This window comes from Archocentrus centrarchus, chromosome 24 (assembly GCF_007364275.1).
Source record: "Archocentrus centrarchus isolate MPI-CPG fArcCen1 chromosome 24, fArcCen1, whole genome shotgun sequence".
NCBI lineage: Eukaryota > Metazoa > Chordata > Actinopteri > Cichliformes > Cichlidae > Archocentrus > Archocentrus centrarchus.
The window spans coordinates 17,884,950-17,948,213 of record NC_044369.1 but is presented as its reverse complement, the minus strand read 5'-3'; the positions used below and the strand labels follow the sequence as shown (position 1 = coordinate 17,948,213).

At 40.5% G+C, this 63,264-nt stretch overlaps 3 protein-coding genes across 4 annotated transcripts; 2 read left to right on the top strand and 1 right to left on the bottom strand.

Annotated features, from left to right (window-relative positions):
• Positions 1-9,729: 9,729 nt before the first annotated feature.
• Positions 9,730-19,222, top strand: slc2a12 (solute carrier family 2 member 12). The gene is made up of 6 exons (XM_030721760.1): positions 9,730-9,860; positions 11,098-11,215; positions 14,831-16,126; positions 16,654-16,776; positions 17,778-17,910; positions 18,017-19,222. The coding sequence occupies exons 2-6, from the start codon at positions 11,119-11,121 to the stop codon at positions 18,114-18,116; spliced, it is 1,749 nt and encodes a 582-aa protein (XP_030577620.1). The 5' UTR covers positions 9,730-9,860; positions 11,098-11,118; the 3' UTR covers positions 18,117-19,222.
• An 89-nt stretch (positions 19,223-19,311) lies between these two features.
• On the bottom strand, positions 19,312-24,191 carry tbpl1 (TBP-like 1). Of its 2 annotated transcripts, XM_030721775.1 has the most exons (8): positions 24,081-24,191; positions 23,361-23,456; positions 22,917-23,159; positions 22,737-22,819; positions 22,361-22,424; positions 21,554-21,657; positions 20,973-21,067; positions 19,313-20,595 (listed from the first exon to the last, which is right to left on the bottom strand). In XM_030721775.1, exons 3-8 carry the CDS (start codon positions 23,049-23,051, stop codon positions 20,513-20,515), a joined length of 564 nt encoding a protein of 187 aa, XP_030577635.1. In that variant the 5' UTR covers positions 23,052-23,159; positions 23,361-23,456; positions 24,081-24,191; the 3' UTR covers positions 19,313-20,512. The 2 variants fall into 2 exon arrangements, with proteins under 2 accessions (XP_030577636.1, XP_030577635.1); XM_030721776.1 differs by lacking the exon at positions 23,361-23,456 and having other exon boundaries at positions 19,312-20,595; positions 24,081-24,161.
• Positions 24,192-45,774: 21,583 nt separating this feature from the next.
• Positions 45,775-47,620, top strand: tcf21 (transcription factor 21). The gene is made up of 2 exons (XM_030721777.1): positions 45,775-46,293; positions 47,117-47,620. Exons 1-2 carry the CDS (start codon positions 45,859-45,861, stop codon positions 47,204-47,206), a joined length of 525 nt encoding a protein of 174 aa, XP_030577637.1. The 5' UTR covers positions 45,775-45,858; the 3' UTR covers positions 47,207-47,620.
• Positions 47,621-63,264: the final 15,644 nt, after the last annotated feature.

The following is a 63,264-nucleotide window of genomic DNA, read 5'->3' as shown; positions in this document are numbered from 1 at the left end:
TTCAAGGTTGTGTCAGCAGTTAATAACGCCCAGGAGATTGTTGTGAAGGTGAACCCTGACCTCTGTCTTCCTTTGAGGGGAAACAAGGAGAAAGAATTAGCCAGCAGAGGAGGACTAGAAAGGTGTTCTGGTTGGGACCCATATAAACTTTGCACAAATAGTTTGGCGTGTCAGTCTGAAAGGTTACATGAAAACTCAACCAGTCTGGTTCAAGATTTATTAGGAAAACATGTTTAAGTAATTTCATAATGTTGCCCTTTCTGGATAAAGCAGAATTAGAAATTTATGATAAATCGTTTTGCAGACGCTGCTTTCCTAATAAATTGCACCTACACAAATTATCACACACCTACATTTCTCCACACCCCTGTAACCTCCATTAACATGTGAAATACTTGGAATGCAATCACTGTATGCTATAGCTGGCATTTGCAACTCATTTTTATTTCTTTGAGTTGTGCTTCAAGTTGTATTAAGCTGGAGTACTGTGATAATGCGGCCTCTGCTAAAATAGCCATTGTCATTCACTGCCATCTGCTGGCTACGTTCTGAACTACAGATGCCAACATTGTGGTTGGAAAGATGATACTTGATCGCCACCTGGTCAAAGGAAAGGTGAGAGGATGACTTAAAAAATAAACAGATCCAAAGCAGAGAGAGGATGAAACAATTCTTTTGTGGTTAGAAAACCTTTGCTATAAGTACTGTGCAAAAGACTTGAGCCAGCCCTCATATCTTTATATTTTACTAGGAAAATGGAAACAGGTGCAGCAATTTATTGAAATGTGTGCAAACATACATGGAAATGCAGCATATATGGCAAGAACAGAGTTTGTACAATTGTAACGAGCTTTAAATAGTCTTCAGGAACGGTTCTCCAGGCTTCTTGAAGGACATTCAAGACATCCAAAGACATTCTTCTTTGGATGTGTCTGCTTTTTGTTCTGTTCTCTGTCAAGAAGATCCCACACTGCTTCAATGATGTTGAGGTCTGGGCTCTAGGGAGGCCAATCCATGACTGATAGTGTTCCACTGTGTGTTTTTCTATCCAGGTATGCTTTTACTGCAGTGGTGGTGTTTCAGGTCCTTGCTGGATTTCTCCTCTTTATTACATGACTTAAATAAAAACCATGCAGAGCTATGCCCCCCCCCTTTTTTTTTTTAATAATAGCGGTTTAAGGCTCACCTTGTTGGTGCAAAAAATGTAATTTTGTGCCTGCCAAACTGTGTCATGTTTTCTGCAACCACTCCATGATTCTGGAGTCTGGATTTTGCATGGTGAAGTTCAGTCTAATAATAAATAGATTACAGGAAAAATGTTTGCCTGTTTCTGTTTGTGGTGTGTGTGAACTAAAAACCACTTTTTTCTCTAGATAAATGAAACTTTGTGTTTCAGTAGGTAGGCTGTCATGATGATCAGAGTCGACCTTCCTTATGAAGGTGAGGTAAAGACTGTGATGAACCCCCTGTGGAGGGAACTCTGGCAGTTCTCGTGACATCACGGGAGCGCCACGGTTACAGTCACAATTAAAAGTTATTTTCTGCTACAAATACAAACAGACAAAACTCACTGCTGAACTGGGACGTTTTCACAGAGCAGTTCCTTTGGGAAAAAAAAAGGTGGGTTTAGTGAGGGTTACATTTGATTTTGATGTTTTAATAATGACAGCAGATATGAAACAAGGACATATTCATGGTGAGATTTTTGAAGCTGGCAAAACTCTAAATGCAGACATACTAGGCATGGTAAAATGTATTGTTTAACTTACATAACTTATTTTTTTGTGGCATCTTTAAAGTTCAGATGGAGGAACAAGGGGATGGAGTCCATGCTTGGCCTGAGAGTAAGAACTGAGTCTATTATTTCACAAAAGACAAATGTAGTGTTCAAGTTTCTTTTGATTAGTGGTGACTTTGCTAACTGAACTGTCTTGTGGAGCCAGCAATCCTGCTAGGAGGTGGTAACTGGGGAGATGTGCAGAACATCGCCTTTGAAGAAGATATGGAACTACACAGGCTTCTTGAAGACCTTGAGAGAGCTTGGAACAACAACAATCACAACGTTCCTCACATCAATTTTGACAATTTCTTCAATGCTGATGGTGAAAATGATGATAGTGATGACAATTACAATTTTAACAATGATGATAATCAAAATGCTGACAGCAGTGAAGATGAAGAAGACAGTTATGAGAGTGATGAAGATGAAAATGTCCTTGCTGATGCTGAGATTGACTTAGAAGTCAACCAGGTTGTAGGAGAAGTACAGGAGGATTTGCTTCTTGGAGGATCCAGGAGGTGGTTTATAGAGGAAGACAGTGAAGATGAGAGAAGTCATTTAAACTGGTGGGATGAATTTGCTACCAGGTCTTCTGACGAAGAAGACTCCCTGCTTGAAAGCAACAGAGGAAATGATGAGAACGAGACAAGGGAGGGGAATTCAAATAGTGAAATCCCCCCATCGCTGACAGTGACAGACTGATGTGGGCACTGTATCACCCTATTTAAAAAATTTAAAAAAGGATCAAACTTTTTTTATGTTTTTTTTTTCTGTATAACCAAATTACGGTGACAGAATAGGGGTACGAAGCTGATGCAATATTCTGATTTTTACACACTATCAATGATAAAGACAGTTCCATCCTACAAAAAACTAACCAACAAAAAAATTCACCTTTAAAGATGTAACATAATGGGAAAGAAAAATGCAAAACCATCAGTCCCTCAGCCACTGCATTTACTGTAATCCAGATGCTGATGTTTGTTGATGCATTTCATTCATTCGTTCATCAGATTTGACTGTGTCAGAGTTTTCAGTGTATTGCAGTGAAGACCAAATGCAGAGATGCAGAGTTCAACAATAAAAAGTGAGGCATTTTATTTCTGGCAGATCAAAATCCATTTAATCAAAGTCAAAAACAGACTCCACAGGCTACTAACAGGTTAACAGGTATGAGTGAAATCAGGAACACAAGAAGTTACTAGGAATATTGAGGGAACACAAGGTAAATCAACTGGTACTTTAATAGTGCTTTTCTACTGTATTACAGTACTCCAAGGATTTTTTTTTCTCTACAAGCCTCATTCATCCATTCACACACACACACATTCATACAAGTGCTTTTTAATCTAACATTCACACACTCACTCCCTAATGGATGCATTGGGAACAACTCGGGGTTTAGTATCTAGTCCAAGGATGCTTTGACCAGAGGACTAGAGGAGCAAACTTTCCAAATGGTAGACAACCTGCTTTACCTCCTGAGTCGCAGTACGACATGCAAAAGGACAAAGGAACACCGAGGCAATATATTAACAAGAAGTAACAAGGAACATAGAAATAGTAGTGAAACTAAACACAGCTGAAAACCATCAAGACAGTGAGATGGGAAGCTAAAGTAGACGCAAGACACAAACAGCTACCAACATAAATCAGGAAGTAAGACACAGCTAAACAGGGACGCAAGCATGAACTTGGTGACACAAGACAGGCATTAGACAGAGGAACACTGAAAGACACACACAGAGAGACAAGACAGAAGAAACGGAGAGGGAACACAAAATAAACTACAGTAACTCAAAACCACATATACAAGCAACATATAACAAATACAACATGTATACAAATAAATTTCATTGTATGTGTCACGTGGAACGACAATAAAGGAATTTGGTTCAAACATAATGGAATTACTATAAGAACTATGAGATTCAAAATAACAAAATAATGACAATCAAAACAGGAATCCAAACTAAGAACAGTCAACCTAAGAAGAAACTCAATGCAGACTATATTCACTAAGCATACAAAAATAAAAACAAAGACAAAACCTCTCTGCCAGTATAGAGTTTAACACAGAAAGACAACACAAAACTAAACCAAACGCAAAGTCCATGAATACTAAACTATAAGATAATAACTAAAGGCTCAAGGTTGTAAGTAGAAAAAATAAGCACATAAGAAATCCAGACAGAAAGCACCAAGAGATGACCCATACTAAACAACCTCAAAGAACAGTGTAAACAGTGGTAAATGGACTGGTTCTTATATAGCACTGTTCTACTCCATGTGAGCACTCAAAGCACTTTATACAACACATCTCATTCACCTATCCACACAAGCACTTTCTACAGTGCTTTCTATCTAACACGCACACACACACACACACACACACACACACACACACACACACACACACACACACACACACACACACACACACACACACACACACACACTCTCGAATGAACGCATGGGAGCAGCTGGAGGTTCAGTATCTTGCCCAAGGATACTTTGGCATGCAGCAGCCAGGAATCAAATTACCAACCTTCCCATTGGTAGATGATCTGCTCTGCCTCCTGAGACACACCCACCACACAGCGCTATTGGCTACCAGCAGATACCATTAATGACTGGTAGGTACTAGCAAGAAATAATACAGAAAGCACCCTGTTTAATTAAAAACTGTGTCAGGTTTGCACTTATATGTTTACACTTTCATATATGTTTAGTATTATTTGTCTCACAACCTTTTATTTTAACCTCATTCATTTATGTATAGCAGCATTTTTCCATCAGTCATCCTGTGATTGTTCCAGGTTCAGCGCTGTTAGTCTATCCTCAGTAACCAAAGACTCAGGCAGACGTTAACGATTATTTTTTAGTTTTCCTTCCCTAACCTTTCTTAAAGGCCCTATACAGTGCTCTTTTATTATTTCAGGATCTTCTTGAATAGTTTTAATAATAATATGAGTAATAACACAACATGCAGAGTATTCCTGTGCTCTATCTCCAGCTCATGAGAATATTTTTTAAACCAGGTTGATTTTCTTGTATGTGGGTTGGATAGATTTATTTAACATGAAAACATTTTAGATCCAGGGTTCTCATAGTGCGGTCCTCGGGTGTCCCTTGGTAACATTTTGTGCAGCCCCTTGCGCAACAAGGAAAGAATGTCCTACTATGAATTTGATTCAGCTTCACTGGATATCATATTATGATGCAGTAGCACAGGATGAGACTGAGGGAACATTTCTCTCTTGCAGCCAACAGCAAAACATTTTGTTCTTAGCTGACAGCGCAGACGTTTCAGAGGAGTTAGCAGAAGCAGCTCTACAGAGAGGAGTGATTTACTATGAGGCAGCAAGATGCAGCTTGATTTAGCTAAGGCAGCTGCTCACTCTCTGAGAGCATGTCAAAGTAGCTGCAAGAGGGGCAGTATGGTAGTGTGTTACTCTGTGACACAGATAAGTAAAGCTACACAGCACAACAGAGGAGAAAGTAAAACCCAAAGTGATGCACTTTCCAGCGTCGCTGAATCCTGATTACCAGCAGAACCCATTCTGTTTGAGATTATTATATACATATTTGTTAAACACTTATAAACTCCAACAGGTGTGTTAAAAGTGGCACTGTTAACTTTTCAGTGTCTCAGGATTTAGGCAGGGAGTATTACAATTCAAATTTCCTTTACAGTTCATTGCGCTGTTGCTTACAACCACTGGAAGTTGATACTGTACACAGCATCACTTCCTGTCTAAATCAGTTAATATGCAAATAGACACACCTTTAAGAATAGAGGTTTGATTAATTAAAAGTTAATGTTCTTGATCATGTAAGTTCATTTTAGTATTATGGTATTAGGGTTTCAGGAAATGTTAGTTTTGATGAGTTAAATGAAGGCATGAACCAGTTTCTCCAGCTTAAGCTGTGAATTTGAATGTTTTAATTCATGTTTTAATAAAACAACATACAAAACCTGCATTCCAGAGAAAACCATGTCGAATTTAGATTTTCTTGCTCGATCTGTTTTTGATGCAACTAAAAGTATCTCAATCTTGTATTTATGAAAAATAAAAGTTAAAAAAAAAAAGTTACATCATTAAGAGAGATGCATCTAGTCATCTGTGATTAATACAGGTGAGTAGTTTGGTAAAATAAGTGAGCTCATCAGTCTTGAGCTTTTATTTATTTAGTTTTGCTAGGAAAATGAGAAATACATGCAATTTATTGAAATGTGCAAACATACATGGAAACACAGTATATAAGACAAAACAGAATTGAGCTTGAAAGTCCGTATTTGGTATGACCACCTTTATTCTTCAGCACAGCCTGAACTCACTTCAGCAACAGGTCTCCAGGCTTCTTAAAGGACATTCAAAGCTCTTCTTTGGATGTCGGCTGCCTTCTGTTCCGATCTCCGTTGATCCCACACTGTGTCAATAATGTTGAGGTTCAATAATGCTACTGAAGTGTGTTTGAGATCATTATCATGCTGAAAAAGGAAGCTGCTGCCAATTAAAATAGTTTACAAATGGTATTGCACGATGGATCCAAATCTGTTATTCCTCTCTCCTGACCTCCTCCGTATGTATTGATGATGATCAGAGCCATAAATTTCAAATTTGGATTCATCACTCGCCAGTGATGTTCAGTCCAATTCTAATGTAATGTGGCATACCTCAGCCTTTTCTCCCCGTTTCCCTTCCTTAACAATGGCTTCTTGACAGCCATCAGCTGAAGGATCAGGTGCATCTCTCTTTGCTGGATTTTTCCCTATTTCTTAAGGACATGACTTTCAGATACTGTTCATGTGCTCTAGATTTTTTTTAAGGCTTTGCTGCCACTTCTTTTGTACTCCACTTGTCCAGTTTCCTCAAATTTTTTTTTAAGGCGACACTGCACACCATGCAGAGATATGCAAATAGCTCATTGGGAATCACCTTGTTGGTGCAAAAATACAATTTTATGCCTGTCAAACTGTGTTATCTTTGTGTTATTTTTGGCACAGTGCTGGCCGGAATAAGCCGGCCAGCACTGTGAGGGTCATGTTCTTTGACTTCTCAAGTGCATTCAACACCATTCAGCCTGCTCTTCTGGGTGATAAGTTGACAGTGATGCAGGTAGATGTCCCCCTTGTGTCCTGGATTGTTGACTACCTGACTGGCAGACCACAGTATGTACGCCTGCAGCACTGTGTCTGACAGAGTAGTTAGCAACACTGGAGCCCCACAAGGGACTGTCCTCTCTCCCTTCCTCTTTACCCTCTACACCACAGACTTCAGCTACTGCTCAGAGACCTGCCATCTTCAGAAGTTTTCTGATGACTCTGCAGTAGTTGGATGTATCAGCAGGGGTGATGAGGATGAGTACAGGAGGACAGTGAAGGACTTTGTCACATGGTGCAAGCGGAACCATCTAGAGCTCAACGTGACAAAGACAAAGGAACTGGTGGTGGACTTGAGGAAAGACAAGGCACCGGTGGCCCCTATGTCCATCGGGGGGGTCAGTGTGGACACCGTAGAGGACTACAAATATCTGGGAGTACACATTGACAACAAACTGGACTGGGCTAAGAACACCGATGCCCTATACAGGAAGGGCCAAAGTCGCCTCTATTTTCTGAGACGCCTGAGGTCCTTCAACATCTGCCGGACTATGCTCAGGATCTTCTATGAGTCTGTGGTGGCGAGTGCCATCCTCTATGCTGTTGCATGCTGGGGCAGCAGACTGAGGGCGGCAGACGCCAACAGACTCAATAAACTGATCCACAAAGCCAGTGATGTGGTGGGAGTGGAGCTGGATTCACTTATGGCAGTGTCGGAGAGGAGGATGCTGTCTAAGCTGCAGGCCATTATGAACAATGGCTCCCACCCACTCTACAACACAGTGATGGGACACAGGAGCACATTCAGTGCAAGACTCATCCCACCAAAATGCACCACAGAGCGCCACAGGAGGTCATTTCTACCTGTGGCCATCAGACTCTATAACTGCTCCCTTAATAGGTGACATTGTGGTTCATCAGTGTCATTCATTTATCAGTATTCAATTGTATATAAAATTGTTTAAATTTCCACATACATTGTACATACACTATATACATTGTACATACACTTATACATTGTACAAAAAGGACTGTGCATTAATATATATATATAATGACACCTATTTAAAAAATTTTTTTTTGCACTCACAAGTTTCATATGTGTATAGATTTAGATGTGTTTATAGTCAAATTATCTCTTTAGTCTTTATATTTTTATGCCTTAGTGTATGTTATTGTGTTTTTGGTTTACTCGTCTAAATGAAACGGTTGCAGCTGTAACAACAGAAATTTCCCTCTGGGATCAATAAAGTATTCTGATTCTGATTCTGATTTTTCATAGATTCAACCAAAGAAATGAGAACAAATTATTTTTTGTGACAGACTGCTAGTAATAAAGTGCCTAAAGATAAAATTTAAAATAGTTTCTTTTCTAAGTTGTCAGTGGACATGGACTGGACTCAATATGTGTGAAAAAGCAGCTAATGTTCAAAAAAACTTTGATCTCCAGAAATACAAGAAAGACTTGCTCCTTGGAAGCAGCATGTAAAGAAATGAGGTGTGGCTCCACAGTCCTTCATGTTTCATGATGGGTTTGCATTTAAGGTGGTGAGAAAGAGCAGGAGAAAGAATAAGGTGTGTTTCCATGAATGTTCTTGAGCAAATGAGCCGTAAAACAATGCATCTGTTTGTACTTACAAAAGACTATTGATGTGTTTTGTAGCTGATGCATGCTGATGGAAGCGACCTTGCATTACTGATGCATGCTTGTATGCACTCCCCCATTTACTCAAGCATCTAAAACACAATTGTACTTTCTTGTACTTTGACTTCTACCATAATACTCATGTAATCACATTATGTATGGCTGGCTTTAGTGCCGTGTTAACATTATGCACCATAATTTAGTTGGTTATTTAAGACAAGGGTCAGTCTTCTGTTTACTTTGCACTTTTGCTGCAACGCCTGCAGAGGGCTACATTTTGCAAACAGCACTTTTTGTATAGTTTACATAAGTTCTGTATGTTTGTTGGAGGATCAGAGATCTGATTTGATTGACACCATGCACTGTTTGACCTTTAGACTATCAATAGGTGTGCGTCCTGATTATGTTGTTAATATGTACTTGCTGGGAGATATGTGATTAAACCTTGTTACATAGATAAATGATAATGAACGAAATAATGGGGTTGTTTGGCCAGATGGCTTACATGAACAGGTGACTGGCTAAGAAACGGAGACAGCAGGAGTAACGATTTAGAAGAAATCTCACACTTTCAAGTAGAGGATTTGGCGAGTTCAGTATGCACACACCTTCGGTAAACTTCTCAGAGGATCAGATGACGGTGGTTTAAACAAGGTCAAACACTGGATCCTATAGGTCGGAACAGCTAAATACATATCAGGAAAAGTGGGCCAAGCACAAACAGTGCGCCGCAGGCATGTTAGGCCACATTCTGTCATCAGTGAAGTAACAGCGGCAGGTGTGACCGACGCATTCGAAGAAATGGGACATGGGAAACTCAGTAAACAGCAGGTGGCCGTTTCTGTTTGTTGTCACACACAGTATGTGTGACTGAGCATTATTGATACAGGTGTATTTTTTAAAATAGACCGTTTTATAGTAGAAATCATAGCAGAAAGCACTGCGTCATGATTACCTGTGATTACAGTTGGACGCCATGCCAAAGAAAGAGTAGAAACTCTACAGAGTATCACAGCGGGGTGGTATTCACCCACACAAGCAGGTCTACATTAGTAATTAGAAAGACACATGGAGAGATACGCTGGTCCAATAGGAGTTTGCGAAAGGCGTTCCGAGGCCAATGCGAAGTTTCTATTGGTAGTGCGGGGAAAAGTGGGCGGGGTTAAGCAAATACTTGACCAAAACAAGCCAAGAGTGTGCGCTAACACGAGTGAGAGAGGAGTTCTGGGCTCAGGAAAAGTGTGAGCGGTGAAACTGCGGACAAGTGAACGAATGGACCGACAAGCGCGAGTGTAGGCCAGCAGCAGAAACACAGCCTGGGGCTTCAGGTAGGAAGAATGCCACTGTAGACAGCTGCCATTACAGCCTAAATGTGTGTTAATGCAAACTTTTTAACTTTTTAAGTAGCGAAAACGCCCGATTAATCCGTAAACAAACCCGTATCTGAGCGGTGTGAGCTTTTTGCTCAGCTACAGTCTGTGATTCCTGGTCTTCAGTGGTTTCTAGCCTCTACAAAACGACACTGCTGCAGTTTAGCTCAAGATTTGCAAGGGACAGAAAAACACGTGATCAAGGACGTTGTCCCATTCTACAGTATGAGCCATATACATTATCACAATGATCAAATGCTGTTATAACATCCTAGTAGCATCTGATCACAGGTAAAGGAGAGAGCACGGCTATTGTAGCCATTTCCATGGCCTTTAAAAAATACATGCAGGGTTTGCAGCTTTACAAAATAAACCACACACTCATCACCCCGGTATCACAGTCTGTGGTGAGCATCACACAGCTGGTATATATGACAGGGCTTTGATTTAGAAACCTGCGTCCAGCCAGAGCCACAAAAAGGCATCAGCTGATTCTTAACCTTTAATCCAGGGTCCTGTTTGATGATTAGTTATGTTTCGCTCTCTGTCTGGATCAATTCACATTACTAGATATTATTATGATGATTCCTGTATAGTTGATCAAGTACGCAGCAATAGGGCTGTTTATGGGACTAATTAAGCCTGATTTTCTGATTCAGCTGTCTGTTACCAAGATGTTTTTGTATTTAGAGCCACACGCTGCTCATGGATGATATTAAAATTTTCTTGCATTTGTTGTTAAGACAGAGAATCAAACCTTTCACGGCACTTTTTATGGTATCATTGAAAATGTGTCCATACTGAGAGCTGCCTTTAAAATGCCTGGGGAAGTACTGGGTAGCTGTCATTAAACTGTTGAAGTTTTATATAGGTTAAGCAAAAATAAGAGTAAATACAACTGCAATTCTCAAGATAAGTTGCAGGAATCGAAAACTCTTAAGTAACACACATGGCGATTAAGACACAACTTAGGACTGGTGTGGCTGCGCTTCAAAAAGAAATGGGCATGCTTCGACGGAGCTTAAGCATTATCTAATCTTTAGAAGATCTATGTACAGCCCTGATAGAAGAAGAGCATCAAGTATGTGACTTTGTGCAATATGATCAATATTTGGTGGATTTTTGCTTATTTTTTGCACAATGAATGAATTTTGTTTTGTTTTGTTTAAATATGTTGGTTTGTGTCTGTCTTTAGGCCTATTGTTAGTGGTGGTTAATGATGGATTCCAACAGTGAAACCAAGAGGATGACCTCTTTCCTCCCAAGCAACCCCTCAGCTGAAAACCAAAAACTGACCTCACCCAGAGAACCAGGTATAAACAGCCACTCTCAACAGCTTTTATATGAAAACTAACATTCCTTAAATGGTATGTGAAGGACAGGTTTACCCAGAAGGTTGTATGTCTTGTTTAGAGCTGACACGGAACTTCATTTAAAAGTGTATTGTTAGTTAAGACACATGTAAACAAACTCCTCCCAACAGGAATGCCCCCGCCGAGCCTCCAGAAACGCCCAAGTCCAAAAAATGAAGACGTAAATGATTGCAGGAATATGGCAAAGATGTGGAACTTAGATATAATGATTTGGCTCAGCATCCGGAAAACTCAGCAGACCTGCTTCTTAGAATAGATAAATGAACTCCAAGATGATTAAGCTGAAGCAAAAAAAAAAAAAAAAAAGTAGCTTGCTGTACATGTAACTTCTTCATGTCAGCTGTTTGTCAAACACTGATTTATCATTAAGCCAAAAGCTGTTTATGACTGTTTTTATGCTTCTGTCCTGGTCATGCTGACCTTGGTTGCACAACACCAAAAATGTGACATGGACTCTTGACAAGTACCCCTCCATGATTTTAAAAGAACATAACCCAATCACCTTCATATGTGACTACACTGCATGTTAGAAATGGTAAATTTTAAAAAGAAGCTACCAAATGGAGATATATGGATTTTCCATACTTTGCACTCAACGGGAGTTTGGACAAATGCGGGTTTAGCTTAGCATCAAGATAACTCAGAAAACCGGCTTCTTGAAAAGGTAAATTAATTCCAGGAAATGCTGAGCTGAAGCAATGCAGCTGCTTCTCAAAGTCTGATTTATGATTAAGCCAATAGGTGCTGATGGTTGATTTATTTCTTGTGTGTTCATCAAAATGTACTTATGTACAACAAATGTGACACAAACTTTTCACAAAATGCCCACCCACTGTTACAAAATAAATCACCTTGCTGTTTGGCTTAATTACACATTGGAAATAATATATTTTATGAGTAAATACTTTTGACTAACTGGCTACATTTTCTGAGTAAAATAGCTTTACAGTACATCTTAAAATCTGCAGTCTCTCTGCAGCAGTAAGAGTTTGAGGAAAAATATGTTTACAAGTACTGTTTTCAATCTTTTGGTTTGAATCAGGTTACCATTTGCAAAACATTGCAAAGCAGTACTGCAGATACTGAAGCGTGGTACTGCCAGACTTGCACTTGACCTGGATGCAGAAACACTTTGCTTTCACTGTGCTGGCTCTGCCGTACATGGACTTCATTGGTAGTCAGATAAAGACAGCTAACAGGTCACAGTAGGCCAAAAAACATTCTGCAGTGGCGGACCCTCCAGCCACAGTAAATGTGCGTCTAAGGCACGCCAGCTCATGGTTAAAAATAAACAATTCACTGTTTCAAATGGTGTGTGAAAATGTCACAGCTCACAAATAAAAAATGGGGTTGTTTTCCAGATTAGAACAGCAGAATAAGAAGGAAAAACACGTCTGTTTTGAGGTACAAATGGAAGCACTGTGAATGCTGAGTTAAGGTATCACAGGGCAATTGGAATGAAATAGAATAAATACAGCCCTTTTTTTTGTGAAAAACCTATGTACATGCATAGAAATCACATTTTTAATGACTTATAAATGAAAATACAACTGGGAGAATCACTCAATGACAGGCTGACAAATTACATGTATTTCAATTAGTAGATACCCATTTAATGGACATGATTGGGCCGGGGCTGAGTGGTGGGGTTACGGGGGGTTTGTAACGTTAAATAGTTTGCAGCTGTGTTAGATTTCCTTGAAATTCAAATGTAATAAAAGCTTTCACGTGTGTGGTCATCACACGCACTTTTAAGTCTATAGCCTCAGAAAGTATAATTAATAACAGGTGCAGGGATATTATCACCTAATATATCATAATTAATGATGCATTATATAACACAGTGCTAAGGTCATCAGTCTTGTATTTGTTCTTCCCCTTCTGTCTGTAACAATAATCTATCAAAGGGAAGCACTCCTCGCACATGTGCACACAACCCGCAGGCTTACGAGATTGCATCACCGTTCTTGTGATCCTTGACCTCTAATTGTGCACAGTCAGCACTATTAAACTGACTTCATGGATGAGTGAACCTTCCGGGGACTCTTCCCAAAGCCTCACTTGACTGAATGTTTGTTCCTGATGCGTTTTTTTGTTGCGTAAGATGAACGGACACAGCCCCATCGCTCCTCTGTTTATCAAGTTAGTTATCATGCAAATGAGCTTGACAAGTCATAAGCAAAAACACATCCTTTGTTTTAATCGGGATTCCTGTTTGCCCCCAGCTGGGAAGGTCATAGCACTGTTTCTGCTCCATACAGGTTGTTTGTCTTCCTGTTTAAACACATGACACAACGCAGGAGTGTTAAAAAGACAGCAGACTTGTTTGGCTATTTAGATATTTATTAGTTTAGCAAGTAAACCTCATTCAGATCAAACATTTAATATGCCTGCCTTGTTCAGGATGTAAATAGTTCCTGGTAGTTTTTGTAACTGGACATCACCACCAAATAAAAAGGACGGCAGTACAGCAGCGCACTGCACCGCAATAAATGCTCGTGAGGCTTTTATAATAAGCCACAGCGCAGTGTGTTTGCATAAGAAAAAAACATTAGATCATATCAGATCACCTTAGGTGAGATTTTAATCTCTTGAATTACTAAATAGAAGTCAAATACTATCTTAAACCCTAATCTTTCAGTGTGCTGCAAACGCATACAGGTGCTCCAGAAGCTGTGTTAGGAATAGGGTAACACGTTGTAAACGCACTTTAACCGAGGCAGAGTCCGTTTTGTGGTCAAACAAATAAGGTTTAACCTGTGCCTGTTTCTAGCATTGGCATGGCGGTGCAGTGATTAGCACCCGCGTGTTGCCTCACAGCAGGAAGTTTCTGGCTTTGCATGTTCAGACTTCAGAGATGTGTGTTAGTTTAACTGATGAGTCTAAACTGACCGTATGTGTGAGTGTAAATGACTGTTCTCTGTGTTAGACCCATGATGGACCCCGCTTAGCGTGACCAGATCTCAACAAACGAAATGTGGGACAAAGTGCATGTTTGTGTGTTTGAGACAATGTGGGACACGTTGCTAATGCCAAAAAAGTTCAAAAGATTTCACTGCGGATACGTCTATAGATCAGCACATAATAAAGTATTTATTGTTGCATTTCCTCTTATTTGCGGTGGTTTCCATCATATTCCGCAGACATATCTTATGACTTCATTGTGACTCACCATTTTCCTTATTGAGCATAGCATAAGCACTGTTGAATAGTTCGAGCCAGTCCAAATATAGAACTTTGTCATAGCATGTGTGATAGGGCGATGAGAAATAAAAATGCTGTGCAGTTGCATATGAAGGGCAACATCTGGTTACTCCAACCCAGGTGTAACCGTGTCTAATGTTCCCCATAACCCTTTCTGTATATTTTTTTGATAATGGTCCAAAAAAAAAGGCTTAGTTGCTGGGTAAACCTACCATGATGGTCTTGCTTTTTTGTGATAAAAGTGAGGCTTAGAGATTGGACACTGGCATCAGGAGTTTAATTAGGTATATCTGTTATCTTAAGATATATATTCTCTTACTGTTTTCTCAGTATGTCTGTCCCTTTCTGCAGGCTGCAGCTGGCTGGTGGTGGTTGCAGCTATAGCGGCCTCTCTGAGCGGCCTGATGTTGGGCTATGAAATGGGCCTGACCTCTGGGGTCCTGCTGCAGCTGCGGGGCCTCCTCTCTCTCTCCTGCAGGGAACAGGAACTGCTGGTCAGCTCCCACCTTCTCGGTGCACTCCTCGTCTGCCTGGCCGGAGGACTGGTTTTAGATCGTTATGGCCGACGCTGCTCTTTGCTCCTGAGTGCTACTCTAGTAGTTGGAGGAACCGTTGTGCTCATTGCTGTGGCCTCTTTTGTTGCACTGACACTTGGTCGTTTAATAGTGGGCATGGGAACATCTCTGTCAGGAACAGCAGCCTGCCTGTACATTGCAGAGATCTCACCAAGGGAGAGGAGAGGTCTGCTGGTGACGCTGTACGAGTTGATGTTGGTTGTGGGTGTAATGCTGGGATTCGGTTGTAGTTATGCCTTTGCTACCGTACCTCATGGCTGGGCCTATACATTTGGACTAGTAATTCCTCCAGCACTGTTGCAAATAGGCGCGCTTATATTCCTCCCACCCAGTCCACGCTTCCTCGTTGCTCAGGGCAAAGTGGAGCGGGCAAAGAAAGTGCTGGCCAGAATGAGAGGTGGGGGTAAGGAGCGTGTGGAAGTGGAGCTCAGGGACATCCAGGCTGGACTGAAAGAAGAATCAGAGCATAGCTTCTTGGAGCTTTTCAGTGCCAAGGCTAACCTGCGTTCACGGCTCCTAACAGGTGTGGCCTTAGTCTTCCTCCAGCAGGCTACTGGACAGCCCAACATCCTTTCCTATGCTTCACCACTTCTCCGCAGTGTTGGCTTCAACAGTGATGCTGCAGCAACCCTGGCCTCCACTGGGTTCGGAGTGGTTAAAGTAGTTGGCACCATCCCAGCTGTGTTGCTGGTCGACCGTTTGGGACCCAAGAGCTTTTTGTGTGTGGGTGCTGTCGCTATGGGATTGTCGCTGGCTGCCCTCGGTACATTGACTCTACAAAGTCACACTCACCTCACAAGTCTGTGCAATAGTCAGAGCCCTCTAAACAACACTCACATGCCATGGGATTTAAACAAAACCTTCACAGACTTTGAGGACAGTGACATTTTGTCTACCCACCTCCAAAACCAGTGGAACAGTGAAGCAATACAGAGGACCAACACAGAGGATGATGCAGTGTGGGAATCAGTAGGAGGAAGGACTCATGTTGAAGTGTCTTCCTCACTGAAGTGGGCGTCATTGATCAGCCTGCTGGTTTATGTGACAGCCTTCTCAATTAGCCTTGGGCCAAGTAAGTACCCATTCATTATGGTTCACATACACATGCAGTATCTCTGTATTTACCTAGAGACTGGCCATAAAAGATGGACATCGCTTCCTGGTCTGAAAAGTGAAACTAATATAGATGTGCCTTAAACCTGCATTCTTTCTAATGGCCAGCAGGGGGCAAGTCCTGTGGTTCCAAAAAAGCTTCCTATTATATAGAAATATATTCAAAGTTAATCCTTTATCTCCCATGTTGGCGGCATCAGTAAACACTTTCCTGGGCTCAAATCAAGTTTCCAGTCTTATTGAAAACTAAATTAAGTTCATAATGCATCTATTATGGTCTATTATAGAGTCAGAAATACGGATAAACCAGGGTATGTTGGCCATTTGTGCAGTGTCCCTTGGTTTCAAACTCAGATCCTTAGCATGCTCATGACATCTGAAATACGAAATTTGTATAAAAATGTAATTCACTGCTTCAGTTGTTTTAATGCCTTATCAGTGTGTATTTTTCATATAGTCTTGTGTGTGTCTTTAATTTCCTCTTAGTGGTGTACGTCGTTCTCAGCGAGATCTTTCCGATGGGAGTCAAAGGTAGGGCTGTGTCAGTGGTGTCGGCTGTAAACTGGGCCACAAACCTGCTCATCTCCATGACCTTCCTCACCATCACAGGTGTGTATGTTATTAGTTATAATTTACTAATTGTAGGTTCTAGCTAATTGTGTTGGCACCATACTTACAGAAGGCATGTTTAAACTAATGGAAGAATTTACTAGTAGAGTTTCTGTTTGACACGTATTAATTACAGTTAACAATCATTTTTACAGTGACACACCTTTATACATGAGAGTGTCTGTAATATCTGTGACGTCTAGGACTATGATGGTTTATGATTGGTTTTCTTCATAAAAAAATTAGAAGCATCTCATCAGTTCTTCCAACAGCAGGTCAAGCCCAAGGCCACACCCAACATTATTGCCTGCATAGTAGCTGGGGGCAATAAATTTAAACCTATACTTAAAATAGTACAGTGATAAAAAAAGAGGTGAAATTCCATCCATCCATTTAATTAACTGCTTATCCAGCTCAGGGTCACGGGGAGGGTGGGGCCTATCCCAGCTGTCTGACAGCAAGAGGCAGTGTGTACACCCTGGAGAAAGCACCAGTCCATCGCAGGACAGACAACACCACACCTAAACCTAATTCTATCTTTAGACAGTTAAACTCAGAGGAAACTCACACAGGGAGGTAGAACATACACACTTCACTACATACGGAAAGGATTCAACTGATTGGAAGTTTCGAAGCAGAAACCTTCGTGCTATGAGAGTAATCAGGGCAACTGGAGACTCATTTCTCTGGTTTCCTAATGTTCCAGATATTTTTGATGGAAGGAAGCCATTTTAGCTCCAGGACTCTTTTACTATAGTCATACTGTTTATAGGAATGTGGTTTGGCTCAATCTTGCTGAAATAAGCAAGAACTTCCTTGAAGTAGATGTGACCGGACAGCATTGTGTGCTCTCCTACACCTGTATATATTGTTCAGCAATAATTGTGCATTTAAAGATGAGCAAGTTATGCAGTTTTCCAACTTTTTTGGAAACAGGATTACATATGCAGTAAGTATGCTATTGTATTGTATTGATTGATTTTCGTTTTCTTTTTCTAAAGAACACATTGGTGTGCCCAATGTTATGTTCCTGTACTCTGCCATGAGCTTTGTTCTACTGATATTTGTCATCCTCTGTGTCCCTGAGACCAGAGGCCGCACACTGGAGGAGATCTCAAAAGAGCTGGCAAAGAAGTGAGTGATAACATTTGACCTCATGCTAACAACATATGCAGTAAACTGGTTTGCAAAGTTTTTTGTTTTTTTTTAACCTTCTGTTTTTCCTTTTGTTGTTCAACAGGAAGACTTTTAAGGTGAGATTTTCCAGGCCAGTTCAGCCTCAAGAGAGCCTCATCAGGGGCAGCAGATCCACAGAGTGCAGCAGACACCTGACTACTTAAACACCCCCAATGCTACATCTGATTTGAGAGGCAGGAGCAAGGATCAAGACAGTATATAATCATAATACAGTTATTATCCATATATGTCACTGCACTGCTGCAGTTGGATGATGGAAATCCCACAGACATGTTTTTTTTTTTTAAACGATAGCTGAGGATCCACTGTTAATTGTTAAAAACCCAAAAAGCTGATTTATTTATATATATATTACACACACATATAGCAGCAACGTCTGGGTTCCAATCCACCTTGGCCCAGGCCTTTCTGCGTTCTGTCTGGGGTTTTCATGTTCTCCCTGAGTCTGTCTGGGGTTTTCTTCGGGGACTCCAGTTTCCTCCCATAGTCCACAGATGTGCAATTACTGAGGTTAGGATAATTGGTGATTCTAAATTACCCATAGGTGAAAGTATGAATGGTTGTGTGTCTCTCTGTGTTAGCCCTGTGACAGGCTGGCGACCTGTACAGGGTGTACACTAAAATCAGACACTAATGACCAAAATGGTAGTTCTTTGGTAGATGGCAAGCACATTTGAAAAAAACAACACCATTTCAATGCTGTTGTCAGTAAGTGCCGTACAGAAAGGTAAAACCAGTCACACCAGTTATGTCAGTGGACAAGTTGTAACCCACATCACAGAAATATGGACAAACGCTCCGTCTCATTTGCATTTAATGGAACGTGCGATGAGCTGTGTAAGGCTGGCTGCTGAATATTCAAAAACAACCAAGGAACAAAACCAACTCATCAGGTCCAGTAGCCGTATTTTAGTAGGCACTGTGGTTGGTGTTTGTCATAGTAACATAAAGACTACAATCTTTTTTATATTTGTATCAGTAAAGCTGAAATTATTTTCAGAATTAAAAGTATTTTGTGGATGGAAACAATGAAAATATTCACATTTTATAATCTTTACTTTTCACTATCATCTTTTAAATCCTGCAAATACATGTTGCAGGATTTAAAGTCTGATGTGAAAATCAATATATAGAACATTGTAGGAAAGAATTGCCACCCTCCATGTGTGTTTGGGATCTGGTCACACACACAAAACATGTCATGCAAAAGATCAAACACACTACACAGTAGTCCAGTGGTAGTATGTTCACTTTTATTTTTTATACAAAATACAAAAATTCAAGTGCCACAAATTTTCAGTTGACACTAGTTCAAAAAGTACATATTACACACATAAAACAGCATGTCTAAGCTTTTATTCAGCATTTTTCCTGTCAGATGCATTTATTATATACATACCGATGTGTTGCCTTTATACCTCTCTGAACACTCTTACGTTGCTGCAAAAATTCACATGAATGTATTACAAAACCTTTTGACAAGTGTTAGTTCTGCCATACGACTTTGTACGACTCCACAGAGTGGCTGCTTTTGTAATTATGAGTTACTTTTTCATGTTAAGTTTTTACTACTTTGTTTGTGTGTATACTGGCAATTCTGGACAGTGTTTCAAGAACTTGTTAATCCTCTGCTAATAAAAAAAAAAGCTCCTTTTTAATGTTGACTAAACAGTGGTTGTGTTTAGTGAACACCATAACTACTTGTCACTTAAAAAAGAAAATATTCTTGAAGATTTTACAACATTGCAAAACATTTAGATACATCAAGCATATTTTGCAAACTGCTCCAAGTTCACCATTAAAAAAAAAAAAAAAACTATTATAAGAAACAACAAGAAATGAAATTTGCCTTATTGTAAAAGGACAACCGAAGGAAATCTGGGGTGAGTTTAAGATGTAAGTGGATGCGTGTCTGCATATTGACCTGCTCTTACATTGTGTACACTCATAATAAGCCACTTCTCAGCCTGCTGTTTTTCAGCAACATGAGGAATACAGAGTAACTTGCAAGACTTTTATAAAAGAGCCTTGGACGGAGTTTTTTTTTCCAGCCAAAGTGGAAAATGGGACAACTTTTTATTTACAGATTTAAAGTTGAGGTGTCTTGGTCTTTAACATACTGATGTTTTGCAGTAGTTACCATTTTAAAATAGTTACACTGTTCAAAACTGATCTTTATGTGTCCATGCAGAAACACCCAAAGCAAGTAATAAGCTACAGCAAATAACTTCCTCCTTCACTGTTAGGTGTGGAGGAGATGTTTCTGCTGAAGGATATTAAACTTGGAAGACATTTGCAGGTTTAGGCTGTTAAAAAAACAAAAATCAAATGATCACAACAACGTTAAATTTGGTAAAAAATAACAAATATCTTAGGACATTAGAAGTGTGATATCCAAGCTCAGCCTGTGAATTAGTTCAGACATTTGTGGCTGTTGCCACGTAGTGATAAAACCAAGAAAGCGATTCCAAGGATAAGGTGCTGCTTCATCAGTCTCGAGTACTCCATCATTAGATTCATCGCCTTCTTGCAATGTTTTTCACTTGCAGAGGGGTTTCCGACACTCAAACAGAAGTGGGTAGACTTGCTCCACTGCTGTGGCCACATTCTGGACATTTGGTCCTAAACCAGCCAGTGATGGTGTGACAGCACAAAAACAAATTAGAAGTACAATAAACGAACACAAGAAGCAAAAAAACTATAAACTGACACAGAAAAAAAAAAACTATAGTTGGGAAGAAAAAAAAACCTTGTGTTTCAAGTTCAGTCTAATGCACAGCTTGTCATACAAAAAGAGGCACAAACAATTTCACTTAAGTAAAATTCTTTGAGGAATTGGGTTATTTGCAAACCGCTTACCTGGTTGCAGCAAGCTACAAAATGCATTCATGACAACATGACCTCAATTCTTTAAGCTAGAGTGCCTTCAAGTTGTATATAAAAAAGGTTAAGATAGTTCAGTGTGTCTGGGTGTGTTAAGTTGTGTGAGAGTCAGATACCTGTAACTGTGAGGCTGCCAGTCGAGAAAACTTGTATAGTAGCTTTTAGATTTTTGATCCTGTATGTAGCAGCTGGATGGAGCTCGGGTTCATAACTGAAACAGACACACGGTTAAGTTATATCTACAGCTTTGTGAGTGACAAACATGATATACATGCCATGGTATAATTTTGTCAGACAGCATGTATAACAGTAATCCAAGCTAACAATAAGAGCTTGCTTGTTCTACAGTAGTATCAGATACATGCAAGGAATGTGGCGAATATTGCTCTAACCACTAGAGGTCATCCCGCACTAGCAAACAAAAAAACAAAAAACCCCCAAAACAAACTGACTTATTTTGTGCTTTCAGCTTTGCACATTATCTCTGCTAATAATGTACAATAATGGACTTAAAATCAGTTGTCACAGTTTTCTTCCAATATGGGGTCACACTATGAAGCTAACAAACCAAAGACGGCAGCATAAAGTGTTAAGACTATGGAGTGACACGTGAGTAAGTATGCTACAGATTAATCACAATAGTTATAATGATGTACGCGCTGATTTTAAATAGTTGTGAACAGCAGCACTTAATTACCTGGCAATGGGACGGTTATTCTTTGTGAAGTCTATGAGGTGGATTGCAAACGGCATGGAGCACACCGCCAGCACATTCACAACTCTGAAGGCTGAAAACCTCACCTGAACAGACAGCACAAACAGGCAGACACATAATACATGTGTTCATATGTTTACACTTTTTTGGCTCAATAATTAAAGGAGAACTCCACGTTATGCTTTATGGCCTTAATGTAGGCAAGGACTGCACGTTTATAGGTTATCTTCATTTAATGGCAATCATTATAATATTTATTTGAAAATTTAAAGGGAAAATTTCAACTGTATTACTTTTTGTTATACATATATACCTGGTTAGGCAAATGAGAAGTCAAAACAAATAGTCATGTACGTGGCCTAATAAGGACAAATTGTTTTTGTTAAAAGAAATGCTTAAAGGCCTAAATATCTAACATAAATTAACTTTTGTTCTATCATGTCCTCAGGTATATGCACAAACCACTATGACAATAAAACTGGGATATAAAACACACTGCTGAGACAGCTTTAACGGGGACCACTTTTACCACTGTATCATTTAAACAGCTTGAAACAGTACTGCATTCAGTAGTACTACTAAGTAAATGCCCTGTCACAGTTTCAGGTTGACTGTGTATTTTATATTATATACACTGAAGGTAATAGTATCATTATTTAAGTTACTGCATATTGACATTTGTTTACATATATTTCTCACATTTCAGTTTCATATAAAAGTGATGCCCATCTAAAAAAAAAAAAAAAGAAAAAAAAAAAAGCTGTTACCAGCTGCTTTGTTTATTCTCACCTTGAAACCTAGTTTCTGCAGACAGCGTGCTAACCTGCGAGCACCGAGCTTCGCCTCATCCTCACTAAAAAAAAAAGGTAATAAAAAATTTTAAAAGAGAGAAAAGCAGGAATTAAATGGCAGCATAACTCACTGAAATGAATGGTATTATATGCAAACTACAGAAACTAGTCACTCACAATCAACTTCTAAATTGGGCTAACATGTGGTGGCTGATGTGATCAATCTATCAGGGCAGTTGAAGACATTGCTCATGCCAAGGCCAAAAGAAGCTAATTTGACATTATGTTGGGTGCAGGAACTGCTTACAGTCAGATGATGAGTAGTATTCATGTATACGTGTGTGCATGTGTGACCATTATGAGTGTCCGTCTACCTTGTTGCTCCAGTGCAGATGATTTTCCCTGAGGACCAGATTGAAGCGGTTATCATAGGCTTACGAAGCTTCATCAGGACTTTCTGAGGACAAAAAGAGCAGTCAGAATTTCACAACCCGGTTCTTAATATTAACATGACTGCAAGCTTTCTCTAGTTTCACCAAGAACAACATCCTCACCCCTACTTCTGGCTTGTAGATGACATTTGATCCCTCTAAGGCAATGGTACGGAGGTTAAGGTGACACCTGGTCCGAAAGGTTGCCACCACATTGGTGACAATAATATCAAGTGCCTCATCACTACTCGAATCCATGGGGAAGCGTGTGGTGCAGCAAGTGGACCACAGGAGTTTTTCTTCTCACTCATTCATCAGATCCCACCCTCACCATAAATCCATGGATGGAAAAGGAGACAAGACCAGCTAAAACAAAAATATTTGTTTTTAAAACATTTTAAAACATTTCTGATTTGGTATTTTTTTTACACATTTGAACAAAAACAGGTAGTGCAATGTCCCTATAGCAATATTTTTCAGATTTTTTTTTTATGCTTGTTGCATTCACGAGTCCAATTAGTGTCTTAGTTTAAGCACTGTTAAAATGCTAGGAAGGCGGGTTATCACCTCAGCTGCACATCACCAGCTCATTTATCGCCTCAGCCGCAAGCTGGTCTCCTCCACTTGAAATACTGTGACTCAAAGCACGAATCCCACAGACATCTGCAAATAAATTATTTGGTGAACTACTAATTTATAGGTGAGCTTCCAGCTAATTTGGCAATAAATTAACCGTAACGTACGGCGCACTGATCCAGCCTAACACGTTAGCTACTTTCTGCTGCTGCTAACAAGCAAGAATAACAAGGAAACATGACCCCGAGGTCACTCATTCGTTACTTATAGACATATTTAATGCATAAACCGTCGCTTTGTGCAATCAATCGCGTTATAGCTCATGCAACAGATAAGCTTTATTGCGGAAATGTTGCTAGCTATGGCTAATCGCCAACTAATTCAGCATAATAATTCCATGCAATGCATCAGTGTTGAAGCTAATAATTGTACTGATACGGAAGTCTAAGAAAAACAAAGAGGTAACGACATTTCGCGACTGCCCAGCTAGCTAATGTTGTGAAGAGGGCTGCCCGTTAGCTAGCAACAAAGAAGAGTACACAGGCAGCAATGAATGAAAAGTTGTGTGCTGTGCTAGCTAGCAGGCTAGCTTTCTAAAGACAATCAGTGGCTGTTGTTTGTATCTTAACTATCCAGCTACCGCTTTAGCTTTTTCTATCATGTTATTGCAAGACATAATAATACGGACGACAGTAAAAATTGTGTACAAACCCCTTCCTCCGCACACTAATCACCAGGAGCAACACAACACCTTCCGCTTCTGTCTTACAAAATAAAGCGTTTGACCTGTGACTGTTAGCATAACATCAACTTCCGGATGCAAATTTCATAATAAAATCAAAATTTAAGCGAACCTCTAATGCTTAAGCTCTTGCTTAATGTCTATATAGCTGCTAACATATATTTTTTTTAATGACAAAACAGGAACAACTACGCAAACAGGTTACAGATAAAATATAAAAATAATACAGGTGTAAGCTGTGAACATTACAAACAGAAAAAAGTGAAAACTTCTAACTCAAGAAAAAACAAAGCTAAAGTTCAAATACTGTATAGTTTTGGAGGACTGGACAAGTAGCATCAATAAACTTTTTGTTGGATTGGTGACGTTAACTCCTGGATGTCTAGAAACTTCATACAACTGAACAGAGATGAGGCAAAAAATTTATAGTTGATCCAAAAAGTCAGAGACAGAAGCTTGTTTCATATTTATCTGTCAAGTCAGGACCTTTGGCATTATTTTGGACAGTGATTTCAGTTTTGATTATCATATTTAAAAGGTCACCAGAACCAGAACATTCTACCACATGAAATATATAAAAAGTTAGAAAATTCTTATCTCAAATGGACTATAGATTATTCAAATTATTAGTAGGGTGGATAACTCATCCAGACAGTCCTTATAAACACATGGAAAATATTTTCCTAGTATTGAAGTCACTTCATTGGCTCCCAGTTCAACACAGAATTTCCTTTAACAGAGTTTAATTTAATTGCTCATATGAATAAATGCAATTATTACTACAAAGAAGTAAAGAATATTACAAATATTTACTATTTCATGACTGCCCATGCACCCTGCAATAGGCTGGCTGTCCAGTGTGGACCCAGATGTACTGTCTACCCAGGGAGGCTAAAGATGTATTTTGGTCTAAAGCAGCTGTTTTGCACCACCTTGTGGAAGGTCAGCTTCCATATGAGAGGAAATGAGGAAAGTTTAGTCTTGTGCAGCATTTCATTGTGGCTGAGCTCAAAGCTTAATATTATTGTTAAACTTTAATCAAAAGTCTCAGAAAGGGTTATTTGCTTTTTGAAGGAAGCCACATTCTGCGTTCACAAATTTGTCTTCATAATCATGCTCCCCTGCCAACATTACACTTAACAGGCTTATGTTAACACCAATTCCAGACAACTGTGTGTAACCTTTGTCATTTTTTAATAATGTATTGATATGTAAACCATGTGGATTAGCAGCATCTCCAAGGATCATGAGCAAAAGCGGTCAGTAAACACTCCACGGGGAATTCTGAACAGGCTTACAAAAGAGGAGTAAAGTTTGGAGGCTCCTGGGAATGTTTGTGTTATCAATGAGAGAATTTGCAGCCGCTCCTGTGACTCATGAATGAATTTAGTCAATGAACACGGTCCTGAGGTGCCTGCATGCTGTCATTTCCTGAAGGGACTGTGACCTTTAGTTAGACTGATAATGAATATGTGAATATTTGTGGTGGTTTGATATGAGCTCTTTTGATTTTTCTTTTTTTTTTAACTTTGCACAACACTGCGTAAATGTTAAACTGATAAGAACAACATATCATCTTTATGAGATAAAGTTGCCTAAATAAATAGCAGCTTTCAAAGTGTGCGGGTCTGTGTCCATTTCTTTGTGCATGCTAACATCCTTGACTTATTACTTGCTTATGAACATGTGTGCATTGTGTGCCGTAGCCCAGCTCCCCACCTCGGAGCACTGCAAACACATCTCCTTCCTGGCCTGCTCCCAAACAAAACAGCAAAATAACTTCTTTATGATTCAGCCTTGTTGTTATTGTTCTTCCTCCCTAGTTACCAAGTTGTGTCTTTCCTCCTCTCATTTAATCATCCCGGACTTCTCTCAGTGAAATATAGCTTTGTAATTCACATCCATCCTGCATAAGAGGCTTGTTCAGATGTCCTGAGATGTTTACTATAAAGGCTCAGATTTAGAGCAGGTTGGGAAAGTCAGACCACGATCACTGTCGTCGTGCATTCGTTTGTGTGTGTTGTGAGACAGCTGATGCAGGGCGCAGGAGTATGTTTACAGTTTGTTGGGCTGCATATCACTGGGGGAGCCTCTTCCCAGGGGAACAATGCTCTTACTCTCATTAGGTCATAAGATACAGCATGTAAACCCACAGATGCAAGCACTTACGGTTTAAGAGATGCAAATATGTCTAAGAATAAATAGATGGTCCATCACTGAAACTACTTTGTGTGTGCATGTCAAGGAGAGAGTGACTAAGGGAAAGTGAAAGATAAATCAATTTTGTTATGTTTCTGGGAATATTTGTGCATGTGTATCTGCATGTGTGTGTGTGTGTGTGTGTGTGTGTGTGTGTGTGTGTGTGTGTGTGTGTGTGTGTGTGTGTGTGTGTGTGTATAAAAAAAACAACTTGACAACCCTGACTAACTATGTAAAGCATGTTTGTAATGAAAAGTAATACCTTGGCATTTAAACCACACATTTATCAAACATAAGATGGAAATAATCGATATGGTCAAATATTTCTTATTGGGTGGAAAATATATTTTGGCTAACGGGGGTGAATGTTGGCTGCGTATCCATAAATTCCCCAGCCCAGAGAGGTCTTTGTCATCAGACTGCCAGGATGATCTGGAGATTCTGGTATTCTTTTGACTAGGTCCCACAATTTGCTGCAAAAATCTTGTGGAAATATCCCATCAAAAGCCTCTTTCTGTCTTCTAAAGTCAAACAAATTTCTTTGAAAAACTCGAGTCACCCACGTTAGTTCCTTTGCACGGGGAGACCTCACTTTTCCCTACAAGCTGGGAGTGTTTGTTAGGACCCCAGAGTTCTGTTTATGTTGGGTGTGCATCACAGGCCCATTTCAAAAGTTCTTAGAGAGCTTTTAAGAGTGTTTGTAGCGATGTTGCAAAACCGAGATCAGTATATGGTTTGATGGGTTTGTGTGGAATGTTTACAGTAAGAAAAAGGCCCAAGTGATAAAAGTAAGTGGGTGGAGATGCAATAACAGCAAAACTTAAGTAATATCTGCGTAGGTGAATTTCCACTTTGATGCATGTATGCTGGATTTCCATGCCCATGTACTGTATGTGTATACTTATGAGTAAGTGTTCCTCTATGAGACAGAGATGGATAGTGTGTGAGTTTGCTGTGAAGAGGGAATCCAGTACTCTGGTAGGGCTGCTCTGGGGTCTCCCAGTGTAAACAGAGACGTGGGAACAACCAAGCCTGTTTATATCAGCTCCAATCTTACTGGGACCAGTCAGCCAGGCATCAGGGGCACAGCCAGCACGCTGGACTCGAGTGCATACACACTCACACAAATTTATAGACAGCCTTATGTGAAATATTTGTACACAGGCTTGCTTGGAGAGACCTATACACAATCCCTTGCAGTTCTAAATTCAGCAGGTGTTGTTGGTATGGATTGTGTTTGACAAGTTTTGCATGATGCAAAGAAAAAACTTCCTAACTTAGTCATATAGGGAGGAGCTGATTTTTAGTGCAAAACAGTTGCAGCACGTGACAGCGGACCCCATCATCCCTGTCTGTTCATGCATCTAAATACCAAGGAGACCTGTAGAGTAGAACAATCAGACAGAGCGTAATCTCACAGTCCATCAGACAAAAATGGGGTTTATATAAAGAAGCTAAACCTTCTCTCCCTTTTCATCACAACTACAGAGGTGAGCTTGAGCTCAGACAATCAGTCCAACACTCATCATGTCAGATTTACAGTTCTAACGTTAACACACCTGCAAATATCTTACAGAGTCAGCCATGTTTGGGCTAGTTTTGAAAAGGATGACACTGGCATGAGCATTATCTGATGTAACCCCAGTCCTCAGAGAAAGCACCTGTTATTTTCAGATAAAAAGAACAACAATGCTGCAGCCGGTTCAGGATGAAAACCAAGTTTCTTAAGTAGATAGGCATATTAAAGAAGTCAGGGATAGCAATTTGACACTGTGTCTTCTTCTTGTTTTCACATTATTAGTATGCAAATGGTTTTTGCATGAATGGATTGATTACATTTATTCATTCTTAACTGCTTATCCAACTTAGGCTTGCAGGAGGCCGGCGCTTATATCCAAGCTGATTTCCAGCAGGGTGAAAGAGAGAATATACTTTGGACAGGTCACCAGTCCATCACAGTCTGCCTTTAATGGTACAACATGAGAAATCAAGTGCAACCGCAAAGTCAAACTCAGCTGCAAATCCTTGCAGATCAGCTGGTCTCAGTTCTAGCACACATGAGCTGATGGCTCAGCTGGCACCCCTCTAAGTAAACGATTAGCTCATAGATGACACTATTCAAGCTGCTTGAGCCTGCGTACAGTTACTGTGTATCTGCAAACCACTTTGCAACCCATGTTCGCCCCTGTCTTCATTTCATTTTGTGGTTTTTCCTACGTGGACATGGAAGGGTGGGGGAAGCATGCTCTTTGAGCCTTTTGTTATCCAGAGGAAGTCCCAAAACAGAGTGATACCACCAAATGTAAATAACTGCAGATAGAAACACCAACTTTCTATTCATTACAGTGAGATTATGCCTGTTTTTATCTGATAATTATTTGGATTATATACTGGTTGAGTAATTCATCATGTGTAAAGTCTTCTTTACAACAAAATGACATCATAGACACTAATATGTATTCTATTTTCAGCTGCTATCTTATTTGCAAGAGGTCGCCACAGCAGGTAGCGCCACATGTTTGATTTGGCAGATTTTTTGCTGGATGCCCTTCCTGACACGCCCCTAAAGGGATCCTTCCAGGAGTGGCTTTCACTTGTTAGGAAAATGTGAAAGCCACTCCTGAAAATGGAGCCACTCCTGTTTCATACATTTAGATTTATGCATAGAGCTATGATACATGTAGAAGTGAGAGAACAAACATAGTTCCAAACATGGCAAACATAAATTTTGCTTTAAATTTTTTGGATTGAGACCTTAAAAAGGGATTAGATCAGCTGTAAAAAAAAAGTCTTTTAAGCATAAAAAAAAAAAAAAAAAAAACAGATTGTAAAACTTCTTTTAGGGGCTCACCACAAAACAACAACAACAAGCAATCTGCTGGAGGACTAGGCCCCATTGACTATTTTGTCAGCACCTCAGACAGACAGCCAGTGTTTAGATAGCGAACGGGTTGCTGTAAGCCTTGAAGAGTGGCTTCTTCCTCTTTTTGTGCAAAACAGAGCACTCTGAAAACAAACTGTTGTAAGAACATGAAGGAGTGTGTCTCAAAAGCGCCTAACAATCACAGCTGGAAACCACGTGGGCTGCTGGAAACCACGTCACTGCATGGGAAGAGGTGGTGGTGGGGCCCAGTTCTCTTACATACCTGATTGCCTTTTGAGATATTATGTGTGTGGCGCCATCACAAGTGAAATGCACCATCATCACCGTTAGTCTTTATATACTGTGCATGTAAATCTGTGAAAGAGTAGAGATCGAATGCACTTTTTATAGTAAAGATCTTTTCTTCATGTGTGTTTGTAGATGTGCGTGTGTGTGTGTGTGTGAGTGAGAGAGAGAGAAAGAGAGACAGTGGATCCTCCTAAACTTTGTGCTGGGGTGGAATGGGGCGGTGGGAAGTGTTGACACAGAAGGATGTTTTGGGGTGGCATTTTGGGGAGCGAGCAGGGGTGAAGGTGTAGAATGATGTCAGGGGAAGGAGGGATGTGTGATAAGAGAGTGTTGTGTTTTAGTGGCAAAGATTCTGGGAGGATTGTTTGCCCTGCGTGTGGTATTGTTGTGTTTTATGCAGAGCTGCACTTTCTACTTGTTCTGCTTTTGCACAAACATGCATATGTGGGAGAAAAAATAAAGCAGCAAAAAAAATATCCCACTCGTATATGAGCAACACACAAAAGGCATGCCCACGCACATGCGCGCGCGCAGACACACACACACTGATATCTAAATTAATGGCCTCCTTGGGGAGTCATCCAAAGGCCACGGGCGTTTGGGAGAAAAGATTCTTGGAAAAAAGGCTTCATCATCAGAACATTTGCTCATTAGTATCCCCATCTAAGCTGTTCAGAGAGAGACAGAGGTACACTGAGGAATACACGGACAGGGTCATATACTTATCATGTTGAACAGGCATTTACTTTACTGTCTCTCCAAACGACATTAAGCAGCGAATGACTAATCATCACGACACATGTGTAACATACAATATGTGAATGGATATGAGCAGCAGGCGTAGGTAATGAGTTTAAAGGGTATATGTAGTTCAAAGAGAGTCCAAAAACAGAATGAAAGAATAGAAAGAATTCTATCTGTGAGTTAGACTCCCTTTGTCTCCTTAAGCCTCACTCTGTGCAGGAAGTCATTAAAGGGTAAGCCAATAAAGCAGTGTCAGATATATTGTGTTCCCAGTCCTCCACAGAGATATAAAATATTGGCGTCCCATTCACATCAGACATGAGGATCAGCATTTTACAGGCCCACAATGTCCTCCTTTGGAGTTCAGAAGGTTTACTGAAGTTATCAACTGTCTTGTTGTCGAGTTTCAGCCTAATTGTTTCCGCTTTTATTGAACGTGACTCATAAGAAAAGGGCGTCCTGGGTAACAAAAGGTTTGCAGTGTGGGAAGGTTCATCTTCCCACACAAATATTCAGATTTGGGAATAATCAGATCTGAAAAACAGTACTTTTGGGCCATAATGACTGAAAGACTTGAAGTAGCACCAATTAATATGCAGACACTAGTCTTTAGGGAGGGAAAAAAAACCCACACAATTTGGTGGATGCATATGACAGCCTGTCCTAGCTTTGAAGTCATTGTGGATACTGCACACAGTTGCCAGCAGTAATTATATGAAATGCACCTGTAATGAAGTCAGTTGAAGGTACATGGAGGAGGAGAAATATGAGAATTTGACAAAAATGGGGGAAAAAAGCAGAAACCAGCTTTGAAGCAACACTATAGAAACAAGAAAAGATGGAGACGACACACAGGTAGCAAAAATAACAGCATGTGGGATTTTGCTGTGTTGCCATGTGCAAAATAGTGGGTGCAATCTAAATCCAACTTTCATGATAATTGTTATTTTTGTCATTTTTACTATTAACAAACCCTCTAATCACTATTTTGTTCAAGCACCTAAATGTAACCAGGCTGCTTGTATCTATAAAAAATAACTGGAGCATTCCTACCTTCTACTTACATATTCTGGATACAAACCAGTATTTAGTGTTGTTTTACTGTATGTGTGATAAATGCAACCCAGTATTCATTGCCAAAAATGTCAAGAGCTTCGGCTCGCCATGCACCATTAATTCATCTGTTGGATTTTAGGTACTGGAAAGGTAGCGTTAGTGGTCTTATTAGAGATTTCTTTCTTTTTTTTTTTTTTTTTTTGTTTTTTGCTGGAAAAGTCTGTGCATGAGGGTCGGTGAAAGAGGAGCAACAACAAAATAAGGGAGTGTTTCAGGAGTTAAGGACCAACACAATAAATTAGAGGCTAAAATAAATAGAATTCTTAAAGCAGATTTTATATGTTGGAACGATATCTGAATAAAATCCTTCTCTAACAGCTTAAAACGTGACAATTATTCAGCCATGTGTTTGCAGCAGTCTAAAAATCATGCAGTGAGGTTTTAATTGCACATTTCTTTCCCAGCCATGCATGCTCATTTACTTTCATCACACGGGGAAGACAAACAGTGAGTTTAATAAACTTTAATCAACATTTTACACTCAGGGTTTTGTCTGCATGTGTGGGTGCTCGTGCGGAAGTTCAAATCTGCCAGGGAAGAGTTTGTGATGATGTACGGCTTTTCTTTGTTCTCTGTTTGTCTCCCTTTCCCCCTCATGCTCAGTTTTTAACATATTTGGACAAGTATTTTATATCTTACGCAAACAAAAAGCCCAGTTTGGAGGGAAAATAAGCAGCTCCCGCTGCTTTTTCAGCTGATAAGAAGGTCCATGCTGCTCCAAGATAAATATACAGCTGAATAAAATTAGAATAAGAAAAGAATGTATTATCAGTGTTTCCTTTTCATGTTTTACAGTAGATAGATAGATAGATAGATAGATAGATAGATAGATAGATAGATAGATAGATAGATAGATAGATAGATAGATAGGAAAAGAAGAGGACAATAAGCAATAAAACATGATGGAGGGCTAGAGAAGGAGGGAAAAGGGGGTAAGGAGGAGAGGCTTATCCAAACAGACCTGTGCCAGGTTATTTTTACGACTGTCCCATCAGCCATTATCTGCCTGCTTTGTTATGGTTAGGAATAAATACAGACATGGGCAATACCAAGGAGCAGTGTATTTGTGTGTGGGTGTGCGCTGGATTTTGTGTGAATGATTCTGAGTCTGTGCAGCATTGTGTAGTTTCACAAGCTTACGTCGCTCTAGCTTTCTCTGGCTCTTCTCCACGGCAGCAGCCAGGGAAGAGGGAAGATAACCACAACAGTTTATTCCATTTCATCAGACGCCCTTCTGGCCATTTTGGCCCTAATGGACGCAGAACAGAACTCGAGTTTTTATCTTCTTGCTCAATAAAAAACTTCAGAGCATGAGACTCTCTGTCTCTGAGCTAAATAAATATCTGTGTATCGACTGAGCTGGTGAGAAAAGTTTGAGAGAGGCTGTGTTTGTGAGAAGTGACGGAGAGGGAATGTTCTGTGGGGAAATTATTGCGAGCGACTGTGGGAGAGAGAGAAAAGGAGAGGACTTGAACATAGATACATGATATCATGATATTTGGCATCAGAGTCTCATCTGTAAGCTCTCCAAACACCTGTGTTTAAGGCGTGGAATCAAGATAAACGAGGGGTTTAAACTTAGACATACAGAAAATGAATGTGTGTGTGTGTGGTGTGTGTGTGTGTGTGTGTGTGTGTGTGTGTGGGTGTGTGGGTGGGTGGGGGGTTTACGCACTGTGTTTAAAAGATCTAGTGTTGTGTGTATTTAAAAAGCCACTTATTATTCAGTGCTTATTTAACATGCATTTCACTTTTGTGTGAATGTGAATTCTGCATGCACAGAGACACAGAGTTTACACACACCTGCCGCCTTAGGGAAAGCCAGCGACCGTGTGATTTCAGCGGGTGTGCACGATTTCTCACCCCATCTGGCCATGTGTGTGTGAGTGTGAGAGGAGCAGAGGTGACGGTGAGTTTGGAGCAGCAGAGAAATGAGCTGCAGGGTTTATTATCTTTAATTAGCATCCAGGAGGAAAGAAATAGATAAGGACCACCATTTAGCTGATGGATCTGCTCTCTGTTTATTCCCAAACTTAAGAAAAAATATTGCTGTTAAAAAAATAACAGGGAAAAATGGACTGAGGTATCATCAGTAAGGGAAAAGCCCAGATGCTTCAAATTATGTCTTTGTTTAGGATAGTATGGATGCAATATATTCAGTTGAATCACAAGTAGCTAAACCAGGAGGAAAAAACAAGTTAATGAAGACTTTAGTTGAAAAGCAAATGTTTAAATGGGCAACTTGTATTGACTTCTCGGGCTCTTTGTCACTGAATGGACAGTAAGTTACTATAAACACAAACTTTAGCAAGTGAAGGAGATGGAAACTGTATTAATAGCAACAGTGACAACGTGCCCATAAAGTACATACAGTCATGGTGGCCTATTTTTTTTTACATATTAAAACGTAATTTTAAAAGATGATCTTGACCTTCGTAGGTCTCAAAATCAGGTCAGTACGACCTCAGGTTAATAACAACATGTGCCATAAATACAATAGCTTGTTGAGCCACACTTATCAGCAATAATCTGAAGTAATCATCAATAACCTTTAGCAGCAATCATTTCAAACTGGTAACCCTTCCAAACAAGTCATACTTGTTCAGTGTACCATCATGACTTTTACCATTGAGATGTAGCTCTTGTGTTAGTTGCAGTTTCTCTGAGCATTGCTTGGTCTGACCTTGGGATGAATTTGCTGGGATGTCCACTCCGGGGAAGAGTAACAGCTGTCTTGAATGTTTTGCACTTGTGAATAATCTTTCTCATTGTAGAATTCTGGACTTCAAATTGTTTGGAAATGACCTTATAGTCACAGTTTGGGGTTCCTCTGTTGCCTTCCTAGTGTTTTTTCCCAGCAGGTGGCCATGGGTGGATCCTCCTCCGGGCTCCGCTCAGTGGAGCCTTCTCAGTTCCCCCTCGAATGACACACCTGCTTCTCATCTGGCAATTAGTGACCAGCTTTTGAAGACCAGCTCGAGCCTCAGCTCTCCACCAGATTGTCGTGATCAGTGTGCTTCGTTTTATCTGCTGTGCCGCTTACCTTCTCTGGTTTCCAAGTTTGTCTCCATTTTCTGAGAAGAGAACTGAGGAAACCTACCTGCCATACACACTTGCCTGTCCACTCGCCACTGCTCCAGTCCACTCTCTCCTCTCCCAACAGAGCAGCCACCTGAAACAAGCCCTGAAAAAAAAAAAACTGTGATTTTCCCCAGGCTCAAGTCTTTGCTGCTTACTGTGAGACCGCTGTGCAAACAAACGTCTTGAAGTCTTGGTTGTTGGGTCGTGCTTTAGCGTCCACTTTGGCTTATGACACTTTTAAAAATCCCATAATAGATGGGCAGCTTCTTTAAGATCTTTGCTGATGTCTTGGCATTCTGTTAACACACACCTGAACACTCCAGACCTGCAAACTGCCAAAACGTCTGTTTATAGTGGTGCTCACACTTACTGATGATCAACTGCATTTGATTAGCAGCACCTAGCTCAGGGGTGGGCAATTCCAGGCCTCGAGGGCCAGTGTCCTACAGGTTTTAGATGTGTCCCTGATCCAACACATCTGAATCAAATGGCTGAATTACCTCCTCAGTATGCAGTCAAGTTCTCCAGAGTCCTGCTAATGACTTCTATATGTGATTCAGGTGTGTTGGCTCAGGAACACATCTAAAAAATGCAGGACACCGGCCCTCGAGGCCTGGAGTTGCCCACCCCTGACCTAGCTGCTGCCTATCCTCTTTATTCCTACTCAGACACAGCATCATATGTCACGTTTTATTGTTCATCTGAGGCTGCATTTGCATTATTTTAAGATCTGCTGAGCAGATGATTTTTTATCATGTCTTGATAGGAAAACCTTTAGGTTATATTATAAGATGACTTCAGTAGGTAATATTCTTTCTTGTCCAATGACTAATGTGAAGCCTCTGACCCACACAGACTCACCCACACACTTCTCACCTCTTAAGATCCAGACTACTGCTATCAAATAAATAAGCTAAAAGTAAATATGCATTAAACAGCTGGATTACAGCTGACACACCACAGTGACGGGGACCATTTGTGTATACTTGCGCGTGTGTTTGAGAAAGAGTGCTTCATAAGCAATAACACTTCTCTGGAATATTAGCAGCAGGAGAGAAAATTAAGAACTGTTTAACATTGCAGTATTTTCACAGAAGGGGGGAAGCATGAAATCATCGCAATACTTAATAAATCACCCACAAAGAAAGGTTACAATCCTGAACATAACATCTTATCAACAGGGAAAAAAAGGGAAAATGGGGAGTATAACAGAAATCGCAGATCTCGCCACTTCCAGGCAACAAGTCAAAAAGTTAGGAAAGAAAAATGAAACAGCAACTTAAGATAAGACTTAAGAATGAACAGCAAAGTCACTACTTTAATATGATAATACACATGATAGGGTAAGAGGTCTAGAAGGGCAGTATGTCATCCTTTGTATACAGATGGACTGTGATTGGTCAAGGGCTCATATACTGCAGTACCCATGATGTGGCATTATTCCTGGCAAAGAAGCTTCATCTCTGCAGTTTATCAAATTATAGCACTACAGATAATAAATTATATCATGACATAGAATTCAAACCTGAAATGATTAAGATTATGTTTTTGTTTTTTGTTTTTTTAAAAAAAACAGCATCTCCTGATCGCTCAAACATGAGAAAATTTCGAAATCAGTGATCGGCTAGAAGTGATCGGCTTCTAGGGAGTCGTAGTTAACATTTTCCCCGACACATTTCATCTGCAGGAGCTTGGACTTTTTGACTTTTTATAAAGGAACCAGATATTTTGCAACACAGTTGTTAATCCCTTGGATTGATTTAAATGCGAGAGCTGCTCCAACTCTGAGTCACCTAACATTTTCCATGGGAAAAAAAAAAAATCCTCACAGTTTACAAATCTATAGCACAAGGGATCTGAAATGACTAACTCAGATACTGTACATTCTTCATCTCTAACATTCCTGCCATTCAGGAGGTGTCATATGTATGTAAAACATTTTTTTTCAGTTACATTCCCACAATCCTTTCATTTCCTGTCATTTTTCAACACCGACTGTTCTGTCAGTTTCCCGTAGAGTGGCTATAAATCTTTTTTTTTTTGGTCGCATTTATATTCATGAATGTGGCTTTTTTACTTCACTTGACAATCTTTATTTTTTTTAATCTTTATTTTTATGTAAATGAGCGCTTAGATTGGATAGAAAAGACAAGAGACACACTATCCTAAATGCTCTATGTTTGCAATGTTGCTTCACTTAACTGAAATTAATGGTAAAGTAAAATTGAGCTCCCTGTTTGATTCTAATCAGTGACTTTTTAAATGCACTTCCACTGTTGGAGGTTTCTGTAAAGTTACTGAAACCTCCAATGATGATACTACAGATAGCAGAATTACATGGAGTTATCCACCCACAGGCCACTTTATTACTTACACTTTGGTAGTACTGGGTTTGACCCTCCTTTTTCTTTCAGAACCGCTTTAATTCTTGATGGCACAGATTCAACAAGGTGCTGGAAGCATTCAGAGATTTTGGTCCATGATGACATGACAGCATCACACAGCTGCTGCAGATTTGTCAGCTGCACATCAGGATGTGAATCCTCTGTTCTACCATGTCCAAAGGTGCTCTACTGGTGACTGTGGATGGTACTTGAGTATAATGAACCCACTGTCATGTTCAAGAAACCAGTTTGAGATGATCTGAGCTTTGTTACTTAGGGGCCCAGGAGCTTCCTCTCATAGTAGAAGCATTTATCAACTGATGTGGGGATGGGCTCTTCATGCCTAAATGCAATGAGTTGCTGCCATGTGATTGGTTGATTAGATATTTGCATTAACGAGCTGTTTGTTCTCATTTTCATATCCCACCCCCACCCCCTTTTCTCAGGTCTCATGCCTCTCATTAGTACTTAGGCATCTGCCTGGCCTGGGAGCTGCCACTAGTCCTCACTAAACCTTTCCTCAAACTGCACCCTCAGGCCTAAATCTATGCTTATTCCACCTGCCAATTTTTTCTAAAGAAACACCATCAAATCTAATTGAGGGTGTGGTTCCTGCTAGTGAAACAAAGTAGGCAGTAAGTGTATAGGATTATCATAAATAAAGTTATGAAATGCTAACAGGACAATACTTGTTAACAGCCCAGTGTGTTACTAAATTATGTTTTAGATATTTTCATGCTGAGCTTTCACACGACGGGCTGCAGCAGTTCAGAGATCAATCAGAGAAATATGCAAGAATTCACACTTAGGTATGATCATCCAATAATTTTAAGCCACAGAGGTCAACACACATCTGTTTGTGATTAAAGGTAGGGGGCTGTTGTGTCTGTCCTCTGCTTCTAAGCGGGCCTGTCTGTGAGCTGCACCGGAGCTTGGGTCACACTCACAAGTACACAAACAAACACGTGCGCGCACTAATGAGCTTACACACACGCTTGTTTGCTTCCTGCCCGGGGCGTTGGGGTTCAGAGGTTCTTAGAGGTCTCTCGAGATTTGATCTGAGCTCTGCATGAGAGTGTGTGTGTCAGGGACGTGCTTATCACATCTCACATTTCACCTCTTGGTCTTCTCCAGTTAGCCTCCGGTAGCATTATGTCGCTGTCTCATGGGATAATTAATAGACACACTCGCACAAACACTGATTAGGTTGAAATGAGGTGTGAAAAGCTGCAGCTGAGTTTTGCTAATTTTCACACACATGCAGAGACACACGCCATCAGGACTGGGATATTACAAATAACTGGATAAAACTCAGACAGGCAGATTTTGTAATTTTTTTGCTTTTCTTCCCATTTTCCCCGTTTCCAATCCAATTTTTCTGTCCTGAATGCAACTGATGGCTTTTCATGTTTATATTACAAGAGTGCAGGAGATTTGTTGATCTTAATTCAATGCCTTGCTTCATGTGGGTGTACATTATGTTAGTGTGAGAGGGTGCATGTTAGAGATCCTTTATATTAGTGCAATGTCTGTATAAATTCCCTTGTTGTCCATCTGATTCACTTCTATAGGGACGTATCAGCAGCCGCGAGGAGGAGCCTCAAGCCTGGACCTGGTGGGGGTGACAGTTCCTTGTGGGTTTCTGGAGGGAGATTAGAATGGAAGGAAAGCAGTCAGGGGAGGATAGGGATATGTGTAATGTCTTCACCCAGGAAGCCAGAGGTTTTCCTGCAACTGGAGCAGTCAACAATCATCGACTATCGCAGCTCTGGGGCGGTTTATCCGGCGATATCGGCAGGTTATGGGGTGTATCTCCTCAGTCTGGAGTTTGTTCATGTAGACAAGAGAAGGCTGATACCCCCCCCCCCCCCCCCACCCCCCCCCCCACCCCCCCCCCCCCCCCCCCCCCCCCCCCCCCCCCCCCCCCCCCCCCCCCCCCCCCCCCCCCCCCCCCCTCTACTGAGTGCAAAGAAATACATAAATGCAAAAAAAAACCCAAAACACACACACACGCAATTCACAGAGATGTTTGGGCATGTTTTGCCTGATTGAGTGGTGTCTTCAGGGACTGCTCCTATCTCTCTTCCTGGGGTCTGATCGTACACAGTCTCCCATCACATCATGAGCTACAGCAATCACCACTGAAAGAGTGTGTGTGTGTGTGTGTGCGCGTGTGTGTGTGTGTGTGTGGTGTGTGTGTGTGTGTGTGTGTGTGTGTTGTGTGAATCAGTGGTCTGTACAAGTATGATCTAACCAGGCTGCCCAGACAGAAGAGATATGATGGTGAGGTAATTTGCAAGAGCAGAAGAACAAAAAAGAAGTTCATTTCAAATAAAGACCAATAAGATGAAGATACCTCTGCATCTGCAGCATCTGCCAGGGAGTCATGTTGATAATAAATAAAATAAACACACGTAAAAAGAAACGTGCAACAACCCAGGAAATTGTTCACATCACATTGTTTAACAATGTTGCAAAAAACTTCTACAGACACACACCTGTCACTGCCCCCTGAGTAATGAGGAGGATGGAGATCAAAGCACAAAACGTGATCCAGCCAATAAGAGTGCACCACTGTTTATCATCCCTCTCCATCATCGCCTTTTGTGTTAACAACAGCCTGACTAATCAGGTGTGAATAATACCAGTGACGGTCCAGCATTGCACTTAATTAGGTGTGTGTAATGATATTTCTGACAGTACACCTCCTTTTTATTCAGAGATCAGTGGGAGATTCGATTTGTACAGATTTATACAAAGTTTGAGTTTGTTTTGAATAAGCTGCACTTTGGAGCATTCGAACCCCAATCAGGACAAAATTCTTCCTCTAAATCTCAAATATTGTTTCTCTGTTTTAAACTCTGCAGTATTGGACACATTTAAATGGGTAAACAATATTTGACCAATTTTTTTTTTTTAATAAAAGAGTTTCAGGCTTCAAAATACTGGTTTTATTTGATTAGTTGTGAATGTCATTGCTTCACGCTAATCTAGCATCATACATTATTACATTCTTTATAATGAAAGAAAAACAAACTATATTTCTCTTAAATCCCCCCTTATGAAGAACACGGGGAAGATGAAATCATGAGGGCATAAATGATTATTCATAAAACATAGAATAAGAAGAGACTTAAAATGTAAATGGAGCATCATAAAAACAGAAGGGGCTGCTAATCATACAACAAAACAGCATATAAACCTATCTAAAAACAAGCAAACAAATAAAACACTGTTAACAGAAATACCCAAGAATACCCAAAGTGCTCATTAAAATCTAAGTATGTGTTTGCACATTTCTCTGACCTGCTGGTCTAAAAACAGTGAAGCTGAGGCTTAGACTGTTTGTTTTCACACTTTGGCATCCCTGAGTCTTTTATCTGATAGTAAAGGCTGGGATTCAGAGATTTATTTAAAGTTTATTTTATTAACTCCCATCTCATACAAGCTCTGTATGAGCTCAAATTCTTCATTCTGATTACCTTCACAGCTCTCCTGCACATGCTGACAAACCTGCTTTTCTGTTACCCTGTTTGGTTTCCATGCTGTCGTCTGATGTAGTGGACACCAGCATCCACAGTCCATGGGCTAACCAATTGTTTGTGAGCTATCAGGATGAGTCTTTGCTTTGTATGGCTTCAATCATCTTAAAATTTGACTTTATTATTCATAAATATTAATTTGGCTTATGAGGGTAGCGTATTGCAGCATCCTTTATACATAAAGGATTTACATGCAGTCATGTGTAAAAGAAGGTTTTCATAGTCCAAACAAAGACAAATGGCTTATGTGAGCATTGGGGTGCTGGGGAGCTCTGCCGTGTTGGAAGATCAAACACACACTCTTCCATGCAAACTGCACACACACTCAGTTTTCTGTGAGACAGAAAACTGAACAAGATTCTTCTCCATGTTTATAAACTGTAACCTCAATCACAGTGACAGAGACCAGACCTCTGAAGCCTAGCATGGTCCCATTCTGCAATATACTGCCTAGTGCATGGTGAAACTACACATACACACAGACACTGGGCCACAAGTCAGAGCACAGGTTGCAGCAGAGGTTATAAAATGTTTTAAGCCGTAGTAGAAAACCTCCAAACACACTTGAACTGCAGCTGCATCACGTCTCACTTACTTCCGGCATGCCACTCTCGGGACCTGGGCCAGTTGAACTTAAAGATAAGAAATTTTTTTAACTGTGTGCATATGTTTTCACTGTAGAGTCATCACTATGTAATAACCATTTCATTGACAGACTGTGGAAAGGTCCCTATGCAAATTTGTGATTTCTTCCAGCTCCGCAGCTCCGTAATCACAACCGTTTGTGCTTCTGTCAAAAATGTTGCTTTGTTATTGACCTCTGTCTGTCTCTCTGACTCTGATATGACTTGTTCTTTTATCCTTCTACTCTACACTCAACAGGCTGAATCTTAAAACACACCAAAGCTCCATTTTTTACTCACTTTTTCTTTTTTAAACTCACCCATTTCAGCTGGAAATGGAGAAAACTTGGAAAATCGGTGAACCTTCCCAGGAGTGGCCGGCCTACCAAAATGACTCCACTGATGATTCATCCAGGAGGTCACAAAAGAACTCAGAACAACATCTAAGAACTGCAGGCCTCACTTTTCTCAGCCAAAGTCAGTGTTCATGATTCAACAATGAGAAAGAGACTGAGCAAAAATGGCATCCGTGGTCAAAGACTTTTGGGGAAGGAAATATTCTGACGAGACAAAAGCTAATCTTTTTGGAAGGTTTACAGAGAAGAGTGGACAAAATTCATCCTCAGTGATGTGAAAGTCTCACTGCCAGTTATCACTAATGTTTAATTGCAGTTCTTGCTGCCAAGGGTGCCACGGCCAGTTATTAGGTTAGGGAGGAATTACTTTTTTGCACAGGGCCTGGAAGGTTTGGATAAAACATTTAAGTGTGAACAATACGCAAAAAAAAGGAAAGAAAAAGAGAGACCAGGACGGGGACAAATAGTTTTTCACAGCACTGTAACACTGATAAAGGAGATAATCATTTATTTTTAACTTCACTAATTCCATCATTCTCCAAGATACCACTCTGTTTCTTCATATCCATATTCATATCCATTGTCACACGCATTGTGAAACTCAGTCCATTTACACACACAAGTGTTCATGTGTGCTCACATACCAGAGACCATTACAGTCCAGCTCCCTCACACCATAAGGACGAGACTTCCCGGTCATTAACCTACAGTGTGACAGAAAATCAGTCTTATTCTGGAAAATCACTGTTTGCCTTCCCCCGGATGTTCCTGTCACTGAATATCAAAGGTTTGCAGTCTTGTCTTTTTGAAATATAATATGATATTTCCACTCCCATAAGCATGTTCATAATTCTCTCTTATTGCTCAGTTTGTCCACAACATCCCTTTGCCCTGCTTTCTCCTCTCCCCGCTGTATCTTTGCACTCTCTGCAACCTCTCATTTAATTGTTTTTCTTTGATTTTCTTTTTTTAGTGACACTTGAACTGAGGTGCATATGCATGAGTGTGCGTGTACGTGCATGAATGTGTGTGTGTCGGGGGAGTATAGCCGTGATAAGGGACAGGGAACTGGAGTGCTTAGACTTAGATGGATGATGTTTTTCTCGCCCTAAGCCTCACTCCACAGTTACAGTTTCTCTCCTTGCAGCTACCAACCAGCTAGTTTCTCTTTGTAGTCATCATTTTTTTTTTGTTTTTCATTCAATTCTTTGAATCACAAAAAAATTCACATGGACTGTTTTTACAGTAAACACAACAATGTTTTTGCTTTATTCCACGATTCCTTTGGATCAGTTGCTTCACATGTTGTCCCTCAGTTTCTTCTCCTTTTTAAGCAAACAAAAGGACTGAAACCTGAGCAACAAACTCAAATGAGAAACGTTTTATGAAATTGAAGCACAACTCAGTCGTCTTTGCACTGTAAAAACTAAGATGAGAATATTCTCTTTTGCTTTTGCTCACTGATAACTTTGTGTCACTGCGCAGATGCTGTAGCTCTAAGCAACAGCGACATCAGATAACATCAGTTTTCACATTGCACACTAAATCTCCTCTTTTTCATGTTTGATGTCCTGAAATAAGAATAATGTTGAGTAAATGCTGCAGCTTGCAGCGCCATGGTGCATGAACGGGTTTTTGCATGCGTGCTCTGAATCAAGCTCGTCATTTCTGGAAGCAAATTCAGTGGAAAAAAGTGCAGACATTACAGTATAAGGGCGAGACGGATTATCTAGTTTCCCCGGCACAGTTTAGTTACACCTCTCCACTGATGAATAAAAGGGAGAAAAAAACAGTCTGACATTCATTTTTGATTCAAAATTGAATATTAAATGTTGTTTAGCTGGGCGGGGCAGGACGATGGTGCAGTGGTTGCCTCAAAGGAAGAAGGTTGTGAGACTCTGAGACATCCTCCCACAGATCAAATACCTGCTGCTTGTTTAATGGGCTGACAACCATTACAGGGCTTAGTTCAGCTCCTCAGGTAAGAGGACCTCAAAGCAGAATGACACTTAGGGCCTCACATTACACATTACAGTGACAAACCTTGCAACCTCAGCATATTGTACAGTTTGCAATGCAAAAACAAAGAAAGGAATATTATGGATTTTGTCTACCTACATATTTCACTGTTTCACACATGGGAAGCACATGAAAAACCAAATTAAAATGAAGTAATCAATTCATTTTCTATATTCTAGTAATTAAACTTTTGGTTACTAGTCAAGACAGTAATTGTTTTGATCCTTGCAGATACAATGTGGTTTTTCTCTCCTATTTCTTGTCTGGTATGGGTTTCAAATGGTATACCGTGCTGTTGTCTTATATGTAACCGAGGTGTTTCTGTGCATGTGTCACAGAGAGACAGAGATGATAATGACACATGGGATCAGATGTCCCCCTCGGTGGCCCTGTGAACAACATCTGGAACCGGTCCCTTCCTGGTGACATTACACAACCAGCCTAACCTTTGGCCCCAAACCGGCTAATTAGCAGCATGTCCCTCCATAAGTGCCAAGGTTCCCTCTTTTTCTCTCTCCCTCCATCTTTCTCACTGCCCCCTCTCCACCTGTTGCCTCATGTCACTGTGAGTATGAATAAGGTTCTGAGTGGGCGAAACAGTCACTGAAAAAGTTTCCTAAACACTTCCAGGACATTTTTTTTTTTCACAAGAAGGGAATGCCCACTCATCACAAAGGATTTCTCTGTTGTATAGGCCCACATGTGAATTTAAGTTAGTGTACAAGTGATATTTATGACAGTGTTATATCAGGGCCTGTGTTTTATCGACAGACAGGACAGGGAAAAAAGGTTTTCATGAGCTATTTTTGTTCAACTCCCTCTCCCTCTCTCTCTGCTTCTCTCTGGTGGATCCATGTATCTCAGAGGTGATCATCAATCTAACAGACTCTATTATTACTTTTCAACTAAGTGCTTTGATTTCCAGCCCACCCAGAAGATTAAACCCCCTTCTTCCTCTCTCCCCTCTCCTTTCATTCCCCACTTATCTTTTTTCTCTCCGCTCTCCTTTTTTATTCATTTCCTTGCATCTGTCCTGTATTTCTTTCCAAAGTGCTTTGTTCTTTCTGATTTTGAAATATACTGTACTGTATGGTTCCTCTATTCTTTTTAAGACTTTTATACTTGAAGAAATGTGGCACACTAAAGTGGAAGGTTTTCACTGTGTGTTTCTAATTGATAAATTAGATAATGCCAGTTTGGATGCACTGTGACACCGGAAGCAACAGGGCTAAAGGTCAGCTCTCAGGAGACACACTTCTTATCCTTGCACACTTCAGCTGTGCAGCCTAAGGCTCTGCTCGCACATACAAGATCATCCCAGGAGGGAAAACCTGCAGCTTCATGCAAACTTGTCATATTTCAGTGTAACAATGAACAGTTTATACAAGAAAAAAAAAAAAGTAAGTGAACAGGAAGCACAGGATTATCAGCAGTGTACCCCAAAGGTTTCCCACTGGAGCTCCAGAGACTTCTGTTGTTTGGACTTGGCCCTGAGTGGGGTGGTGCATGTAGCATCAGTGTGGAATGATGTGGAAGGCCAAACAGGGGATTGTGGGTGCCAGGTATCTATTACATCAGAGAGGACCAAGGCGCCAGTTTGCCATTTGAGACGTGACACCCCCCCCCCCCCCCCCCCCCCCCCCCCCCCCCCCCCCCCCCCCCCCCCCCCACCACCACCACCACCACCACCACCACCTCCGTCCTTGCACTTTATTCTGTTAACTGGCAAGATGTGCTGAAAGTTATGCGGACACTATGAGCACAACTGGCTAAACTGTGATTCTTTCATAGTCTGACTGCAGGTAAAAAAAAAAAAAATATATATATATATACACAAATCAAATTTATGAATTTATCCTGACTTAAATCTAAAAAGAAAGCTGTACTTTTACAGTTTGTATAATTGCAAATGTTGGTTAATTTCCAGTTTATAAGAATGCACATCTTTATTCCTGTAATGCATAAAACAGATTTTTTTTTTGTATCAGTGATTTTATTGTGAACCCCACTTCAGGTTGCATGGCTTTGAACAGCGCAGCTGTCGCTACATAACTCGGAGTTCTCACTCAAGACAAAGGTTAACTTAAAATGTATAGTTCTGACAGGTGAGCCATTAATGTAGCTGGGAACGTAATTTTCACTCTGACAAAAGGTTCAAAGGATGCTTCTTGCATAAGTAAGAAAGAAAGAAGGAAAAAAAGAAATCAAGTTCATGTATAAATCCATATTTTTCAGTGTTTTTATGAGGAATAACTATTTTATTAATATTTTAATTAAAAGACTCATTCAGGGTCCCCTGGGATCCTCGAAACCTTGGGGAACCAAGAAAGATCAGCACCACTGTCTCCTCCCAGCATGTGGTAACGCCCTCTGACCACGGAGATAAAGAAGTCTGCACAGTTAGTTTTTCCTGAACTTCCAGCGTACGTTTACGCGCCCTGTTCGTTCTTGTTCAGCCTGAGACTTCTGCTCCCATGTTTTGAGCCCGTTCCAGTGGAAGACAGTTCAAATATGTCCACCGGGTCTCTCAGCGATGTCGACGACGAGCTCCTGGACGGCATCCTGAAGTTTGGCTCTTCCGGTAAAGACTCCAACGAAAGCACGGAGGAGAGCTCAAACTGCGAGGGCCCCTGCGCAAATGAGGAACGGAGAGATGCGCCTGGCAAAAAACGGAAGACAACCTCCAGGAAAACGGCGCCCAAGGGTGTGGCACAGCAGGAGGGCAAGCAGGTGCAGAGGAACGCGGCCAACGCCCGGGAAAGAGCCAGGATGCGCGTCCTGTCCAAAGCCTTCTCCCGGCTGAAGACCTCCTTACCCTGGGTACCACCGGATACCAAGCTCTCCAAACTGGACACACTACGTCTGGCGTCTAGCTACATAGCGCACCTCCGACAGATACTGGCCAACGACAAATACGAAAATGGATATATCCACCCTGTTAACCTGGTGAGTTAAACGTTCTGCTCCCCCCAGTTTCCAGTTCGGAGTTTTTTGCTAATAATTTAGTCAAATACAGATTTAAAAAAAACCCCAAGATTATTTGAAGATTGCTTTTAATTTGGTTTTATTAAACTTACAACTGAATTTGTCGTTATTTTAACGTGGCCTGCAAAGGCCACTCCAGGCCTTAATTACTAGAGCAGCAAAAATGACAGGTGAGGGTGACAGCTCAGCCGGGCAGGTGCACAAAGGAGGTAGAAACAACCTGCTTCATGCACGCGTAATAAATGACAGTTTAGAATCAATGAAGGCTACAGACCAACAAGTGGGATTTGAAATAATTTACTGAGTAAGTTCATCGTTAGGTCGTCAGTGATTTGTTGGGGAGAAAGCTGAAATTAATGTTGCAATGACCCAAATATTTTAAAACTGCGCAAAACGTAACGTAACGTGATGCCAAAATAATAATAATAATTAAAAAAGCGAGAGAAAGGGGAAACGGTTATTCAAAAGACAGTTTAATAAACGCCAGAAATAAATTTAATTGAATATGAATATTGGTGTATTTAATCGGTCACTATGAAGCCAGATAACATGAAAGAATGATCCATTTTATAGCCTAACGTTGCTGCTTCTATGACTATAACATGTTTTAATTCAACGCAACAACATCTATAATAGTGTTTGCTCCAAAAGAACTGGAGGTTATTGTGTCATAATTATTAGTTCACCTGCAGGTGATTCCACGCATATTTGTTTTGAATTCATGTCTGATTTCGGTTGAATTAGTTGTGTGAATATATCTAACTGGTTGCGTTTTCCTCCGCAGACGTGGCCTTTCATGGTTGCAGGTAAACCGGAGAACAATTTGAAGGAGATGCTGAACTCAACCAGGTTGTGCGGAACTACGGCGTCTTGATGGAGCTCAGCAGCCAGCTTTTGGCCTTTTTTTAAAGGAACAATGGGGGGAAAAACTATAATGACTGAAATGCAAGTCTCATCTCCGCAGACTTTGAGTGGGAATAATGGGAGGAGTTTGTCCTCTCTCCTTCGTTCCCGTAAAAAAAAAAAAAAATCATTTATTTAAATGCATTGTCATCTTTTATCTTTGCTGGTTCAAAGATAAACTTTGTACTTTAAACTGCTTTTAAAAAAAATAATCTGCAGATGCATTTTTTTTTTTTACCGGTGCCGGCCTGTTTTTACGACTGTCTTATGATGGGTGGATGATTAGATGGATGGCTGGATAAGCACATGAAAATTTAAGTATCCACTGTCTCAAATTGTTGTACAGATTACATGTAGTATATGAAATATATTTGTACCACTTTTACACTCTGTGTAATTCATGTTTTATTTATTTTTTTCTTGTGTGGGCCAATACTCTGACCTGGCAACCCTCCTTATCTCTCCGTTCCTGCAGAGCTTGAGGCCCAACAAAGTGTCGGCACAGATAGCCCGAGTCTCCCTCTGTTTTTTCAGAAAGATAACGGTGGACGAAGCAGCCATTACATAAACAAACGGTTTGCCTTCACAGATTCTGTGGGCGCTATAAAGGAGTTAGTCTTCTTGTGGCGTAAACAAGCCAAATGAAGCTGATTTCGTTGCTAGCTTCGCAGGAGAAGGTAAATAAACAGGGTGCCAGTGTGAGCCGCATCATTTTTGTTACGGAATTTTACTTTTTATTATTTTAATCTAATTGTTAGGGCTGTTTAATAACAACATATGTTTCTAAAGCTACATCACTAAAACATGAGCAGCCTCTCATATGTGGTTGGCTTAATTACATTTAGTCTTATTAACTCTGTGCGGGCACTGATTGGATTAACTAATTAGTATTCAGCCAATCAGAGCGCACTGGAGGTTGATTTTTTTTCTTTTTAAGATATAGAAAGCCCGCGCGCAGAGAGCTTTAGTCCCGCCCAGACCAGTTGTTTTAATTTGCTCGGGTTATGACCGCTGTGTTACATCACGACGACAGTTATTTATGCGCTCCGACACAAGGCCTCTCTCCCTCTGTCTCTCTCACTTTTCTCACTGCGGTTTATTGTAGATTTAAAAAAAAAAAGGAGGTCACTGATTTTTACCAATTCCGTAAAAACAACAGCCTAAACACCTAGGCTGGGACCTCACTGACCTCTGGAGGTCAAACTCTTCTTAAAACACGTTTTTTTTTTTTTTAAATATCACATTAAAAATATAATGAACTTGTTTTCATATTTCTAGAAATATGGGCTGTTTAAAGAAGATCCCAGGCCTATGTTATTATCCTAGCTACATTTTATTTTCCGCTGGCCTTTTTCTAATTTTGCCAGATAGCCTGTTTTCAATAAGATCATCTTTTGGTAAATTTGGTAAATAATTTTAGGCCCATCCTACATACAAATTCTTTGATCTGTTGATGAGACAGTATATTGGCTACATTACTGTAGCTTGACTACTAATACTAGAAGATCCTATAATCGAAATGAGAATGCTGAAAGTCTAGCTGCTTCTTTTTTGTTTATTTATGCCCCCAAAGTGTTACGAGAACCAGCCAGCAAAAAGTAAACTCCCATATTCTCACCAGAGCTTTCACTGAAATGCCATCTAACTCTAACCTGAGCCCTTCTGCTCTTAAATGAACATTTGTCTTTTGGGATATGGTGACTTTGATTAAGAAAAAAGGATCTGAGTACCCTCATCGATGAGTAAAAGAGCAAGGCACAAACATGACGTCTGTGAAGTCAGTCACTGTTCAGTATTTTGTTTAGTTTATATATTTTATGTGTGAACTTGGAAAAAAGTAATTTTATAACATTGCTAACTGATGCTCCACTTATTAAAAAAAAGAAGCGTTGTACCAACAGATGGAGCATTTTCAGTTTTCTTGATTTTTATGCTATTGTTGTTTAATGATTAAGACTACTTCCTACTTTCTGGGGAGGGGGGGGGGGGACTTTAATCACACACACTTGTTACTTGAAAAAAGAAAAAAAATAAGGACAGCAAGAATATCCTTTAACAGGAACAATAAGATTAAGTGCCTTACTAATAAAAGAGTCCCACCGACATCACTTAAAGGACCCTCACCTAATACATCAGCAGCAGCATGGCGGGGGCCTCGCCGCCACCCCAAAGGGACCACCATGGAGAAAATAAACTTGGCTGCCTCTCTCCTGGCTCCAGCTGCAGGGAGAGAGCAGGAGAGGAAGAGAGATACAGGAGGGAGGGAGGGGTCTGCATGAGAGCAGGGCTGGGATTCCCATACTTGCTAATTGTTTTGTTGGATGGCTGCCCAAAACTGTGGTGTGGAAAAGATCCACACACTAAAGGGAGGAAACATTTAAAAAAAATCATGTTTGTTCCAGCTGATCCCATCATGTTTCACATCTGCATGACCCTCGTTTTTCTTTGAAAACACAAACTTGATCTCGGTGTGGCTGCATGTCAAGAGGTATTATTGCCACTGCAGTTTAATGGTGAAGGCTATGATCAGGATCTTGCACTTCCTAGAATCGCTCTCTGTCTCGTCATATAATTGACATACTGGCCAAGTGAAACATCCACAACCGACGATGATCTTTTCATTTATTTAAAAGTGATTTAGTGTAACGATAACTAAACTCACTGCAACAAACAACAGCATTTAACTCTAAAGATCACACTTGTCCATCCATAATGCAGTCTCTGCACATCGTGCATGCAGTATGCAGAGGCTGCCACCTTCTGGACAAAATTTAAATGAGGACAAAACTCAAGCCAGTGTGTGAAAGTGTCTTTTCAATTTATTCCAAAACATTTTACTTTTCTGCAATAACAGCTATTTGTTGGATAATACACAATTATAATATTCACAATGCACAAGAGATGATAAATACTTGGATTATTAAGAGGACTGCCAGGCATAGCATGTGGCAAACATCTGATCTCAAATTAACAAACTGAACAAAAATATTTCGGGAAAATGGTGAGTCAAATAAGTATTTATTTTACTTTTCTTTTGTTTATTTTAATGAACTTTTTTTTAAAAATCTGCATTGATTCATAATATATATCAAAAAGCAAGAACAGTTTAATGTAATATTTATCATAGATTGCATTTCCTTCTGGAAGAACCAAATTAAGTCATCCCAGTCATCCCTTTATTTATGTAAAAAATCGTATCTAACAAGCAATATGATGCATATTATGCTTGGCTTGCAGATAAGATAAGAAATCCCTTTATTAATCCCTTTATTAGTTTCAAAATAGATTAAATGTTCTTGATTTTCCATAATGGAATACTTGCACCATAATGTTGCACATAAGCTCAGGTTAGTTTGGATAGTTTTTCCCCTTATTCTTCTTCTTTCTTCTTCTTCTTCTTCTTGTTCCCTTTAGGGGTCGCCACAGCAGATAGTCTTCCTCCATCTCACTCTGTCCCCAGCATCCTCTTCTTCAACGCCAGCCCTCTGCATGTCCTCCTTCACTACATCCATGAATCTTCTCTGTGGTCTTCCTCTTTGACTCCTGCCTGGCAGCTTCATCTTCAACATCCTTTGTCGAGCATATCTACTGCCACTCCTCTCCACATGTCCAAACCATCACAGCCGTGCCTCTCTAACTTTGTGTCCAAACTGGTCAACCTGAGCTGTCCCTCTGATGCACTTTTTTCTAATTTTGTCCATTCTGGTCACTTCCATGAATCTTATCGTCTTCAGCTCAGCCCCCTGTCTTTTTGTCAGTGCCAACATCTCCAAACATACATTGTAGTAGGCTCACTACCATCTTGTAAAACTTCCCTTTCACTTTTGCTGCTCTCCTTCTGTCACAAATCACTCCCGGCACTCGTCTCCACCCACTCCACCCTGCCTGCACTCTCTTCTTCACCTCTCTGTACACTGTCCATTGCTTTGGATGGCTGACCCCAGATTTTAAACTCATACCTTCACTACCTCTGCTCCTTGCATGTTCACTTCTCCTTCTCATTCACACACAGGTATCCTGTCTTGTTTCTACTGACTTTCATTCCAATTTGTCGAGAGCATGCCTCCACCTCTCCAGGGAGTAAGTGGAAGATCAGGTCAGGCCCTCCGAAAGTATCAGAAAATGGATGGATGGAATTAGTGTAGAATACCCGCTGTGGTGTGGGAGCTGTGGTGGCAAGGGAGCAGCTGACAGTAGCTTTTAGTGAGATATTACATAGTTCTTCATGTTGGTGCCATGGATATCTTGACAGAGGAATTAAGTGAATGAATGCATGCCATCACCATCAACCTGATTCACTGTGAATGATTTAAGCTCACTGTATTACTGTAGTTCAATTCTCCTTTTATACCAGCAGATGGCAGCAGAGGAGTCTGCTTCATGAAAACTTGGGACTCTTGAGAAAGTGCTGAGGGAACAGGGAGAACCAAGACATGAAGAAGCACTGATGATTTACAAACAATGTAAAGATGGTATACTAGTGCAGCAACTAAATGGAGTGCAGTAACCTGGACAAGCTGAAACTGAGGTAGTTAGCTGAGCTTTATTATGAGAACATTCTCATGTGAAGTGAAGATAGGTCTGGTAATGTCCTCTAGGTGCCACTGAAGGCCGTCCATTTCCATAGAACTGCCAGTGGTGGAGTGTGCTAGTTTTTGCAGCAATTGCAGCAGTATACCCTGAATGACATTTAGTAGACAGCAGTCAGTAGTTTTGTGCAAGCAGTCTCACACAGTGTCCTGCATGATCTGCTGCAGGCATTATGGTGGATCTGCTTTCAAATAAGAAACAAGCTCTGTTTGAGTACAAGATTCCAATTTGAATGTAAATCTTCTAAGAACAGAGGCTTAACAGAGGTTTGATAGGATAATCTGCTTTTCAATCCTGAACTGTATCAGTTAGATCTCCGTTTAGCACATGAACAGGATTTGTTAAGCTTCACCATATGGAAGACAATATTTGAGTAAATGTTTTGGCGAAAGATTTGCTGACTGCTGTGACTGCTTGGCTTCTTTATATTAGATTGGTCACAACAAGTGCACACGAGTTGCTTTAAATTATGCACACAAAGCTCCATGCTCAACTTGCATTTAAAAAAAAAAAAAGAAAAAATTGTCACATAAACTAACATGATTAAGGCCGGGCAACAGCTGGTAGTGGTGTCAATTTGTATCAGCTGACATCACTGCCTGAGCAGACTGGCACAGCAACCACCAGAATAGAGGAGATGCCAATGATAGCTGGGGCCTGCCCAGATCACACTCATGCTCATGTTTATTGGTGTGTGTGTGTGTGTGTGTGTGTGTGTCGCTGTTGGCATCAGTTTGTGATTATTAAAAAGGGCACAGCAGGTGCCTGCCATCAGACTTCTGTCCTTTACGTCAGTGGAGTCATCTATGGAGTCAACAGCATGTCTTCATCACCCAAATTGTTGATATCATGGAAAACTCCTTTTATAGACTGACAGAACTTCTTAAATGGTGAATTTATCCAAATCACCTGGATATTTATCACTTATCACCTTTGACATTAAGTGCTTCAGGTTCTGTATTGTATTTTTTCTGTGTGACATTTCTCCTCAGAAGAACAAACCACTGTGACTCCAACAAGACTCATGGTGCTCTTTGAGATGGAAAACTAAACACCACTGATGGAATGTAACTAAATAGAGAACCAGTCAAAAGTTTGGGCACACTCACCGTGTCCAAACTTTTGACTGGTACTATATATTTACTTGAGTACTATACCACAATTTGATTTACTTGATTAACTTTATTTCTATTTACACCACTTTCTACTGCTACTCAATCACATTTCATTATTTTACTTTTGTCCTCAAAACATTTATCCGACAGCTTTAGTTACTAAAGATATTGCCATACAAAACATATGAAGAATATCTTTTGTTATAAAATATCCAACAGTTTGTACACTTAAAGCTGAAATGATTAGTTGATTTATCAGTTAGTGAGTTGACTAAATATTTCACTCACTAGCCACTTCATTAATTACAGTTTGCTAGTACCAGGTTGGCCCCTTTTGCCTTCAGAAATGTTAATTCTTCACAGCTTAGATTCAAAAGGTGCTGGAAACATTCCTCAGAGATCCTTATTGACATGATAGCATCACACAGTTGTTGCACATCTGTGATGTGAATCTCCCACCACCCAAGGTGCTCTATTGGACTGAGATCTGGTGACTGTGGAGGCCATATCTGAGCTTGTCACATGGTGTGTTATCAGGCATCAGAAGATGAATACGCTGTGGTCATAAAGGGATGGCCATAGCAGCTATACTCAGGTAGTGTGTGGTAGTTAAAAATGCCCATATGGTACTAAGGGGCCCAAAGTGTGCCAAGAGAATATCCTCATACATCACAACATCACCACAGCCTGAACCGCTCATACCGCTTGTTGTTGCTCACCGTGTCGAACCTTGATGACCACAATGTACTCATCTTATGATGGCTGCTTAAAGCAGGATAACACACCATGCTACAATACTGAACTGTTTTTTTATGCCTCCACAGTCACCACATCTCAATCCAATGGAGCATCTTTGAGATGTAGTAGAATGGAAGTTTGAAAATTTTGGATGCGCAGCTGACAAATCTGGACCACGGTGTGATGTCAGTATGGACCAAAAATGCTTCCAGAACCTTGTTGAATCAATTCCACTAAGAACTGAGGCAGTCCTGAAGTTAAAGGTGGGTCTGCTAGCAAGGTGTACCTAATAAAGTGGACAGTGAATGTGTATAGACAAGGACTATATTTACAGGGTAATTTACAGTAAATTCGAAAAACACAAGTTATTGAAAAAGCACAGACTTACATTTTATTCCCAGATTTTCCAATAAAGTCACTTAAGAATGATGTTCCTGAGACAACCTTCAGAGACGGCTAGAACAAGATCCGTCCAGCCTGGCTCTTTAAACCATCCCCATCCTCCCGAGTCCTTATACAGAGCACAGTTGTAAAATAATAAATTTCCCTGGCGAAACCAAAATATAAGCCTAAGTAGATGCTTGTGTCTTCAGCCTTGAGGCACTGGCTGCAGACACGAGTTAATGTAGCCTCACATTCAGCAGACTGTGAAGGAATTTGACCTAAACATGGTGGTTGTCAGCTTGTGCTTTGGTGATTATGTTACATCAGCAATTAAAAATCACTATTATATATGTACCACCTGCAACTAGAGGCCTTAGTTAACAATGTAACAAGAAAAAAAAACCCCCACCTGATAATTATTTGTTTAATTTGCATCTTTGCTGCAGCCTCATGAAATTTAAAGGAAAGGAGTTTGACGTTACTTCAACATGGCTGGCTGTTGGGCCTTTGTGGGGAAGAATTTTTATAACTTCAAGGCTCTGATTAAGATTTTGCTCAAAGCTTTGAAATGCAAAGTTTTGTGAAGCGCTGTGTTGTAATTGGATGTTTAGGTCTTAGGAAGTTTTGATAGTCAAATGCATTCTGGGATCAAAGAGCGAGGAAAGGGGTAAAGAAGGTCACTCTAAGAAACACACTCACAGAGGAACACATATCCGTGCCGTTACAGCAGTGTTAGTAGAAGGAAGGGGGCGCCCGACTAATGATGTTTTCCCAGGTGGGCACAATTACCTGTGTGTGGAGTGTGTGTATGTGTGTGTGGCATACACACAAGCCTCTGCATGTGGGTGTCTGCGTGTGCACAAGAGTTATCCGCATGTTGTTTTTAGTGGATTCAGGTCTATTACAATTAGGAAGACATGAATCAAAGCCTGACTTGTGCAGTTCTCTGCAGCCCACTTACCGGTAGGGATCAGCCGCTTTAACAGCAGCGAATCAGGCAGATGCTTTTCTTATTATTAGCACTTAGAATAATATCGTGCAGACAACTACGATACCTAAGCAGCGACCTGAGTTTATTTAACAAGTGCCATTCATTCCCGGTTAGAGCGGAGCGCTCACAAAGCCGGAGTGAGGATAATAATGGGTCACCGCATAGGGGAGCACAACACAAGCTCTCACTGTTGAGTCATGGAGTTTATGAGAAGCTGTGGCTAATCCTCACGTAGTGTTGCATGTGTATGCCAGTAGTTGGTGCGGCAGCATACGGCATGCGCGGGATATCAGTGACACAAACACCTGCTTTCGTGCTTATCAAATTGGCTGTGATTGCGCACGGGTACACGCGGCCTCGTGTGTGCGCACATTTGAACAAGCAAACTTGCGTCTCATTAGAAGCTGAAATCACTCACAGGTGACTTTGTTTATTTGATCTCATCTACACCTAGGCCTCTTCCCACATGGAAGTCTGACCAAGATTTCCAGAAAGAGGAAAATCTCCGTCTTTTATTAATTCCAAACAGCATTCCAAGGATTGTGGTGAAAACCCAGAAGAAGGAAAGAGGAAGATTTATCAAATCTGTGACCGCCCCGATGGCTTTAACAACATGCCCATTTTCATCCTCACTCCACCAAAATGAGAATACCTCGCAATACCAAGCACACATGGGCTCAATTACTATGCCATGAAAAGTGAAAGTCGGCAATAAGGAAAATATTCTTCTAATCTGGGGTCTTCCTCAAGCGGGGTGTGAAGGAAATTTAGGAGGTCCCCTGTTTTAATTGGGTCCAGATTCGACCACCCTACTGAAACAGACCCAGGACAGTTTTTTTTTAGAGGGCTTATTTTGTTGGAGGTGGTGGTTTGTTGGGGGGGGGGACTATTTGGTTGTACGTGATAAATGTCTGATTTAGTTGAAGGCGTTTTTTGCAAACCAGAGTGGACTGCCCCGTGTTATAGGAAGCAGATGGACAGAACTAAGGAAAGAAACAGAGAGTCCCTTAAGAGAGGCACAGCAGGCTCAGAGTAAGATATAGAAAGAGTTAGCATGACAGATGACAGCAAGCAATGTGAACATGAGAAAATTGCCTCACCATACCGCTCAAAATGTGTGCATGCAAGACTAACACTGCAGTACGCAGAACATTCAAGTCTGATCGCCTACTGTCTTAACACGTTTAGCACACCAGGCTGCACATTTGGAGAAGAAAAAAACAAACTTCAAATCCATGTACATTCATAGACACAAAGTTCACACACGGACAGCTTAGTGACGCAACTCACACCTGAATGTCATTGGCACTGACAGCTCGCAGACACCCCTGAGGGAGGAAACGTTAAAAACAAAACTATTGTTCACGTGAGCAGGAGATATCTACTGTAGTTCTCTCATATTTATTTTCGTGTTGATAATGACACCCCTCTGATGTTTTTTCTGATTCCAACAAATAGATGGAGATGGCCTCAGCTCTCCTCACTATCTGGACTTTTGTTCCTTTCCCAGGACTCACCGGCTTTTCCTGCATTTCACTTTTTGTTTTTTGTTGTCTAACCAGATACAGTCAGCATTTAAAATGGGATCATTTGGGGGGATTTTAAATTTGTCTCAGAGATATTGCCATGTTGAATGAGACTCTTGCAGCTGCACAGTTAATTTGTATGAACTTTTTTTTTTTTTTTTGGGTGGTGACAGATCGGGACTCGAACCTGCGCCGCTCGCACTGCCACGCAGCATATGTATATGCCAAATTCCACTTTGGTGAACTCTGACAAGCAAATTTGCAAAAACCAAGCAAGAAGCTATATTTACTGTACTGCACTTGAGGATGATCTCCTCAACTGGAGCTACACAAAAGCAGAGCGCACAGCAAAGTCAAAAGTATGTATTCTGAATCCACTATGTGGACTACGTCACTTTTAGCCCCTTACAGTAGTTAACAAACTTGTTAGTTTAATCAGTAGCTTGAGGGCTGTTTGTGTGATAACACTGGGCAATTAACCCCAATCTCACCAAACCTCAAACAGCCCATAAGGAGGGTTAGATACAATTTGCTATCATGTTTTGTGTGTTTTGGCCTTAAAACAGACTACAGAGACCATGCAACAAGGGAAAAGGACTCAACTCTAATTTATTGTAGTGCTCTTGACTTGGAATCTATTTTGAAAGCGCTTCTGTACTAGACTAATAAACACAACACATCGGCCAGGACCTTTGTCTATTCATAATATGATACAAACAAACAGTGAGATGGCTCTTTGTGTTTGATTATTGTATATTTATATGAGAAGTGAAGGATCCCAAAGGTGTTAGTTCTGCACATTAGGAGTAAGCTGTTCAAGGGAGCAACACAATGCCCACCTACTTACCCCTTCGCTTCACCCTTCTCTCCGTCGCCTCTCTCCCTCTCCATCCCATTCTTCTCTCTAGATGCCATTTGTCCACCGTGGTACTCTGATGCCCTTCCGGAGAGTCGAGTATCACTTTTCTTCCCCAGTGTCCCCCAGCTCCCTCCACCATGCATTTTTAAATGGACACACTCGTGCAACGGAAAAATGATTTTTATTTTTGACAGGGGAGGGTGGGCTCCAGTTACATAGGGATGGAGAGTGAGCGAGCAACACACACCACAAGAACACGGTGAAGAATGTGTGCACGCACACACATTGTGGAAACAACGAGGAAAGAAAGTCAGGAATGCTATGCCCTAAGTCTTTAAAGGCTAAATATTTTCACAAATTCATACAGACAAACTTAACAGAGATTCTTTCCTTACACGTTTTACAAAACACAGACCACACATACAGGCACAACACACATCCTCCGCTTACCATAAGTGCTGATTATTCACCACTTGGACTGTGGTGGCCCAATGTCTAGGATGATGAAAGGGGCGAGCAGCACACTAAACCAGCCTTCATTAAACCAGGATTAGACTCAGTCTAAATCCATTAACTCTGGCTTAAAACCACTTTAATTCCAATTAAATCAGAATTAAAATTCACTTTGTGAGATTATGTGCATCCTACACTCTGTGATAGCAGTCTGCCGTGTGCTAAATTGTCAAATCATGTGTGTGTGGGGGGGGGTGCACACACGCACGCATGCATCTGTGTGTGCTTACTTTGCCCCTGGATGGTAAAAACCATTCACTTACACTACAGAATCCAAAGTATTGTTAATAAAGGGATATTCCATTGAATTGCTGTGGTCAGCAGAAAGGGATAAGAAGAGTTAATATTCATGTTCAACCTTAACCCTCTACAGCACAGCGTTGCCCTGGGGCAACAGAAAGTTTTTTTAAGGGCCCCATGCCCAGTACATGTGAACTTAAATGATGCAAACCAATCAGAATGTTTTAAAAAGGATTAAATTTCAGTGCAATGACATGTTGGAGTCACTATCAAGCATGATTTGTAGGCAGGACATCCTTTTCTGACACATTGTCCAAGCAGCACATGGTGTGAGAAAAGGTAAGATGATTGCCCTAGTAATCATTTAAAATGACATAAATCCTAATTAAAAAATACAGGAGTGTTTATGAAGTTGTAGAGGAGGGATTTTGTCAGGTTTTTTTACTTTGTTTATTTTTGTATTTTCAGAAATTCAGTTTTTCTTTTGTTGCCTCAGGGCAACATTGTGCAGTAAGGGGTACTTCTAGAGGGAGACTTATAGGCTTGGGCTTAGGGCACCTTAGGTAAGGTAAGCTAACCCAAACACTCAAAAAGGTGGTACCACTGCCTTTACTTTGATATACATGACTGCACTGAGAATGGGATGACAAAAAGTGACCACATGCACCTGTATGGATTCAAATCCCAAACTGCACAAAGTGTGTGCAATTCTGTGCAAAGTCTGTCCAAATCAAAACAGAAACGCAAGAGAGGGCAAACCAGAGATGGGATATCTCAAAAGTATAAGGAGAAGAGGAAATAGCAGGGGCCCATGGCCTCATTCCTAATCATGGTATCTATCCGCTTGGACAGTTCATCACAATGGCCAACAATATGTGAGAACAAATAGTAATGAATTAGACTTATATAGAACTTTTCAAGATAGTCAAAGATGCTTTACAATTTCATGCACTATTGATTCACACCTCAATCATACCGTGCTTCCAATTTGCCGTTGGTGCAAATTGGAAGCACGGCTGCCAATTTGAACCTACGGCCTCTCCAAACCACACCACACCACACAACCACATTGACACTTAGGCAATGTGGGTTAAGTGTCTTCACAGCATGTGCTTAGATGAGGACTCGAACCAGCAACCCTCTGGTTGTGAGGTGAGCACCTACCACTGCCACTCTCAGTGCACAAAGAAAGATGGAGAGTTCCTGGGTGCAAAGGAACACCAAAAGCAATGTGTATAAAATGTAATGTGCACCTCTGTTTTACAGCATACAAGAACTGTTTTGTGAAGTTTCACACACAAAATGACAGCAATGTCTCACAGCATGAGTGTCAACATGGCATGACAATGGGCCATACAGACCTGAGCCTATATGATGGCCCAAAGTGAATCAGTAAATGATGTCAAATAATTTTCAGCATGTACCATCACAATGTGTGCAGTAGAGGGTTAACATAAAGCAACACAGGAGAAAATCATTTAAAGTGATATCTTATAGGGGACCTGTTATCCTTCAGCTCCAGATCTTGATTCTTGGACAATACGTCACTTTCCATGATTCCCAGTTTAAAATAATCCTTATGTATCATGTACTGGGTACTGGAGCAGCTCCTTGGCTCATTCTTGCTTCAGCTCCCTTTTCCTTTCTTTTAACTTTTAATTCACAACTTTGTTGTGATTGGCTGTTCCTCACATGCAGAAGGTTTGAGCAGCAGGTGGGAGGGGCTTCTGTGCTCACAGTAAGAGCTGTGTGTCTTAGCTGACCATAATAATGATATCCACCCTTACTGACATCCTACAGAGCCAAGAGTAGAAAAGTCTTGAGAAAGTACTTGTACACGTATAGTGATCTTACTATTTGAAACATTGGCTATGTTTAACACGAGCATCCACTATTGTAACAGTATGTACGATATATATAATTGTGGTCAGAGGTTTACATGCACTCATCATGGGCATGAATGTCATGGTAATTCATTTTGTTTTTTAATGATTTCTTTGAAGTGTACTTTTTCCAGGGTGGAATGATTGTACAACATAAAACTTGAACGACTTTACAAAACAAGAATCAGGGACACAAGTTTGAATTCATTTTGGATTTTCACTAATCCACGCAGGATCAAAAGTATACATACAGGCTCAAATAAAATATATGCCCACTAATGTTTGGTTAAATGTCCCTTAGTAAGTTATACCTTGATCAGACTCTTTTGGTACCCATCAACAGCTACTTCCATCATTCTGGCTGGATTTTTGAGCACTCGTTTTGGCAGAATTGGCAGAGTTCATTTAAATTAATTGATTTCTCGGCACAGACCCAGGTTTTAAACATAGTCCACAAAGTTTCATAGGATTGGGTTCCGGGTTTTGGGAAGGCCATTCCAGCAACTTAATGTTAGCCTGTTTTAACCATTCTAAAACCAATTCTGATGTGTGTTTGGGATCATTGTCCTGCTGAAACATCCAGTTAGAAAAGATTATGTTTATTCGTCACATGCACAATTATACACAGTACAGTGCACAGTGAAATGTATTTTGTACCTGCAGCTGAAAATAAGTAGTAAAAAAATATATAAATAAGAAGAATAAAAATAAGTAATTCACTATACACTATACACACTATACATATAATATACTATAATATAATATAATATAATATTTACGTTATGCATAATAGTCCGGTTTAGGGCTCAGAGTTGAGCAGACGGATGGCTTGTGGATAAAAACTCTTCTTCAGCCTTTCAGTCTTAGTCCTCAGGCAGCAGTAACACCAGCCTGATGGGAGCAGGGAGAAGAGAGAGTGTCCAAGTTTCAACCATGTGGCTGTTGATTTAAGGTGAAGTTGAAGAAATCGGAGGTAGTCCTCCTTCTTCATTATTCCATCCACTGTGTGCAATGTAATAGTACCCCCCCAGAGCATGATGCTACCACCACCGTGCTTGACAGTTGGTGCAGTGTTCTTAGGTTTGAAAGCCTCACCTTTTCTCCTCCAAACATACCTCTTGTCATTGTGGCCAGATAGCTCAGTCTTTGTCTCATCTGACCATAAAACGTTTCTCCAGAAGACATTTGGCTTGTCCATGTGGACAGCTGCAGAGTTCAGTTGAGCTTGGAGGTGATGATCTTGGAGCAGAGGCTTCTTTCTTGGTCAGCACCCTCTCAGTCCATGGAGATGTAAAACAGTGATGCTGGTGTTCCAGCAGTTTCCAGTTTATTGCAGGCTTGATCTTTGGTGGTTCCTGGGCTGTTCCTGAACATCCTAACCAATTTCCTCTTATCAAAGGGTGACAGTTAATGTCTTCTTCCAGAATTTGGAAAAGTGGTGACACATTCAAATAACTTGTACTTTTGTACAATTATTTGATCAGAAGATCTTGGAATCTGCAGTTTTGTTTTTTTGCTTTTTTTGTTTTTTTATTGTTTATAATTCTCCTTTTTAGATCTTCATTGAGTTCCTTGGACTGTCCCATTGTTCTGAGTATTGGTCAATCCAATTAATGCTATAAAAGTAATCCTTTTTATGCTGGCCAAGAGAAACTACCAGCTGTAGTCAATCAGTAACAAGAAGTCACTAGGCCTTGTGCTTGTCAAAAGAATCTTTAGAACCACTTAAATTGTGCAAAATCTTCTGTGAAACAACAACTGAGAAATAATTCTCGCATTTCAGTGCAGAAAATCTATCTAATGTAATCTATAATATGTATTATAACATGCATCATGGATGTTTTTAGACAGTATGTTAGTGACAAATCACTAGATAGATTCAGAATGCTCAGAACCTCTTACAAATGAATTGATTATTTTCTCTCTAGAAAAACAAAAGGTTGCTTGTCAAGCTTCTTCCTACATCTAAGCTCTGCTTTAAAGTCGAAGTAAACATAAGTAAAATCAATGTGATTTGTTTCTTTCCTCCCCAAAAGGGAAGAAATGATGGGGAGAGAGAAAATGTTCGGCAGGTTAGCTGAAAGAGCATTCCCAGGTGTGACCACAGCATTCCCTCCACACATTTTAACAAACCACTGCATGTGTGTGTGTGTGTGTGTGTGTGTGTGTGTAGGTGTGTGTGTAGGTGTGTGTGTGTCTGTGTATGCATTTGAGGTTTGTAGCTTGTAGCCAAACTGGAGCTGAACTTCGGTCCTCCAGCCAATAACAACAATTTTAAACGTAAGCACACACATTGACACACAAACACAGTCTTTGTTAACACATTTGCACTTTGTGAGGTGACAAGTGAGGGCGAAAATGATTTTCATTTCAATATGCAGCTTTTGAAAAAGTCTCTTAATTATGGGTAACTTAAATGGCTGTGTCCCTGAAATAACTTTGTCAGTCTGCGCTGGTAGAAAGCAAATGTGTGTTTTGGGTTGCTTGAGTGAGTGTGTGGTGATGAGTGTGTGTGATGCCTTAAAGCTTTCCTGACAGTGTGTTGGGACATTAGCTCAGTTTCACTTTTTTCTTCTCTTAATCCTCATTTGTTTGGCTTCAGGACTGAATGAAAGAAATTTGGCTGATTGTGTGCTGAAAATGTGTCTGTGTCATGACAAAAAGAGCAGTTGCGAGCTAAAATATTGAGTATGTGCTTGTAGAGCTGCATGAGCTTGTGTGGTTAATTACTGTATGTGAACTGGGGTATTTGTGTGTGTGCGTGTGTGTAATGTGAGCTGCTTTGTGACACAGCAGTTGGCAGATAGAGAGGACTGAGTTACCCAAGCTCCCTTGGGGCATCCGCATTATGGAGTGCTGTCTGGGGCACTGCAGCGGTGTGTATAGGTGTGTGCATATTCATCTCCTGGTAAGGAAACATGGTGGTTCATGGATGGGGAAAGAAAGATGGCAGCTTGTGTTAGAGAAAGACAGAAAGAGTGAGTATGTGATGTGAAAGATACTAACCAAAAGTAAGAGCAAATAAAAGAAAAATGTACTGAAATGAAACCAGAGAAATCATAAGGTAGGAATAGTAAAATAATATTTCATATTATGTCTTTTCACAAATAACTGAATTTTTTTCTGGATGCTTAAATCCTTATTTTAAAGATTTGTTCTCACACAGAGCAGCAGCATAGTGCATCTTTCA

Excerpts from the sequence above, each read along its gene's own strand:
- slc2a12 (XM_030721760.1), top strand. The coding sequence starts at position 11,119 with ATGATGGATTCCAACAGTGAAACCAAGAGGATGACCTCTTTCCTCCCA. Across the intron at positions 16,127-16,653 it reads CTCAATTAGCCTTGGGCCAA|TGGTGTACGTCGTTCTCAGC; the intron begins GTAAGTACCCAT and ends ATTTCCTCTTAG. Across the intron at positions 16,777-17,777 it reads GACCTTCCTCACCATCACAG|AACACATTGGTGTGCCCAAT; the intron begins GTGTGTATGTTA and ends CTTTTTCTAAAG.
- tbpl1 (XM_030721775.1), bottom strand. The coding sequence starts at position 23,051 with ATGGATTCGAGTAGTGATGAGGCACTTGATATTATTGTCACCAATGTG. Across the intron at positions 22,820-22,916 it reads TCTACAAGCCAGAAGTAGGG|AAAGTCCTGATGAAGCTTCG; the intron begins GTGAGGATGTTG and ends TTTTGTCCTCAG. Across the intron at positions 21,658-22,360 it reads TGCAGAAACTAGGTTTCAAG|GTGAGGTTTTCAGCCTTCAG; the intron begins GTGAGAATAAAC and ends CTGTCTGTTCAG.
- tcf21 (XM_030721777.1), top strand. The coding sequence starts at position 45,859 with ATGTCCACCGGGTCTCTCAGCGATGTCGACGACGAGCTCCTGGACGGC. Across the intron at positions 46,294-47,116 it reads ATATCCACCCTGTTAACCTG|ACGTGGCCTTTCATGGTTGC; the intron begins GTGAGTTAAACG and ends TTTCCTCCGCAG.